At 41.4% G+C, this 72,089-nt stretch overlaps 1 protein-coding gene across 1 annotated transcript; it reads left to right on the top strand.

The window, feature by feature from the left end:
• The first annotated feature begins 41,768 nt into the window (after positions 1-41,768).
• ATH13 (ABC2 homolog 13) lies at positions 41,769-66,042 on the top strand. Its single transcript, XM_087677454.1, has 20 exons — positions 41,769-42,922; positions 43,367-43,502; positions 43,589-43,755; positions 44,332-44,452; positions 44,555-44,655; positions 44,738-44,836; positions 60,721-60,831; positions 60,934-61,013; positions 61,092-61,161; positions 61,398-61,471; positions 61,553-61,622; positions 61,725-61,813; positions 62,072-62,196; positions 62,517-62,597; positions 64,226-64,286; positions 64,377-64,431; positions 64,518-64,616; positions 64,912-65,001; positions 65,087-65,146; positions 65,239-66,042. Exons 1-20 carry the CDS (start codon positions 42,134-42,136, stop codon positions 65,353-65,355), a joined length of 2,595 nt encoding a protein of 864 aa, XP_087533580.1. The 5' UTR covers positions 41,769-42,133; the 3' UTR covers positions 65,356-66,042.
• The last annotated feature ends 6,047 nt before the right edge of the window (positions 66,043-72,089 follow it).

Genomic DNA, 72,089 nt, shown 5'->3' with positions numbered 1-72,089 from the left:
TAATTCCACATTGAAAGCTTATATGAATATGACAATAGTGCCTAATACAAACTTTAATAGATGCATCTCCTTTTTCATAGAGATCTTATTTGATTTTCTTTTTTGTCGTTTTCTTTCTCTTGAGCTGATGTTTTGCTAACAATTAGAACCCTTCTATGTGTATAGATTTCCTTGGTGTGAAGAACATTTCATGTTTTTTTACAAGCTTGTTGCTAGCTTCCATAGTTAAACAAGTCCTTCTAAATCACTAAATTTAGATCTTAAAAGTTGGTAATTCCTTCGAGGCGTTGACAAATGTTACATATCGATTCAAAATGAGGCCCTGAAATGCTATCCCTTTCATGTGTGGCTATATCTCTGATACTATTACCATTTGTAACTTTCGTGTATAGATTGTTTGTAACAAATCTACCATAGGTTACAATTTGTAGTTCTAGTGACAAGGTATAGGTGTGTGTGTGTGTGTGTGTGTGTGTGTGTGTGTGTGTGTGTGTGTGTGTGTGTGTGTGTGTGTGTGTGTGTGTGTGTGTGTGTGTGTGTGTGTGTGTGTGTGTGTGTGTGTGTGTGTGTGTGTGTGTGTGTGTGTGTGTGTGTGTGTGTGTGTGTGTGTGTGTGTGTGTGTGTGTGTGTGTGTGTGTGTGTGTGTGTGTGTGTGTGTGTGTGTGTGTGTGTGTGTGTGTGTGTGTGTGTGTGTGTGTGTGTGTGTGTGTGTGTGTGTGTGTGTGTGTGTGTGTGTGTGTGTGTGTGTGTGTGTGTGTGTTGGGCATTGGCGTGAATATTATACTTTTGTTAGTATAAATACAAGAAATTTTGTTCTAAAACTAAGACGTATACAAATAAAGTGGTAGTAATTACAATAATATTTATTTTTATCATTTTGTACTCATATATCATGAATGGTAACCATTTATCAAAGTATTTTAAAATTTATATGAATTTTTAAATTTTCACTCATAATAAAAATAAGAAACATTGAAGAGTATATTTTATGATGGTAATTTTTTACACTATAACTAAAATAAGAATCATTAAGTACTATATTTTACAAAATAAAATCTAGATCTATTAACTAAATATTAAAAATATGATAAATATTGTTTACATGAGTTAAACTAAGTTTTTAAATATAAAAGCTATTGGTAGATTCAAGATACAAAATTTTGTCCTAACCTTTATGTTTTGCCTAAGTATGTTGAGACTTAAATCAAATCTAATTTTAAAATTTTCAAAAAAAATTAAAGGTAATAAACAAACATAAATTAAACAATTGTACATTTTGAGTTTTGACATTTGCAATTTGCAAGAAACAAGTGTAGCATTTTTTGTAAAGTAGTTTGCATGTCTAAAGTCTAAGATTACTTTTAGAGTAACTTTGGTGAATGCCTACTTTCTTATATCAAATAAAGTATCAAAATCATGCTCAAATCACAATAAGATTGCCATTGGTGTTAGCCAACAACTACTGACTTGTTTTGAGCACAACTGCACTATATGGTAAATAACAAATACATATTTGAAGAAGGATTTTCTCGCATTGAATTCAAGTCAACATTTGCATTAACTTTTTTAGTTAACGAATGTTATCTTGAATCAACAACAAGTATAAGTAAGAGAGCTACAACATCATTCTTGACAACCAAGAACAACAACAATTATCTTAAATTAACAACAAGTATAAGCAAGAGAGCTGCAACATCATTCTTGACATCTAAGAACAACAATAGTTAACTTTTTAAATTAACGAATGTTATCCTAAATTGACAACAAGTATAGGTAAGAGAGCCGCAACGTCATTCTTGACAACCAAGAACGACAATAGTTCTTGTGCTTTGGAGATTGTATCATAGAAAAAGATCATGGACTAGATTTAGATCTTCTAGTAAAATATTAGATTTAGATGCATGCTTTTGGATCAATTTCATTAATGTATTAAAAACAAATGCACAATTGAACAATGGTAAAAAAAAGTTAGTGTTATAATGTTAGCACAAGATAACTTATTATCAAATCCTATCTTCCAAAAAATTTAAGAACAAGCTTCAACATATAGATGAACATGTTAACTTTAAATCATGGTTTATTAATTGAATACTATTTTTAAGATACGTAACTAGTTGAACATAGATGGAAACTTTTTTTCAAAATTGTTTACATGTAACTCTATTATGTTTCAATATTGTTGGTCAACATGTCAAAAACAAAACAACACTATGTAAATATACTGCTTTTTTTTAAGATAGACGTGTGATTATCTAAAAAGAGAAAACTATCATAAGAATGGATTACATATAATTGGATCTTTTTTCAATGCTGTCAATCAATATATCAAAAACAAAACACTAAAAAAATAATAAGGAAAAGACTTAGGAAATATGTAAGCTACATAAAACTCGCCCCCCATTCCTCTATAAGGAACATATTTGTTGTTGGTGTACTAATTCTTGCATCTTGCTATAGTAGCTAATAGGTTAGCTTGTCCTAACTAATAGAGAGGGGGGGAGGCTATTTGGTTTATTTAGACCCCCTCTCGCCTCATAGTATAGGGGGGTCAGACGTGGGATGTTATGAAATCACCTAGCCCTTTAGGGTTTGTTGCTACACCTAAATAACAACACTATAAAACTGACAGTGTGAACAATGATAAAGAAAAAAAGCACATAGACTATGATGTAAAGGACATCGTTATTGGGTAGCATAATAGAAAAGCGCCCCACGCCCACAATTATTCACCTTAAGGGTATGGCTTTGTATCTCATCCCCCTCGGGTCCCTCCCCGCTGACAATTCGGGCATACTCCATTTTGCGAACAAGTAGGGATGTGGATAGATAGGCAAGGCTGATGGGTATAACAATGCTCCATAAACCTTGCACAATGCATATACCATTAACTTATTCTATTCTTTTTAGTGATTCCAACCTTAGAATCTATTGCAAAGTACATCATACATAATACAATTTTTAAATCTAGTAATATTTCATATAAATTAGTTTTTGGAAATATGTTAACAAATGGCATTTCAAATTTTATCTGAATGTTACTATTTCTAACAACATAGAACATAATTAATAGAGATTCTAAAAGTAATTACTTGATATAAATTGATCTTTGGAATACATTAGCTAATACATTTTTAGAGCCTATTTGCAAAATCCGCATATCGAGAGAGAGAAGAGAGAGAGAGAGAGAGAGAGAGAGAGAGAGAGAGAGAGAATTTCAGAACTTACTAATAAAAAGCAAGTTGATGGTCATCCTATCAACAGCATGAAGTTTTCTATGTCACTTGTTGCACGTGTTATATTGCAATGCAAGATTGCATCTAATACTCCTAAACTAATTGAAGAGCTGAAATGTTTTGCCAAGTTTAATGTAATGGTTTTTTATAACATTGAAGAGTTTGGTGAACATATTGTTGTAGGGACTAGGAGCTGCATTTGGAAATATGTTTGACAAGCCTGGAAGAGGATTTCTTGGGTGGTGTTGAAATTGATGTTTTTGATCTTGTACTTATTTTTATAGAGAAACTATTTTGAAGAAGTCCAATCATATTATAATGAGCAAGTCTTCATATGAATACAATAGTCTTTATTTTGAAGCAAGACATTTAGAAGAGAGTTTGCTAGATGAAGGGAGAATTCGACCAAAGCATGACCCTAAAGTTTATAGCAAGATATTAGCCAAGGAGTTTGGCTACGAGAAAGATTTGGCAAAGAAGATATGGTGCTCTGGACATGTGAGTGAGTCCAATTTCTAAATTAGATCAAAGATTATGTAGTTCTTCCTACTCATGAAATCGCAACGCCTTGTGCCTTAGTTTGTTTCTTGTGCTTGAAAACATCTATGAGCAACAAATAGTACACCTATATGCATGGTCTTGAAGGAGCATCAAGGAACAAATAGTCAGTGTAAAATGGACTGTCGATAGTAGTATATTAGGCCACGATTTTAGCAATCTAGCTTCTTGGTCTTGTCTTATTGCTTCACCTAGATATTGAGCTTTAACTAAGGATTATACTTCAACAAGATCAAGGCTTATATCCTCTACAAGATTGAGTTGAGCAAGTCTTATATGGTTGATCCATATGCTTCACTAAGGTTCTTAAACAAGGTTCTATAACGTGCTACTATCTTGATCAATGCATAGATCCACCATTTTATATAGCAACAACTTTGCATTTGACAAATCTATCACCTACACTTGTTGGGGATTGTGATTGGGAATAGAAGAAGAGTTGAGCCCAAACAACTATCAAGAAGATAGTCTATATAACAAATGATATGTCATTATCCCTGTAGCAGTATCACTATGATTCTTAATGGATGAATCCCTATAGCAGATGGCATATAAAGCAAATGGATGTGACTCTCCCTACAACAGTCTCTATGTTTGTAGTAGATGGTGTGTCACTACTCTTATAACATAGAGGATGGCCCCTCAAAGCACAATGGTTTCATTAGTAAACTCAAAACTCCATAAGTAGAACTTTGCCCATCGCAACTAGCAATAAGTTCTCATATTAACATTATAGCACCTCGAATAACAACAGCAACAAAAGTAACTTCAGCACAGTAGTAGCTACAACATTAGCTAAAACAATATCATTGGACATAGCACTTGGGAATCATCTGAGGCTAGACATAGAAAGCACAAATGACCTAGTTGTGGGTTAAGCCAATAGCCTTTGACTTACAAGCTACTATCTTAATCAAGGTAGATCCACCATTTTATATGGCAACAACTTTGCATTTGACAAATCTATCACCTATACTTGTTGGGGATTGTGGTTGCAAATAGAAGAAGAGTTGAGCCCAAACAACTATCAAGAAGATAGTCTATACAACAAATGATATGTCATTATCCCTGTAGCAGTATCACTATGATTCTTAATGGATGAATCCCTATAGCAGATGTCATATAAAGCAAATGGATGTGACTCTCCCTACAGCAGTCTCTATGTTTGCAATTGATTGTGTGTCACTACTCTTATAACATAGAGGATGGCCCCTCAGAGCACAGTGGTTTCATTAGTAAACTCACAACTTCATAAGTAGAACTTTTCCCATCACAAGTAGTAATAAGTTCTCGTATTAACATTACAACAACTCAAATAACGATAGCAACAAAAGTAACTTTAGCATAGTAGTAGCCACAACATTAGCTACAAGAGTATTGTTGGACATGGCACTCGGGAATCATCTAAGGTTAGACATAGAAAGCACAAACAACCTAGTTGTGGGTTAAGCTAGTAGTCTTTGACTTGCAAGATACTATCTTAATCAAGGAATAGATCCACCCTTTTATATGGAAACAACTTTGCATTTGACAAATCTATCACCTACACTTGTTGGGGATTGTGGTTGGGAATGGAAGAAGAGTTGAGCCCAAACAATTGTCAAGAAGATAGTCTATACAACAAATGCTATGTCATTATCCATGTAGCAGTATCACTATGATTCTTAATGGATGAATCCCTATAGCATATGGCATATAAAGCAGATGGCTGTGACACTCCCTACAATAGTCTCTATGTTTGTAATAGATGGTTGTGACACTCCCTACAATAGTCTCTATGTTTGCAATAGATGGCTGTGACACTCCCTACAATAGTCTCTATGTTTGCAATAGATGGTGTGTCACTACTCTTATAACATAAAGGATGGCTCCTCAAAGCATAATGGTTTCATTACTAAACTCACAACTTCATAAGTAGAACTTTACCCATCGCAATTAGCAATAAGTTCTCGTATTAACATTACATCAGCTTGAATAACAGCAACAACAAAAGTAACTTTAGCATGATAGTAGCTACAATAGTATCATTGGACCTAACAGTTCGGAATTGTCTAAGGCTAGATAGAAAGCAAAAACAACCCAACCCTGATTGGGTAGAGCTAGTAGTCTTTAACTTGAAAATATCTTTCTCTAAACCATGATTTCATCACTAGACTTGGGATCATGGCACCTCCAAGCAAATGCTTCCATCACATTGCATCATAAATCTTGACTTAGATGAATAGCGAGGTGAGAGAGAAGAAACTTGAGGAGGTCGAGAGGAATGAAGATCGTCATTAAGGCAAGGTTCATCCCCACTATTGATATGTCTCATAGAGATTCCATAATTTGCATGAAAGTAGACGATATGCTTCATTAGTCTTCATTGCACTACTTATGGATTGGCTTTATGTGGATTAACAATTAGTAGAAAATTGACAAATAACATCACAAAGTTCTATCTGAAGCAAAGGGAAAAGGCTACTTTGATGATATGTGGTTAGCAAGCAATATGGATCCTTACACTGCCTTCTTGTAGTATTTTTTTCTTATGGCCACAATGGTAGCCTAAGATTAGAATCATATGACAAAAGAGCACTTACCTCTTTTGTTATCTTCATGAAAGCAATATGTATGGTTTTGCATGGCTCAATTATAAGATTGATAGAACCATAGTGAAAGATAACTGCCTTTTGGATTGGGTCCACATGTGGAGCCAAAGCCTAGCTAAAATCCTACATCAAAGAAATAAAAGATAGCAATTTCTTTGGATCCTGGCACCACATGATAGGTCAATTCCTTCTCTTTAGTTGATCATGCAACATGCTCAAGAATTGTCTACTATAGATCAGTTATTGTTGTCTATGATATTTTGTCCCTTGCTCATTTTTTCTATGTCACATATCTGGACATAACTTCCCATTGCTTCTATTCACATTCAAATAATAAGGGGTGCCATCAAAGCATCATACATGGACATGACATTGGCAAAGTTACTTCTAGCCAAGGGCTTCCATTTCTTGAAAAATATATCCATTGATTAATGTATCCTCCCTACCCAAGTTTTTTTCTTTCTCCTATTTTTGGAGATAATTTATTTGGACCTCTAACATGGTTGTTCATGAGATGAAGAAATATGGTATCGGCCTTGGTCATGCACATGGATCTGAACTTGTACCAAATGGATGTTGAGACGGCTTTCTTCCATGGGGACCTACATGATGATATCTATATGCAACAGCCTAAGGGCTTTGAGGAAAAGGTCAAGGAACACCTTGTGTGCAAGTTGAGGAAGAGTCTTTATGGACTTAAGGAGGCAAGGGAATTCAAATTCCAATCACCATGAAATAGCATAGCACTATCCATATGAAAGGTGGTAGCCACAACTACTTTGGCATTGCTGGGTAGAGTGACAAGGGTAGAATGTAATTGGCTATGAGGAGCAGGGCTTTGTCATAGAAGTATTCATTTTCGATTGAAGGGTTGCTAAAAGATTGGAGACTTCTTCATGCTCGCATGGCAACCTATTGTTTCAAAAGGAAACAACATATTGTATCCAAGTCTTGAGAGCCATGGGAGGGAGAGGAATCTAATAAATCGGGTGCCAACTGTTTATTTGTAGCATGATAATATCGGGCTGCTTATCATCAAAGAGGGAGAATGGTACATGAGAGAGATGCTAGAATTTGCCTAATTTATGAACTAGAAAGATCACGGAACTGCTTTCCACATGTTGGTAGCATATTTGTTTAAGATGAGAGAGTAAAGAGAGGGAGTCTGAGAGAGTGAGGCACATGGAGAGAAGATTTCTCCTTCCATACCTTATCTTCTTCTTCTCATCCCATGGTGTAAGTATATGTGTGCAAGAGAGTGTGAGGTGAAGAGTAAAATACATTTTCCTTAGTTGCTCACAACAATGATGTGCTTGCCCTCATATGCCCTTATTTATTTTTAAAAATAGAAACCCTTATATTGTGTTATCTCAACCCATTTTCCAAAACTTCCATTTTGAAGCACTAGGCTATTAAGTCATTCCACAAGTGTACAAAGCTATCATCTAATGCACATACTACACAGCTATGGTGAAATGCATCTTGAAGGACATGTAATGGATTGCGTGTAACCCATAGTATTCCAAGAAATCATATGTGAATAGTTGCACAAGGGCTTTTCATCTTTAGAATCATTCATCTTATCACAACTATAGGGTGAATTATAATTATGAGTTTTTAATATTTTTGCTGTGAGACCTCCATATTAGGTATTTCCTTAAACTTGAAAATATAGGGTGAAAGATATTTATGAGTTTTTTTCTATGTAGAATCCACTGTCTTCGTGCGCTCCTTGTTGCATGAGGGATTTTCACCCTTAGAATAATCTATAATTTATGCATTTTTAAGATGTTTTCTATGAGACCTCCATATTAGGTATTTCCTTGAACGTGAAAATATATGGTGAAAGATATTTATGAGTTTCCAATACATCTGTTATGAGACCTCCATATTGGGTATTTCCTTGAACCATACTTTTTGAACTCAAAGCACAATATAGAAAATGAAGAAACATGTGTAGGGTGGAGGAGGGGGGAGAAAATGTGCGTGAGAGTGAGTGAGGGAGTGAGTGAGTGAGATATTGTATGTGTGCATGTGTGTATATGCATGCATATGTGTTTTTAAGAGGTATAGTGAGACAGAGAGATTATTTCACAGCCACTAGTGTTATGTAATTTGATATTATTTCATAGCCATTGGTGCTATGTAATTTGAGATACCGTGTGTAGTAGCCCAACATGGAATTCAAAAGAGAGTGTGTGTGTGTGTGTGTGTGTGTGTGTGTGTGTGTGTGTGTGTGTGTGTGTGTGTGTGTGTGTGTGTGTGTGTGTGTGTGTGTGTGTGTGTGTGTGTGTGTGTGTGTGTGTGTGTGTGTGTGTGTGTGTGTGTGTGTGTGTGTGTGCGCGCGCGCGCGCGCGCGCACGCACATGCATGCGCATGCACACAGCGCGCGCACGCTCATGCATGCGCATGCACACACATTTAAATTCAATTTGGTTTTTTGGTTTGGGAATGCTCTACTTTTACAACCCTAGGATAATAACAAATTCTAGGGTATGATATCTACTTTTGCCACCCTAGGCTCGAAAAGACTTTTATGGTGCAATATCTACCTTAGGCCCATTGTATCTACCTAAGGATCATAAAGAATTCTACAGTATGGAATCTACTTTTGCCACCTTAGGCTTGAAAAGAATTCTACAATATGATATCTACCTAAGGTCCATTGTCTTTAAATTATGTGTGTCCAAATCCACATTGTAGTGTCAACTACTCTTGGCCTATAATGCATGATAATGAGTGCAAAGAACTAGTATTTTACTTAACATATCAATGCACTATATCCCTTTACTTCCAATTTTGATGGTTCAAATAACTCTTTTCACTTTTAACAATCCTTACATCCCCTTGAATTTGATCTAAGTTCTTTTTACAAATCCACTTCTTTACTTTGCTCTATTACAAATATATCCTCCAAAATAAATGGTTCATCCTTAGAGTATCTCCACCACTCACCCCAAAGAGAGTGAGGTAGATTCCAATGCTCCAATATCGATCAAGCCATCTCAATCGTGGTCCAATTGGCATGCTCTAACACACCATTCTCAAACAGTGTGTTAGATGAGAGTACTCCACTCAAATGCCATGATCTCGACAAAACTTAGAGAAAACCTTAGAACAAAACATGCCACCATGGTTTGCTTGCACACCATGGACGTTGAAAGATCTTTGTGTTTTTGCAAATACATTCCACTCATAGGAGTTGGAGTAGGTTGCACTCTTGTACTCTAAGAAATACAACCACATATACCTACTAAAATCATCAACAGAATGAGCATCAAATACTTGGTCTTCCCAAGGGAGACTGTGCCCATAGGACCAGTATGTATGTATGAGCATTCCAATAACTCAATGCAATGTGGGTAATGTTGTTGGGGTAAAGGCGCCTCCGTCGTGCTGCCCCGTGTATTACTACACTGACAGTACCCGCCACTGCACACTGCAGGTGGGGGCACCCATCACGTCACTTTATTATTTACATTCATTTTAGTGACTAGTAAATAAAGGAAGGCCCGGTCACACATTGTGACTGTTGGAGTTCCCATTTCTTGTCTCTCTCTTTCTTGCTCTTGCTCTCCCGCCATAGCTCGCGTGCAAGCTTCGATCCTTCTCACCTTTCAACTGGTATCAGAGCTTGGCTTCCTCTTGCTCGACCTTGACTCGGTGCTTGCTTAGCTTTGCATTGACTCCCTTCTTGCATTGGATCTCCATCCCGATAGCCATATCCGATCACCCCGAGCTCCTGTCACTCCCCGGCTTCCCGAGCACCTTCCCGGCCTATTAAGGCACCTTCAAGGCATTGGTACTGAGGTATTTGATCACTCTTTCAGGGTTTTATTTCAATCTACAGGTTGCAAACAGCAAGGGCAACCATGGCTTCAAACCCTTGAAGCTTATTCCCCTCATATTATGCCTTACACCTATCAAGGCTCAAAGAGGCTTGTCATAGGCCTTTGATAGGCCCTTCTTGAGCCCCCCATTACCCCCTTTCAGCCCACGTGGAGCAGCAGCAAGTTCAGCACCAAGAAGATAGATTGCGCCATTTTTCCAGGCTGTTAGCACTCGTCTACTTCAGCTCTACACTTGGCCATTGCTTGTTGCTCTCTACCTTGATCAAGAGGGCTATTAGACTTCATGTTTGATGTCATTCAAGATGTGGGCATTGGTCTTGATCATTCGGGGCTGATTTCTTCAGATTTGGGACTGTCATAATAGGCTGAAAACAGGGCAGCAACATTGACATTAGCACTTGTTGCTTACACTCCATTCCGATTGTGCTATTTGATGCCCATATGCGGCCTACATGATGCCTAGTGCCTTGGGAATGTATGCACATGATTATGCCATGATTTTGGCCTGAAATATCGGCTGAAATTTCTCAGTTTTGATAGTCAAACTTGGATGTAATAACAGTGGGCTGAAGGTACTTTGGATGCTTTGTCACTTACCTATTGGTACCGGATGTATGCTTTGGGATTTGCCATCATGTATCTGACATTTGGGGATGACTTTGAGCTCATGTTTGAATCTATGGAATGTATTTGAGCTACGCATAAGCTCCATCTTGGTTGGTATTTACTGGCATTTGGACCGACTTGGCATGCTCTTGGACCGCTTATGCCTCATGTCTATGCTTGACAGTTAGGCTTCATACATTACATGCTTTGGTTCGTGATATATGCCGCTTGGTTCGTCTATGCTTTACCGACATTGGGAGCTTTGCCTTGGATGTATTTGAGCATTTCCGACTCAGTTTGATCATTTACTTGGTTGCTATCGAATGTCATTGAGTTGACAGAGATCTTATTTTGGGATTACGTATTGCTCGTTGGTTGCTTCCATCAGTTGCTTCATGTATGTCATGCTCTTGGGATGCGTATGACGCATTGACTTGGTCACTTGTCACTGGTACTTTGTCTTGGGTTGCTTGAGCCCTTAACTCGTCTGTATGCCTTTTGTGCCAGTGGGAGCATCTTGCATGCTTTCTTGACCTTGAGCAAGGATTACATGCTATTGGAGCAGTTACATGTATTGGAGCAATCTATGTCATTGAGCAGTTACAGATGTATTGAAACTTTGGGATTATACTCTGACAATTGGATGTTGCATTGAGTATATGTCTTGGTTCACAGGATGCTTATGAGCTGAGTCTCAGTTTTGGATCCGCTTTCTTTCGAGCAGACACCTATTTGTGTCAAGTTTTGGTAGTTGGTTCTACATTTTGCCTAGATTGTCCGGGGGTGTGCCTCTTACTGGCAGATGCTATTTGACATCTCTCAATGTTATGCTCATGTATTTTCACTGTCATTTGTCTTTGCTTTGTCCTCTTTATGCCGGATTTGGACCTAGCATTGTTTAGTTGACATTAGATCCAGTTTTGGGACAGTTTGCTCTCATTATTGCAGTTCTGAAATTTATTACAGCAAGCATTTATTGGTGGACTGAGCAGTATTTTTTATGCTGAGATCGACTCCTTGCATAAAAATGAGACTTGGGATTTGGTTGCCTTGCTTAAGGGCAAGAAGGCTTTGCCATGCAAGTGGGTGTACAAGCTGAAAAGTACCCCTGGACACCCCAAGCCGGCATACAAGGCTAGATTGGTAGCAAAGGGTTTTAAGCAGGAGCATGGTGTAGACTTTGATGAGGTCTTTTCTCCTGTGGTTAAGATGACCACCCTGCACTTGGTCTTGGCTTTGGTTGCTCAGCTTGACTTAGATCTATATCAGATGGATGTCAGGACGGCTTTCTTACATGGGGACTTGCATGATGAGATCTATATGGAGCAGCTTAAGGGCTTTGCAGAATCTGGCAGGGAGCACCTAGTGTGCAAGTTGAAGAAAAGTCTTTATGGCTTGAAGCAGGCACCTAGGGAATGGTATCATAAGTTTGATGCCTTTATGCAGTCACAGGGCTACAACAGGAGTGCTATGGATCCGTGTCTTTACACAAAGAAAGCCCGTGATGGTTCATTGCTTATTTTGGTACTCTATGTGGATGATATGCTAATAGCAAGGAAAGCTCATGATGAGCTAGATGCTCTTAAATCTCAGCTGAAGAAGAGCTTTGAGATGAAGGATTTGGGACAGGCCTCACATCCTTGGTATGCGCATTAGACGTGACAGGCATCAGGGACTCCTCTACTTGTCACAAAGGGAGTATATTCATAAAGTCCTTGAGCGCCTCTGCATGCAGGACGTAAAGCCTATTGGTTGTCCATTACCTTCTTATGTGAAGGTATCATAGGCCGATTGTCCGCAGAGACAGATGAGCAAAGGGCCGAGATGGCCTAGATCCCTTATGCTTCAGCCGTGGGCAGTTTGATGTATGCCATGATAGCCACTCATCCAGATATTGCCTTTGCAGTTGGTGTTGTGGCACGCTATATGGCTACACCTGGCAGGAAACATTGGGATGTCGTGAAGGGTATCATGAGGTACCTGAAGGGCACAACAGATATGTGTATTTACTATGGCAGCCAGGATACAGGGGTCGTGGGGTACACTGACTCCGATTATGCAGGACATGCAGATAGTAGGAAGTCCACTTCTGGCTATGTATTCACCTATGCTAGAGGTGCTGTCTCTTGGATGTCCAGGGTTCAGAAGTGTACGGCTTTGTCTACTACTGAAGCCGAGTATGTTGCAGCCACTGAGGCTTGCAAGGAGGCCATATGGCTAGGCCGTCTAGTTGCTAACCTTGGGATTGATGCTATACCTACACTGCATTCGGATTCTATGGGTGCCATTCAGTTGGCTAAGAATCCGGTCTTCCATGCGAAGACGAAACACATTGAGGTGAGGTATCACTTCATACGTGGTGTCGTGGAGGACAAGTCTGGTTGACCTTGTCAAGATCTCCAGTGACGAGAATCCTACAGATCTGCTCACGAAAAGCCTCATTACTGAGCGCTTTGCCTTCCTCAGGAGATTGATGGGCGTTGGATGAGATGTTACCTTTCCTCATCCCTTGTACCTATGTACACTTGTACTGTCTTTTTCTTTTCTTTTCTCTCTCACTGGGGCAAATTCGCCTTTAAGTGGGAGGTTGTTGGGGTAAAGGCGCCTCCACCGTGCCGCCCCGTGTATTACTACACTGACAGTACCCGCCACTGCACACTGTAGGTGGCGAGCGCCCATCACGTCACTTTATCCTTTACATTCATTTTAGTAACTAGTAAATAAAGGAAGGCCTGCTCACACATTGTGACTGTTGGAGTTCCCATTTCCTGTCTCTCTCTTTCTTGCTCTTGCTCTCCCGCCATAGTTTGCGTGCAAGCTTTGATCCTTCTCACCTTTCAAATATGAATTACCAAAAAATCGGAAAATAACAATAATTAGGGGTGTTAACAACAACTCACTATTAAGTCGATGTCATAGTGTCTACCCATCTAGGTGTCTAGTCCTTTGACCCAATCACACTTCCATCACTATCCTTCCATACACAAGCGGAAGAATAGACTCATTCTTCTAATCCACTCTAATCATCAACTCCTTTGAAAAGGGGATGTCATCTACATTCTAATAAACAATCAAATCCCCTATGATCTAAGAGTGCCATGGCCATCACCTTGCCCTAAACCTCCTACTACAAGCCTCTTAACATTCTCTTCATGTTTCTACCACTAGTGGAAAGATTTCCAATTGAAATATTGCAAACCACATCCAATTTCAACACTCAACACAAGTAGGATCATGAAGCTTTGACTTGTTTTGAATGTCTGGAATATGATAGTTACAAGGCATGCTCAACATGTGCAGGATCACAAAGCCCTGAACTATTTTGAACAATGAGCATGAACATGATCATGAAGCTTTGAACTATTTTGAACCCTTAAAATGAATAGCATCCTGAAGCACTAAACTATTTTTAACACATGCTATGATCACCTTAGGCCTATACATGGAGCCATTAGCTTGCATGTCCAAATATAATAAATTAGCGGCAATAAAGTAGAAGAAGGAAGAAATTTCCAAAAGTAGAAGAGATCAAGAGGTAGAATAGAGGAGAAAGAGATAGGACTTTATTTTGACACAAGACATTTAGAAGAGGGTCTACTTGAGGCCATAGAGGAAAAAAGGATTAGATCAAGGGATGATCCTAAATTTCACAACAAGATATTAATTGAGGAGTTTGGCTCCTAGGACACAAATCTAGCAAAGAAGATATCGTACTTTGTACCTAAAAACATAGTTGCCAACATGGTTGTTGACATGTGTGAGGGAGTTCAGTATATCTAAATGAGATCAAAGACTCTATGTTTGGAGCATTTCGATGGGCTACAAAGGAGGATGCTCTTTTAGAATAAAACAAGAGAGCAAGTCAAATATCTTTCTCTAAACCATGATTTAGTGCTTGTGCATTATGAGACTTGGGATCATGGCAATCATGGACCCCTTTCATCTCCAAGGAAATTGCATCGTAAAGCTCAACTCAGATGAGTAGGGAGGTGAGAGAGGAGAAACTTGGAGAGGTTGATAGGAATGAAGATCATCATCATTCAGGCATGGTTCATCTCCACTATTGATCTATCTTAGAGAGATTCCATAAATTGCATGAAAGTAGATTACTTGCTTCATTAGTCTTTGTTCTACTACCTATGGATTGGCTTTATGTGGATTAACAATTGAGTAGAAAACCGATAGATGACATTACAAAGTGGTATTTGAAGCAGAAGGAAAAGGCTACTTTGAGCACATGTGGTCTGTAAGTAATATGAATCCTTACACTGCCTTCTTATGCTACTTCTATAGTGCTAATGGCCACAATGGTAGCCAAAGATTAGGATCATATGATAGAAGAGCACTTATTTTATATTGCTAATGGCCACAATGGTAGCCGAAGATTAGGATCATATGATAGAAGAGCACTTGCCTCCTTTGCTATATCTTCATGAAATCCATTTGTACAATTTTACATGGCTCGGCTATAAGATTGTTAGAACCGTAGTGAAAGATAGTTGCCTTTTGGATTGGGTCCACATTTAGCTCACTATCCTATAGTAGCATACCTATGCTTGGATATTGAAAAAACATGAATTCCTATTCATTGTTTGCCTGTGATATCACTCGTGGAATAGATGCTGACATTGGAAGGAAGTAATGAGGGTATATTTGTAGATCATGAAGTTATAAAACCGATAGAACCATAGTGAAAGATAGTTGCCTTTTGCATTGGGTCCACATTTAGCTCACTCTCATACAATCGCATATATATGCTTGGATGTTGGAAAAACATGAATTCATGCTGACTATCTACTCATGGTATCACTTGTGGAATAGATGTTGGCATTGGAAGGAACCTACAAGGATATATTTGCATATCATGATTTTTACATACACACATTGATTATATCAGGCTATGTAGAGAACTATCATGTTGCATTAGACAAACTAGAAACAATTGTTTCAAAACCTGCAACATTGGAACTTCAAACTACTTAGGAGTATGCTCTTGACTAGCTGAAGGTGGCCAGCAAAACAAATGACATAGTATGAACTAAAAACTCAAGTTTAGAAGCATTTACTAGATACACATTTGAGAAAGAGGCCAATTGTTCTAGGCCTACATGCTTGAACTTGCCATCCCTCATTTTAGGAACAAAGAGGCCAATTGTTCTAGGCCTACATGCTTGAACTTGCCATCCCTCATTTTAGGAACAAAGAGGCCAATTGTTCTAGGCCTACATGCTTGAACTTGCCATCCCTCATTTTAGGAACAAGGAGCAAGTTTTCAACAAGGATATTTTGTTTGTAAGGCATGTACTCTTCATGTAGTGCCAGCTTTGAACCAAGTAATCCAGATGCTAGCTTAGAGATGAGCGAAGGATTAGATGGCAATAAATGCTTAATAGTTGTGAGTTCACAATCATATTGATAAGCTCATTAGATTGTTGCTCCTCTACAACACTTGGTAGTTTGAACTCATTTTTAAAGATTGGGAATAAAGGTTCATTGACCCTTCAAAGATTTGTGGCCAACAAACTCTATCAAGATGCTATTATGGTAGCTTTGTATGACTTGAATAATGGGATACATGTACAACAATTTGGGTAGAACATCAAGTCTAGTCTTGCTCTATTTGAGATGAGAAGAATGCAATCATCTTGGTCTACAAAAAGCCTTCGAGCAAACAACAAAGATCCACTGTTGTTGGATTTTGAATAATGGGATGCATGCAGTATAGCAATTTGGATAGAATATCAAGTCCAATCTTGCTCTTTTTGAGCAGAGAAGAATGCAATCATCTTAGTCTACATAAGCCTTATGTAGCAGACAACAAAGATGTACTATTGTTGGGTTCGGACTTCTTAGTTGATGTTGATGTTAAAGCTTCAACCATTCCAACATGCAATAATATAGCAAATTGAGATGATAAAGGAGACTCGCAAACTATCACATGGTCTAATTAAAACTTTTTTAGCTTTACATCTATTGATGCTACATTTTTTGTATTCGACATCAACAATATTGTATTTTACAGAAGCAAGAAAAGGTACAAAATTGGTTGTTGTCTTGGTAACATCAAAAGCCATCAGTACATATGGCATATAAGCTAATAGTGGAAGTTACGATTTAGGTAGGCACATGCTCTTCCAACTATTATCTTGCAGTCTAAGCACCAATTAGTGCCATTTTACCTAACCTTTACCTCTGACAAAGGCTAAGTAACCATGATAACACAAACATGAACTAGCTTCGATTAGGCTTTCACTAGATAGCCAAAATAATGTACATACAAGACTATGCAAAGGCATGATGTGATGTACCACATAATAGCAAAAAAGAAATGGTTTACAATGAGCATTGAGCTTGCAAATGAGCCCCATTGTTCAACAATGCCTATATGGCATTCAAGATGTTTATTGTTTGGAGGTACATATCTAATGCAATAGATGGCTACCAAGCTAGCAAGGAAAATAAACATGCTCAAATATTACTGGATTTGAGTCATTTAATAAATGCATCTAGAACATCATTAAAAATTTTCGTGGCTACCTTAGAATACCCCAAAGATTTTCAAAGTTTTCTCATGACCATGTATATGCTATCTGCAAGTGCCACATCTCCATTGCTGCCTTATAATGCCGTAAAGGCTTTTGAAGTCCCCTGGTGAGCATCTATCTATTGTCTACAATTCCTACATCTAGTACTTTGATCTTCACCAATCATAGACCTTGAATTCTAGACTTTTGATCTACTCAAGACTTCATTCTCAAGTTTCACAAAAAGAATTGGCTCATCATGTGGAACCAATGCCCAAGTTGAAATCATACATTAGAGAAATAAAAGATAGCAATTGCCTTGGATCCTAGCACCACATGATAGGCTAGTTCCTTCTCTCTAGTTGATCATGCAACATGCTCAAGAATTGTCTGTTACAGTTCAATTATAGTTTTATGTAATCTTTTGTCCCTTGCGCATTTTTTCTATGTCTCATGTCTGGACATAACTTCCCATTGCTTCTATTCATGTTCTGACAATAAGGGGTGCCATCAAAGCATCATGGATAGACATGACACTAGCAAAGTTACTTATAGCCAAACCACATGCAATTCCAACACATAACACAAGTAGGATCATGAAGCTTTGAATTTTTTTGAATGCCTAGAATATGATAATTGTAAGGCATGCTCAACATGCACAAGATTACAAAGCCATGAACTATTTTGAATAATGAGCATGAATAGGATCATGAAGCTTTGAATTGTTTTGAACACTCAGCATGAGCAAGTTCATGAAGTGCTAAAATATTTTGAATAAAGATATGCGATGACCTTAGGCCTATTCATGAGCCATTAGCTTGCATGTCCAAATAGAAAAAATCAGTGGTAGTAGTAAAGCAAAAGAAGGAAGAAATCACCAAAAGTAAAATAGACAATAAGATATTAGCTGAGGAGTTTGGTTGGGACAAGAAGATATCATGCTTTGGACATGAAACTAAAGTAGCTAACATGGTTGTTGATATGTGTAAGTGAGTCCAGTATTTGAATGAGATCAAAGGAGGATCAAATATTGTATGATTGGAGCATTTCAATGGGCTACAAAGGAGGACCCTCTTGCAAAAGAAAACATGAGGAGGATAGGTTTTGAAGTTTGTGATGTAGTGTTGCATATGTTGATGCTTTTCATGGATGTGGTGCACAAATTATTCCCACTATATGCCAAGTCATGTATAATGCTCGACTAACTATGAAAGTGCAGGTTTTGGAGCTGGTTTACTTGGTGTAGATTCAAGCCTGTAAGCATGCTCTTTGGAAGTTCTTGTATGCCAAATGGCATGAACTTGCAAAAGTGCAAGAGGTGTTTGATCAATTTCCAGCCAAGTTCAGATTGCTAGAATGAGTTGATTGGAGAGCAACAATCCTAAATTCTAAATAACCAAAACCTCTAGCTTCAAATTTAGTCTATTAGAATAAGTAGATGGGAGAGTATGTCCAACATGCATATGCTAATATTTGATCACCTTCCAACTTGACATTTAGTTTACTAGAATGCATTGGAGCAATCCTAAATTTTGAATAACTAGAACCTGATTGATTATGAAATCCTAACTTTAATTTAAAATCTTTCAAACCTCTCGCAAAATGGACTTCAAGAACTCTAAAATCATAAAATAGAGAAGATCTCGAGCAAAAAAACCCGAGGATCGTAACCCAACATTTTTCGGATTGACAAGGACTGTAGCCACCCATCACGAAAGTTACCGTGTGAACGAGAGTTATGAGTCATATTAGTCATTAGTGGTCCAAAAATACTAGACTTTTGAACAAAACTAGCATATTTTTTATATTTTGGATATTATTTATTGTAAATATCCTAAAAAGCTATGGAAAATTCTAGAACAAGGTGTCATCTAAAAAAACAAGTGCCTTTTTCAGCCAGTTTTGGAGATTTAATGCAAAAAGAAGGATTGGTGAAATCGTGTGGGTCACGATTGCAGTTTAGAGGCAGCAAACAACACTTCGAACATGGAGAAGAAGAAGGAGTGATCTGGAAGAATCCTAATCAAATGTCTTGGAGTTTTACCCCCCTGTCTGAGCCAATGAAACCACTAAATTTGTGGTCTGAGCATCAAATTGCTGATTTTGCCAAGATTTCCTCCATAAAGAAATCTTCTTCTCAGCCACAACTCTTTCTCTTTAATTTAGCTATAAATAAGAGGCATGGGGAGCCATTGGGGGGAGTCCGAGAAAGAGGGGAGAGGCCCTTCTCAAGAGTATAGAGCAAGAGGAAGTGGGGCAAGAGGAGCATGAGCATACAAATTCCTCATTAAGAAGACAAGGAGGATGTTCCACGAACTCTCGAATTCAATTCCTCCATCCCTTTTATCATATTCCCCATGTTGAATCAAGACTCTTCTCGATTTCTCGAAATTCTTGGTGATCGCCTTTTTTCCCCGTCAATCAAAATTCTATCAATCTAATTACCCCCAAGCTCCTTTGCCAAATTCCCATTTTTTGTGGTCTCGCAATAAAAACCATGGTCCCGAAGAAGAAAGCTATGAAGGTCGCGGAGGCAGGAGCTGCCACTAACGCTATGGACACAATTACTACAAATGGAATGGCGAGTACGGGGATTACAAATGAAGTCGTGAATACTATCAATCAAGCACTCGTCATGGATCTTCAAGTACTAATTTTTTTTTAAATAAAAACATCTAATAGGCCTTTATCCTATAAATAGGCAACAGAAGCTGCATGCAAAAAATAATATTTTATTCGATTCTTACATATAATTTCTTTGAGGAATTCTTAACCATGAATTCCAAGGGTTAACTTGGGTCTATACAAGATGAACCTAAGTGAGTACGAGGAAGATATTGTGTGCCCTAAAAGATTTAATATTTTTTATTTTTGTGTCGATCAAACGAAATCTCTAATGGTAATAACGGATGCTAATCCTTGATATATAAGAGACATTGAGATGCAACAACTGACAATGTTCGTAATTAAACTAACTAAGATTTTCTTTTATTGCAAGAAAAGACCCGCAAAACTCCAAGAGAGTTATCCTCAAGTATGAAATTTGTCCTTAAATTCAATCCAAACTAATCCCCAAGGAAGAGGGAGTCCAGGAAGACTATTGGAAGGTATTGCCACTTATGTTGATTTGTCTCGAAGTTATTTTGCCACTTATGCTAATTTGCCTCAATGTTATTATTTTTGGAAAGAAATGTTTGTCTTGGAAATAAACTTGTTAGAAGTTTATGTATAATGCATTCGAAATAAGATGTTTGTGATTGCAAGCTAGGTACCGATCTTTCCTAAAATCATCAGGCTAAAAGATGGATGACTGAGTACAAATCGCCGATTGAGGCAGTGTTCTCGATGGTGCTAGACCTCCCCAAGGCCAGCATTAATAAAACCTACTCCAAGGGGTTTTTCTTTTTTTCCTTTTTTGTTTCGTGTTAGTGAGTTTAGACCAATCATGACGCAAAAGGTCTTGTCGTAGGGAACTCTAGTTAGCAAGAGGAGGTGAGGATACCAAGGGGCTTTGGTCACATAAACTCCTTAGGCTCTTACAAATTGCCAACTTTCCTTCGATTTCCAGACTATGTCTAGAAGTTCCAATACTAGTTGGGGAACAGAACTTGGAGAGAATAATATTTTGAATAGAAAACATTGTAAAGGTCATTATTTTTCTAAAAGGAACTATTAAGAAGGAATCGCTTTACTCTATTTTTGTGTTGTGAATTAAGGGTGTGTAAAAAATTTGTATCATGAGATAATTCAAGGAAGGTGATTTTATATGTTGAGCCTTAGGTGATAGGTAATTAAATAACTAAAACTACTCTCTTGAGGGAAGTGGGAGAATGGGCCCCTAACAGATCCAAACTTATGTGACTGGGTGGTCTCGGTAAGCTAAGAGCTTTCCTAAGAGTGAATAAAATCGCACTTAATGGACCATTATAAACCAAAAAGATTGATTCACATAACTTTAGAATTCACTTATATTAATTAGCCACTAGTAATAGATTTGACCAAAAAAACTCAGGTCGACTCGTGGGAGCGGCCTGAACTTCCACTATGGGGTAGACTCAAGCGAGCCTAGTTAGCAAACTTTGAGGGTTTTATCAAAATCCCAGACATCTCTTCCTAGGACATCTCTTGTAGGTTACTAAGAACGTACTACCAAGGAATAGCTCGGGCGGCACGTTACATTGATCTAGATTTATTGTGGTTACGCAATCGTTGTGCATTTGCATCAATCCTAAATTGTGAATAACTAGAACCTAATTAATCTAGATATGTTGTGGCTACATAGTTGTTAATTGCTCGTTTTTAGTAGTAGTACATTGACTCAAGAAGTGTTTGATAAAATTCCAATTAAACATGTGGTTTCCTGGAATGTGATAATTGGAAGGCATGTTGAACATGAGAAAGATCATGAAACCTTGAATTGTTTTCAACACTTCACATGAGCAGGATCATGAAGCTTTGAACTATTTTGAATGCAACCAAAACCTAATTAATCTAGATTTATTGTGGCTAGATAGTTGTTTGTCGCTCGTCTTTAGTAGTAATACACTGGCTCAAGAAGTGTTTGATAAAGTTCCAATTAAACACATGGTTGCTTGGAATATGATAATTGGAAGGCATGCTAAACATGAGCAAGATCATGAAACCCTAAACTATTTTCAACACTCAACATGAGCAAGACCATGAAGCTCTAATATGTTTTGAATGCCTAGAATATGATAATTGCAAGGCATGCTCAACATGCACACGATCATGAAGCCCTGAACTATTTTGAACATGAAACATGAGCAGGATTGTGAAGCTTTATATGTTTTGAATACTTAGCATGAGCAAGAGAAATGACATCTTTGACTTGTTTAATTTGGATTGGACAATGGGCATTGGCATATCTCCTAGAAAACGTCACTTGGCAATCCAAGTTTTGTCTCACTAGTGAATCATTTGGCAATATGTAGATTGTGTCAATAAGGTTGTCATTGGATATGGATTCCAAAAGTTCCCCCATCGATTGTAAAGTGTCTATCGACTATTCTAGATACTATGCAAACCAGTGTATCCATAAAGATGCTTGTCAAGCTAAAAGACTACTAGTATCTCTAAATCTAATGAAATGTCAAGCAAAAGGAGTGCAAGTATCTATAAATTTGATGAGATTCAAGTATTTCTATTGACCTCTTGCAAGATAACTACTAAGCTAATCTTGGAATATGAAACTGTTACTATGAAAACCATTCTAGATCAATGTTAGGCATTTCAAAACCACAACCTAACTCTTGGTTTTATGCAATCTTTCATGAGCAACCCTATGTAGTGACACACATGCATGAATAAGCAATTGTTGGCATTCACCATGACATAACACAAAGAAGTAAGCTTAAAGCATCTATGATGCTAGATTTGTTGATTCTAAAATTAGAATATTTATATACAACAGTATGCAAACATAATTCTGGATTTGCTTCAAGAATGTCTTATTTCACAATTACATAAATACTAATATTAGGTTATGGTTTAAGAAATTAATGCAAGATTTCAAAGCTAACAACAAATTGCAATTTAAGAAATCAATTATCAAAACAATTGATTGAATTGAGCAAAATTCCAAGCTACAAACATGTATAATTTGCGATGTAGGATTTCAAGTTATAGATGAGTGTGTTTGGAAGCACACATGATTTAAGAAAGTAGATTAAGAATTACAAGCTAAACTCTCTCTCTCTCTCTCTCTCTCTCTCTCTCTCTCTCTCTCTCTCTCTCTCTCTCTCTCTCTCTCTCTCTCTCTCTCTCTCTCTCTCTCTCTCTCTCTCTCTCTCTCTCTCTGTGTGTGTGCTTTGAAAACAAAAAGGCTTTGTGTATCTATATGTACTTACTCTGGTGTCTCAGCTTCTCCTAATTCAACAACAATCTCGAGAAGATAACACGCACTCACTATTGTAGAAAAACACGCAGACTTCCAAGTCAACTTGAAAAGAATAGTAATGGGCTAAGTGACATAGCCTCCATCATTCAAACAGTGGATTTATTATAGGAAACAACTAATTTTAGCACCCAATAGGCATTTCAGCAAGGAACAATCAATATTTGATAATAAAAATAAAAACAAACATAAAAAAGCTATAGATACAACAATTTTATGACTAAGAGAGAGAGAGAGAGAGAGAGAGAGCGAGAGCGAGAGAGAGAGAGAGAGAGAGAGAGAGAGAGAGAGAGAGAGAGAAAAAAGGAGGAGAGAGAGAGAGAGAGAGAGAGAGAGGGAGGGAGGGAGGGAGGGAGAGGGGGAGAGAGAGAGAGAGATAAAACATATGACTTAGCTTACAGAAGTGAGTAGCTCAATGATGCAATAGAGCATCCAATTGGTGTAAATGTAGTAAAAGATACATTGCCATTTTTAATAAGGTCTTTGTATGCCTTCTTGATGGCATACTCAGACAATCAATGCCAATTAATATTTTTATTTTAAATTTGATTATAACAATTGTATGGCCTTAATTAGGCCTTCTTCTTGGCATGTTCTGCGGTTGACATGAAGTGAAGGAGTTATGGTGATCAAATATTGACATTTTTTAAGTATTTATTTTAATGAGAGACCTAAAGGTAAACTCACAATCCAATCAAATAATAATAATAACACACATCGAGAGCCTCCTGTAACTCTAATGGGAAAGCAATCAATCACAATTGAAGCTATTATGCTTGTGTATCAAAAAGACCATATTTCATCATGATCAAATCTTCAAACATATCAAAATACATAATTAGATGTAGTGTTTTTTGTGAACACCATACATAGAATTAAAGCATAAGAATAGACATATTCTTGTATAAGAACAACCCAAGGTTTATTTAGCCCACATAAAGATAAAATTCCTCATGTACTAATTCTCAAATGTCAAACTCTATTTCTATGACAACAGAGAATCATAAAATCTTCAATTTAGATTAACAAATCACTTGAGATAGAGCACAAAATGTACTCAAATTTGGGAAGGAAGTATACATCAATAGTGCTTCCTTGAAAATCTGAGAAGTACAACAAATAAAGACTTCAATCTTTAGCCAAAAACATTAGAGAACTTCTACATGAAAAAAACCCTTTCTTCCCTGCATTTCTACCTAAAGAGCAGCTAAAAACATTGGAGAACTTCTACATGAAATAAAGTCTTTACCTTGCTTAAGAGCATGTATTGTAGCACTCCAAGACCATGTATCTTGTAGGGCAGTTGAGACAAATCAGTTCAACCCTATTTTACTACTCTATTCAGCAATGAATTATAGCAAGAGGCAAAATTGTTTTTTGATGGCCTTAATGGACTGATGGCGGCTTGTTTTGGATAAGCCTACCTGGCTTAAAGATGGCTCACTGTTGTTTTTTCACTAAAGAGCACGACTAGGAGGAAATGATCCGATTTGGAGGCCTTTAAAAAAAAGAGGCATTTTGCAATTCTTATTGGTATGTTCCATTGTTCATAGCAAAGGCAAAATTAGTATTCATAGTAGAGAGAGAAGCCTAACTAATGAGGCTAATTTGAGGTGGGGTGGTGTGACAAGCACCTCGATGCAAATTTTTGATTTGCGATACCAAGATAGACATTGAAACTAAATTCAAGAAGAGAGAAGCTAATTGCGCTAGCGTGCACACACACACACACACAGTGCATATGTCCATAAGAAGGATAGAGCGTGTGCATACCTCCATAGAGAGAGAGAGAGAGAGAGAGAGAGAGAGAGAGAGAGAGAGAGAGAGAGAGAGAGAGAGAGAGAGAGAGAGAGAGAGCGAGAGAGAGAGAGAGAGAGAGAGAGAGAAGGAGAGAGAGAGAGAGAGAGAGTGTGTGTGTGTGTGTGCATACTTGCAACTAGATAAATGCATGCTACAATATCTAAAAGCATCTCTAGTATTTCTTTTAAACATTAATTTTTTTTGCCTAAAAAAAAGATCACCTTTTTCCTATATCAAGCTATTGCATATCCCCTAGAATCCATATCTCTTTTCCTATTCCAAGATAGTACGTACTCAAACAAGACATCCACATCTGTTAACTCAAAAAGTGTGCCACTCCTATCCACTTAACTCAACTAAACTATGGGTAATTTTTTGGAGGTGGGCACCACCTTGCCACCGCACCATTCTATAAGCATATACCCTAAAGGGCAATGCTAACAAAGCCAAAGTCCCTTGCCATTAACCTCATGGGTTGCACCACCCCTTGCCTATTACTAATCACCCATAGTCATCTATTTCAATGGACTTAATCATCAATCTACTTTCTTCCAAGGGGTTTGATTCCATTCTTGTGGTGGTTGATAGATTTACTAAGTTTACATACTTTATCTTGCCCACAAGATAGTTATTGGTGAAGGCACAACCTGACTTTTTCTTAAACATAGCTACCATTATCATGGGTTACCATTTGACATTGTTTCAAATCTGTTAACCCTCAAACGAACGAAGTTGGAAAATTCGGAAAAGCTAAAGTAGAAGACAAAGACAAAGGCCAAGGCAAAGAGAAAACGGAAGACAAAGATGCACGAGGAGAAGAGTCCTAAATAAGGGAGAAAGGCGCACAAGGAAAAGCACAAGTCAAAACTTTTGTAAAAGAGCGCAAGCGCATCATGGTTTAATTCAAGGAGCGGGCTCTCACCCGTGCAATTTGTAAATGTAGACGGGCGGTGGAAAGGAAGCTAGGAAGATAGAAGGACAATGGGAAAAAGGGCCTAGGCTACGGTCGGCCATGTAAAAAGGGGATGACTGCCCAAAAGGGATTTAGGGTTTTGTATATAAAGTTGAAAAGTGAATGAGAATCTCATTCTTGTGTGTGGCAAAAAGTGGCTCGCCTCTTCTTCTTCTTCTTCTTCTTCTTGCTTGCTTGAGCTTATGCTTGAGAGAGGGAGTGTGAGAGTGTGAGGGAGTGAGTGTGTGAGGGTGAGGGACCGAGAAGGAGAAGCTCTCCATCTTCTCCTCTCTTCTTCTCTTCTCTTCTCTTGTCTTGCTTGCGGCAATGGAGCTTGGAGCTTGGAGCGGGAGGATCGAGCTTGCTTGAAGCTTGCACTTGGATCATGGAGCTACCGGAGTGCGCGGGAGAGGAGGTAACTCAAACGGCACGGAGGTAAGCTCACTACACTCGTAGATATGGATAGCGCGTCGGTTATGTGAGAGGTAGCCATTAGTGCTTGACTTGGAACGCTTGAAACAATAAGCGGTCCGTGGGTCTTGGCAGTTAAGTGAAAGCTCCCACATTTTGGTTCCATTGCCGGGATAAACAGATTCAAGCCTTGAGTGCTTGCGCGCTTCGAATCGAGCATTGGAGTAGGGTTTTCCCCGAACCGGTGCTTGAGGTAGATAGGTAGAAAGCGAGGGGGTTGAAGAGGGTATTCGATCTCCTTGGCAAGTAGGTTTTTTGCTTTCTTGAGATTTATGTTGTGGAATGAAGTAGTGTAGGTATTTACTTTGTGATTTGTATGCATTTAAGGTAGGAAAAAAACAAAGAAAAAGAAGCAAACAGTACCAGAATTGGACCAGTCCATAATTGGACGCTCGGATCGGACCATCCTCTCCGATCAGACCACTCAGACCAGCCCGTTCGATTTTGGAAATCGGACCACTCGGAATCGGACCGACTACTAGAATCGGACCACCCTGTCCGATCCGATTCCCAAAATTGGACCACTTTGAAAATCGGTCCACTTTTTCGATCCGACTCCCAGAATCGGACATGACCAAAATCGGACCACTGAGTCGATCGGACCAACCCAAAATCGGATGTCCGATTCTGATATCGGACTCCTGAAAATCGGACATCTTAGAATCGGACCAAAAACTGTCAAAATCGGACAGGTATCCAGAACACAAATTTTGACGCATCTAAACCCCGAAATTGACCCCAAAGACCACGTAGAGCTAAAGGCACATCACAGATCCATCACTGGCTGAAACTTAGAGCAAGTAGTTCAAAATTTGGCTATAAACGGTCCTCCAAATTGCACATGGTGTTTACCGTAACGGCCCTGCGGGCCGGGGGGACTGCCCCCCCCCCCCCCCTGGACCCCCGCAGAGGGGGATCTGCCCCCTCCGCACCTCCCCCGAGTAGGTTGGAGAGAAAACGCGCGCCGTGACAGGTCTTCCAAATTGGACCATAGTGAAGTAATGGCTCTACACGAGCATTGATTCTCACTTGCAAAAGAGCAGCCAAAAGCCCATACCCGAATAGAGACAACCAGAGACCCTAGAACCTCAATGGGGCACATCTAGCCAACAAGGGCAAAAAGGCCACACTGCAAAAACACATATGTGTTGCATTCGGACTACATCTAGTCAAAGCGGAAAGCAACAACATCAAGCTACAATAGCGAGAATGACTAGATATGACAGTCCTGACGATAGATGCTCCTTGAATAGCACTACACTGACGATCCAAGGCACCAGTGGAGAATCCACATCTAGTCGTACAGTCGGGGACTCAAGGGCATTTGTCAGAAGGCTTAAATTTACAAGCCAAGACCCGGAAGATGAAGACATAATACCACCTGCTTATCTTAGGGTCAAGCTCACCGCGAAAAGAGAGCATACTATTGACGCTCTGATTGATGAAGGAGCAGATTTTAACATCTTGACCTATGAATCATGGACCCTACTAGGCCAACCAGAGGTCACACCGACTAGTGCAACTCTTAGCCCTTATGGGGGACACCCACAAGCACTCATAGGGAAGTGCAAAATCCTTGCGACAATTGAAATAGAGAGCTTGCCTATCCTATTTCATGTTCCTCCAAATAGTGCTAGCTGCGGGAAAGAAACCCTCCTAGGTAGACCCTTCAAAAGGGCGACCAAGTGTGAGGCCGACTATGTAGCACATAGGATACACCTGACACTACCGGGTGTGAGGATAGTCACAACCTTTAGCAAGGGTGACCTCATCAAACCTCAAGGGAAAGGCAAGGAAGGTGCTGACATAATAGTCAAGCCTACTAACGAGAGCAAGGACTTGTTGGAAAATTTGATACAAGCACAGGTCGAACAATGAGAACCAGTGAGTGAGGCCAGGCCTGAAAAGAGGTCAAGAGACAATGCCAAGGATGGGCTCTAGACTTACAAATATCGTAGAAGACCCCAAAAGAAGCCCAAGCCTTATAGATGCAGGCATCGATGGAAGGTCAGTACAACACTGCGATGGATATCCAAGGCATTGCTTCGTGCTCAAGGGTATTATGCAGGCAATCATTGGATTTGGATACCCAAACTCCCTGCTAAGCCACCTCTATCAGAAGCCCAAATTATGTCCAAAGCAAAGAGGCGTAGGAGGAAAACTAAGCGAAAGGCCAAGTCTCGAACCAAAAATATTGGAGTGATCGAGCCCCTCACTATTGAAATCAAGAAACCAAACATGGCCTATCAAAAAGTAGATCCCCAGCCTAGCGTACTTAGCAAGCAGATATTAGAGGTAACTATCAAGCGTGCACAAGGCCCACTAGTGCCCAAGGAGCCTTTGACTTTCGAGGAGGATAATGGGCACCATAGGCACAACATTGCTCATGATAAGGGTGATCACTCAACAAAGCTAATGACAGAATCGTCTAACAATCACGAGTGAATTCTCCAGTCAGCGCCAAGCCCACGTAGGAGTCCCAGATCTCCTACATCCTCTTCACCTAAATTGATACGTGAAGCGCGGTAGCAGCAGCCTCGTGCCGCTACTCAACCTACACAAGTGAAGGTGCAAAGGGAAACAAAAGGTGCGACCACTTCTGATCTGCCTAGGGACTTGACACCGCAGTCTACCAATGGTAGCCAGTCCACTGAACTAGCCACCACTACTTCCAATCAGGGACCATAGCAGCCACAATCTTTGGCCGTGACAACACCCCTTATGCAGAACGTGTCCTTAGTAGTTTACCTATGAAGGAGGTGTCGCAACCAACTTTCTCAACAACTCCAGCACTCTCAAAGTGCCTAAAGCCTAGGCTGGAGGAGTTAAACACAAGGGAGTTGGCTGAAGAGCTAGACTCTCCGAAAAGGGAGGTAGTTGTGCTCTCACAACCTAGCGAGGCTATTCAGCAAGCCATGGCCATGTCCCGAAAGGACACTCTAGAGAAGGAGAATGCTGAGGCCCAACCAAGCACATCAGCGGTCGACCTAGCCCAGGGTCCTGAGCCATTAGATGCACCTGCGTTGACTAAGAAAAAGAGGAGAAAACAGCGAAAACAACAACTGTTGCAGGTAGTTGCGGACCCCAAGGACATTGGGACGAAGAGTGCTGGAGAGCTGATGAATAAAGCATTGAGTCCATCCACCAATGAACCCATAGATGTCTCCCCTAATAGCGGTGAAACCTCAGACACATCCGTGTGCTGTGAAAAATCAAAGCAGTTGTTGCCATCAACAATCGCTTTCAACGCTCAATCCACTGACAATAGAACCCACATCGACCAATCAAGAGTGGATACAACACGGTCACAACAATGTGACGAACTCACACTAGTCACATCCAAGAAGAACCATAATGCAACAACGAAGCCTCTAGAGAAACATGGAAACCCCAAGGGCATGAGCAATCCCAACGTTGACCAATCTTGCTCATCTAGGCCTGAGCCCCTAGCTATGCTAAAGCCCATGCAAACTCCTAGAACCTTGCATGAGATGGCAACCAAGCAAGCCCTCGCTGAACATAGAAGTGTCGCATAATGCTTAACTGAGTTGGATGCTAAGCTCAAAGTGTTCGCACGTATCTACGTCCTTGCGGACATGGGCACGTGCCCTAAGGAGCAGCTTGAAGAATACTTGCCATTCCCCTTATCTTGGGAAGAGCAAGAACATCTTGACAAGCACTATAACAAGCTCTTACATGAACGCATACAACTCATCTCTGACGAGGAGGCTAACAAACTGCGCTTAACCATCACGTTCAATGAAGTGCTCTGCCAACCGAATCTCATAGACATAGAGCAACTAAAGCAACTAACACAAGGCCGAAGTCAATTTGAACAGCATTGGTGTGAATGCCGTGTTGCAATGGCCGAACTAGGGACTCAGATCATGACAGTCTCTGAGGAGAGATTGGCCAAATGGCGATCCCAAAGGGACCCAACATATGTGGCACCAACTTCCCTTCGAGTGCTGACTGCCATTCGGGGTACGGACTTAGCTGGAACTAGCCTAGAGAGCCCTTTGATTAATAAGGTTCTCACTGAGGAGGAGTTACATGTTGCCAGTAGAGTCGGACAAGGTTCCATGCTGCTCGATGTGGCAAAGTATCTATTAGTACTAAGTAAGCTGCCACGAGTACTGGATGCGTGTGCCACGCTCCAGTACAACCCCGAGTTCTACAATTGGTTCTTATCCTCATGAAGTGACATTATGTATATAAATAAACATTGATTCTTGTGTCACCTTGTATAAACAATATCAACACACACAAGTAATGATAGTCAAGCGCAGGGAGAGTTGGGTCTGACAGGCTAAGCTCCTCAAGTCCTCCTCTCATCACACATTTAAAAGTCGTGTAGCCATCCCCACCTCCAAGTGAAGGGCATGCAACCCACATTACTGCCATAGGAAGCCTTGACCAACAACACTGATGGTGTAGACAAGGTGCAGCCCCTTTCTATACACCTTCTTCCCTTTTTGGTCTATCCTTCCGAGGATGTGCCTTATCCCACTCCATGACAACCAGTCTACACAACTTAGCATAAGCCAATATCGGCTAATGGCTGGAGGCAAAACGAACATCATCATGGGGGCTATCCCTTTACGACAAACACTGCATGCCTCACCCCTCTCCTTCTTGTCATATGCGCTTGATAAACCACACTAGAATCCCTTCCATGTGAACAGTTATATCCTGTATCAAGGTCTAACCCTTGGATTGCATCTTGCAGGCTTCCAAACGGAACACATGGAGAACCATGGACATCTGGCATGCAAAGACGCTCTTCACAGACGACGGGAGCATGTGGCACGCGCCCCTCCACCGGAGCGTTATGTGCCCACCCTCAAGAGGTATGCCAAGAAGCGAGGCCCTAAGCGACATCGTCCCGGATGAAGGCCGAAGAATCCTCGAGTCAAGAAAGTCGAGACTCAAAGAAACGCGCAGCAGGTGGCAACGCCAGTGGCACAAACCCCCAATGTATGCTCGGGCACCACATGCTCAAGGGCAGAAAAGCCGGCCCGGGACATGGAAGAATTTAATGAACTGTTTAAGGACATTTTGGAAACGGTCGCGGCCCGGGACTATACCATTCATGTCCTAGCCGACATGTTTCCTGCCCAGCCTCACAGGAGCCCCGCACTAGCACCGGCCTAGTCGCCTAGCCAACCGGACTCACCCCGCCTCGTACCTATCGACTAAATCCCTATGATGTACAAGTAGCTCGACAAGTCAGCATGCCAGAACATTTTGTTTTTTTATGAGTAAAGGGGCAAGATCCCCACTTGTACACATTCCTATTACCTTAACAAGCAATGAAATAGGCATCCCAATAAACATCATAGAATTCTAAAAAATTATGTCTTATCATGATTACATTGGTTCAATGCACTTAACACAAGCAAGCATATACTCTCACGAAGTGATAAGTGGATGCAGAATGACATAGATCAAGGTCTAGGGAAGCATTTAATATCCAAGTCACCACAAGACCACCAACCCCACAAAGAACCATTATGGAGGAAGTGATAAACATACCAAGAAACCAAAGCCATGACGGAAATGCCACTGGATGAGAACCCAAGGACACCTCTGCAGAAAAAGTGCATATTGCAACTAAGCATGGCCAAAGCATAATCGTCGATTACCCCCTCCTTCTTAGTCAAACTCTATGTTTGGGCAGGAGCCACGCTCTCAACAAGAGCGAACGTCTCTTCATCATCCAGGATTCAATTCGCACGATGCTCTGCCCTTATCCATGCACAACTCACTCCAAGTGCTACCTCAATTGTTCGATGTCTCACATGTTACAAAGAGGTTTGCAAAATCTCAAGTGTATCTCTTTATCTCAACAATAGTTCCTCTAGCATCAAGGCCGGTAACACAATCATCTCTGTAATATCAATTCTTCATAGCCTTTGAATCCCAACATTTCTCACTCCAAATGAAAGGCTAACAGTTTCAATGTATGGCATTGATTGTATTCACTTTTCCCACAAAAAAAGCAGAAACAAAAAAAGAAGAGAAAAGAAACGAAAAGAAAAAAGAAAGAAAGAAAGAAAGAAAGAAAAAGAAAAAGAAAAAGAAAAAAGAAAAAAAGCACACACAATCACAGCGCCGCACCTAGGGGTCCTCAAATTAGGTACGTCCAGTGACCTTGGTCGGCTGGCTCTGTCCCTAATCCCCTAGCCCTTTGTATGTCCCCCACAATTGTTCATGGCACATTAAGGGCATGACATACCTAGGGAGCTCGCCTCGCCTATGGTTAGACCTGTCACCCTGAACCACTTGCACAATTCTTTTACACTCCATCTCAATGCCATTACAATCAACAGTGGTAAGCAAGGCTTGAAAGACAATGGAAAAGTACACCATACATTCCAAGCACTACAAGTAGCCACTAGCTACCAAAACAGCTAAGACATCAAGAAGCTTAATTATGCTACATTGCCTTGACAAGACCATAATGATGTCTCAAGCAATCTTCAAGTATACTCCCCGTCTTCATTGACAAATTTTTCCATCAACTTAGCCCCTTGCTTCACTGACCCATTGCTATACAAGGAACCAAGCCAATAGTCTTCTAACTAAGTAATATCTAAGTATGCACAAGCACTCACATAATACCTGCACTAAAGTATATACACAGTTTGGGTCCTCAAGTGTAGGACAATACTCTCAACTTGCTTAGAGTTCGACCTGTCTCCCAAACTAATTGCACTATGTATTGTGCACAATAGAGAAGACTACCACCATCCTTAGGGAGAGACCACATGAGAGGTTTTCAATTGCAGGGGTTGAAGACTCCAACGAAGGTGTCGTTCGCTCTTCATCAACACCCAACTCTAAATGCTTATCCCTTACCATCCAACAAGCCCGCAAAGAATCGTCATGTGCAGAATCCCCAACAAACCAACACTTGTGCTGGCCATCAATGCAATCCCCAACACAGAATAGCCCTACCATCAACTCCAACAACCTTCCACCAGCCACCTTGGCCACCAACAGGCCCCCAGGACCTTCTGCCACACCACCACCAACACTCCTCCACGGAAACCACAAGCGTCCTTATCACCCACGTCTTCGGTGCATGCTGCAGCCTGCTACCTATGACGGTGAGTGCCATGGGACTGGCACTCGTCTAGGAGGGGGGTAATGTTAACCCTCAAACGAACGAAGTTGGAAAATCCGGAAAAGCTAAAGCAGAAGACAAAGGCAAATGTCAAGGCAAAGAGAAAACGGAAGACAAAGACGCACGAGGAGAAGAGTCCTAAATAAGGGAGAAAGGCGCACAAGGAAAAGCGCAAGTCAAAACTTTTGTAAAAGAGCGCAAGCGCATCATGGTTTAATTCAAGGAGCGCCAGGCTCTCACCCGTGCAATTTGTAAATGTAGATGGGCAGTGGAAAGGAAGCTAGGAAGATAGAAGGACAATGGGAAAAATGGCTTAGGCTACGGCCGGCCATGTAAAAAGGGGATGACTGCCCAAAAAGGATTTAGGGTTTTGTATATAAAGTTGAAAAGTGAATGAAAAGCTCCTTCTTGTGTGTGGCAAAAAGTGGCTCTCCTCTTCTTCTTCTTGTTCTTGCTTGCTTGAGCTTGTGCTTGAGAGAGGGAGTGTAAGAGTGTGAGGGAGTGAGTGTGTGAGGGTGAGGGACTGAGGAGGAGAAGCTCTCCATCTTCTCCTCTCTTCTTCTCTTCTCTTCTCTTCTCTTCTCTTGCTCATGGCAATGGAGCTTGGAGCTTGGACCGGGAGGATCGTGAAGCTTGCACTTGGATTGTGGAGCTACCGGAGTGCACGAGAGAGGAGGTAACTCGAACGGCACAGAGGTAAGCTCACTACACCCCTAGATATGGATGGCGCATCGGTTATGTGAGAGGTAGCCATTAGTACTCGGCTTGGAACGCTTGAAACAATAAGCGGTCCGTGGGCCTTGGCGGTTGAGTGAAAGCTCCCACAAAATCGAAGACCATAATTTGTGTCAAGTTTTTAGAGACGTCTCCTCAAGCTCCTAAACATCCAAACCAGCCTCTCCATAGCCACAACCCTCAAAACAATCAATTACCATCAAGATAATTGGGTGGATTTACTTTTCTTAGTTGAATTTGCCTACAATAATGTGTCATACCTCTATCAGACAAACTCCATTCTTGGTGCACAGATCGGATGTTGTATGTGCACGTAGTGAGCGCCGGAAGGTCCCCAAGAACAAAATAACTCTAAATTTGCACAAAAAAACAAGGAAGAAAGCTTGCCAACATGAAGCAAGAGACTAATTGGGTACAATTTTTCCCCATGCCTTGTGTGAGCACTCCACAAAGCATGTATTTGATATATTATTCATCTCCAAGCTCAAAAAATAGCCCAATTTACAATTAGCACACTTTAGTTTTTGTGTTTGCTTTTGTCCCACTAAAGAATTAAAGCTATTGGGTGCCCAAGGAATCAGGCGGTACCCAAATACAATGTCCAATACAAATATTTAAATCGTGCGCCCATGCGCATACAAAAATAATAAATAAATGTCAAGCGCTTCAATAAATAAGCGCATCAAAATAAATATTGGCACCATGCCTAAGATGCGCGCCCATAAAAAATGATAATAATTTGAATACACGCTATCCTCCAGTGCTTCCCAACACCACCACTGCCTGCTCTACACATCAACTGAAGCATTCACAATTGTTAGAAAATAATAAAATTAAACCGATAAAAAGTGAATACCTAGTAGTCTTTAGCTACAAAATAAATAAACTCAATCTAACCTTAATTTATTACAAGTGCGCACTCTAAACTCATAAACGTCTATTAATTTTAATATGTATTTTGCGGAATCACCCGCTACGGAGTCACCCACTTGCACATTAAATTAACAAGACGTCCAAAAAGGATAGGCGTTCCAATCAACTTTTTGCACAAGGAATCCACATTGTGTATGAGCCCCGGCAATAAATAAAATTTTACGGAATCCACCGCAAAACCTCACGAAATCCACCGTGGAATATGCCTCCTGGCATCATAGCTCAGGGGTGGGATAGCAATTGTCCTCAATTGCTATTAGCTCAATGTGGAGCTAGCAGTGTGGGGTAAGCACTTAGGTCTCGAGCGTGCATCCATTGGGCCTCTTCAACATGATGATTTTTAAACTTAACCAAATATCTAGAATATCTATGGCCAGTTCTAGTGGTCATAAAGTCAGTATCTAAAATAGTTTCAGGCTCAAGGATTTAAGTTTATTCTTCTAGCAAAGGAGGGTTTTCATATACAGGGTGTACAGGTAATTGTCATCTAAAATGTCGTAATAAACTTATATGAAAAGTATTGTGGATTTTTCAGTGTTGTGGTAATTCTAGTTTAAATGCATTGTCATTGATTTTGTGAATGATCTTGAAAGGTCCATAAAATCTAGGGGCTCATTTTACAATAGGGTGTTTGTCAACACTTTGTAATCTTCGCTTTTCAATTTGTAACCAAACATAATCATCAACTTTGAAACTCATAGCTTTTCTTTTCTTGTTGGCTTGTTTTGTGTATGATTGCTGGGCTTTGCAGTACATACTGCCGCCGTCGACGGAAAATTTGGGGGCTTTAAGCTTTATAAAAGCTTTTCTTAAAGCTTAATAAGCTTCTAATCCAAGCTTAAGGAAGAATTGCTTATTTGAGAGCAAAGGAAAAAATGTCTTGTTGAAGAAGCTTCCCACGTGGTCCTCTACCTGTAGAAGCCGGTCCTTTGTGATCTGAGTGTGTAGCAGGGGGTTCTTGACTGCCAGGAACACGTTGGTATTGACAGATTGCCACGAGACTGACTGTAGAGCTTGATCGTTCTGGGAGCTCCGCCTTTGCGCGAGATGGTAAGCGATTGGAAGCTCTCAATCTCAGCTTCGCTCTGATACCACTGGTGCACAGATCGGATGCAGTATGCACGAGTAGTGAGCACCGGAAGGTCCCCAAGAACAAAATAACTCTACTTTTGCACAAAAAAACAAGGAAGAAAGCTTGCACCATATGAAGTAAGAGACTAATTGGGTACAATTTTCCCCCCATGCCTTGTGTGAGTGCTCCACAAAGCATGTATTTGATATATTATTCATCTCCAAGCTAAAAAAATAGCCCAATTTACAATTAGCATGCTTTAGCTTTTGTGTTTGCTTTTGTCTCACTAAAGAATTAAAGCTATTGGGCACCCAAGGAATCGGGCGGTACCCAAATACAATGTCCAATACAAATATTTAAATTGTGCGCCCATGCACATACAAAAATAATAAATAAATGTCAAGCACTTCAATAAATAAGTGCGTCAAAATAAATATTGGCGCTATGCCTAAGATGCGCGCCCATAAAAAATGATAATAATTTGAATACACACTATCCTCTAATGCTTCCCAACGCCACCGCTGCCTGCTCTAGACATCAACTGAAGCATTCACAATTGTTAGAAAATAATAAAATTAAACCAACAAAAGTGAATACCTAGTAGTCTTCAGCTACAAAATAAATAAATTGGTTAAAGCTCAATCCTAACCTTAATTATTCTTTGCCAACTATGAAAGACACCCTAAAATTTACATTTATATGAGTCAGCCAATAAAGAACCCAACATCTATGAATACAACTAAACACTTATCAAAGATCCATAAGGAGTTAAAGTCACATATTCAACAAGCCTAGGAAATACATAAAGACAACACCAATTGACAATAAATGGAACATCTACCTTACAACATTGGAGATTGAGTTTGGCTTTTATGATAAGATTTATGTTGTTCTTGCCCTTTCCACAGAAGCTAGAGTATTAAAGACTTGGGCTAATCAAGATTGTAGGCTAAGTGAATCCCATCACTTATCATCTCTAGTTACCACAATCCATGAGAATTCACCTAGAATACCATGCCTTAGTCTTGGATCCTTGCCATACATCCTCAATGACAAGGAGGAACTTAGAACCACCACCACCACTTGTTGAAATTGAAGGTCACCTAGAGTATGAAGTCAAGACTATTCTTGATTCTAGAATCTCTTGCTAAATGCTTTGAATACCTTATTCATTAGAAGGACAATGATGCAAATGAGCGAACATGGGGACCAACCTCCCATCTTCGTCAGGATCCTACTAAAGTAAAGGAGTTTCATCAACAACATCCATTGAAGCTAAGAGCCTTACCAAGAAACCCCACCATTCCTCGTGGAACTTGTCAGTAAAGGAGAAGGTAATGCCATAAATGCCAAGAAACCTAGTATCTTCTAGAAACTTCTAGATTCAAGAAAGTTCTAGAAATTCTAAGAAGATTCTAAATATTTCCTCGGAAGGTTCTAGAACATCATTTGGATTAATGATCAGTCTTGCTTATGTCAGCAATGCTTATGTCATCATCTAGAAGATTCCTCTTAATCTCCTCAACTCTTTTATAAAGAGGGGTCTTGGGCTACAAGCCCTTCAATCTTGCCAACACTAGTTGTGAAGCTCCTATGAGGTAACTTCTCTCTAGTTCTAGTTCAATCCATGTATCATAAAGACATAAGTTGTTCTTGTTCTTCAAGTTATTCTTTATGTTGTGAGGCAACAATCCTTGTCCTTGATAAGTTATTGTCACCATCATAACAATCTTTAGGGAGTGCACCTATAAGGAACCCTATACATCATGTGCCTTCATGGGGTATTTAAAATATCCCTCTACTCACATGTTATGAGGTAACAAAAGGACCCTTCTTTCTTAAGAAACTAATGAGTTTTTCAAAGTGCAATGAAAACCCCTCTTCTATAAATGCAATCCTATAAATTAACCCAATTTGCACCAAATAAAATACCCCTCATAGCAAACTTCCATGGTACACTTACATTTTTAGAGGTGCACCCTTGAGGTACATCCTTTGACCAACTAGTCACACTAGCTACCAAATCTATTATGATGGATCCACTTACATCATATTAGGAATTACATTACATCCAAGAAAGTAGTACCCACCTCTTAGAATTTTAGTCTTTGTAAGGTGATCCATGACACCCAAGCCAACCCGTGTTCTTTTAAAAACATAGATCGGGTGGTTGTGGTTCCTTTTTTGGCCAATGAAGACAAGGCAAGAAGAAAGTGATAGTTTTGTAACAACATGGGAAATCTTTGAACACACATAAGTGGCAACCTTACGAATTCCAAAGGAGAGAACTTATCCCGAACCTAGATAGATATCTTAATTTGGAAGGAGAACTATCTAGACTTTGCATGTTACAAAATTTGAAGCAATAACAAGAGGAAGTCATGATATATACTCGAAGTATGTCTCATAAGCTTTGAATCTATCTATACAATGGTTTGCATGGAGCTCCCTAGCTCTAGCTATACTTGTTTTTGTATAGCTAGATAAGATTGCATGCCAAATGATATACTTTATAAGACTATGTTGCGATTAACATTACTTGGCCTACCAAAAAATAGTAATTTAGAGTTGATTTTGCTTTTCTACCTATTGTGGTGTTACTCTTTCTATTCAATTGTTCATTCATATATATTTTTTTATCTATTATTATAAAATTATCAAGATGTTATCCAACAATGGTTGTGATGCACAATCCATCGTAGTTCATAGGCCAAATCACAACTGATGCTCCTATGAGAAAATTTATAACCATGCCATCCAAACCTAGCCAACTCCCTCTTTGAACAAATGATAAGCTAGTAGCTCTTTTCCTTTTATAGTTTATTAAAACAATCATGGCAATCCAAACAAGTCCCAAATATACTTTGCCATATCTTTTTGAGCATAGAGAAATATAAATCAAGAATTTGTGAACAATTGCTCCCCACTTAGAAGTAGAAGTAAGCCATGATATAACAAATACTAGCAACATTGTGTAAATTGGATTGAACTTTCAAAGGCCATATTATAGAGGGTGAATATGACTTGTGGAAGCTAATGCTTTAAAAGATAGTGTTAAGCTTTTGCTTTCCATTTTTGGAAAAGATTTAAAGAGCCAAAAGTTGCCATATATTCATAATAAAGTTTGTTGCTTTGACTTCCTTTAGGTTTCTGAACCCTATGGCCACCAAAACACCCATGGTATTGCTAATAATACACATGCAAAATTGGTATTATAACTTAGGTAAGAAAAGAATACTTTTGCATACAAATTTATAGCATAACAATAATTATGACACAATCTAAGGTCATGTGCTACATTTTTATGTTTGATGTGTTGCACCATGTTCTTTACTATGTGTTGATGTGGGAAAGTGAGGTTGAATTCTTGTGGGAAGTGAGGCTAAATTCATGTTGGAAAGTGAGGTGTTTATAAGTGAGGTGCATAAACACCTTAGAAATATGCCATAACATTTGCACAATCCAAGGAGGGCAAGTTCTTATTAGCCATAAACCTCTATGCAATTTGTACAAGAGCAAGTTGAAATAACTTGCCCTTATGGTAAATAAGGCCAATAGCGAAACATGGTCCAATAATGATACAAATTTTGAACCTTAGCATGGGCTACTACTAACACGTGACCTACTTACTCATAGTGTGTTAGAGAAGGGTAAATGGTTTGCTCAAGATTATGTGTTGCCTCCTTGTTTTGGTAGAGGGTAGTTCAACTCTTGTTTCATCATTTGCTTCGAAATCATGCAAGCTTATATTTGTTTTGTTGATAAAGTTGAATGTTAGTCACCTATGGACACAGTGAAAACTAAGAATTTCTTTTCATATTCTTTATGAAGATCGAGATGCAAGTGCTTAGGTGTTCCACAAGCGGCCCTTTTAGCATTTTAGATACACATGTAATATGCTAGGTATTGGCTTGAAAAAATGATGTATTTCTAATGCTTAGGTGTTGCACAAGTGGCTCCTTTACCCTATTAGCTACACACATAATATATTAGACATTGGCCCCTCATATTGCCTTTTCATCTTCAACTTGTTCTCTTTTTGGCATTTGGGCTTCCATTTCCAAAAAAGAGAACAAGTTGAGATGAAATGGCCAACATCATGGAAATGCCAAAAAGAGAACAAATTGTTTTTTGGAAATGAGGTAATGCAATAAGGGAGTGGCCAACATAGAAATCAAATCCTACTATCATTGCAATACTAATAGAGAACCTTAGAAATCCCAATTGAATGACAATTTTGCACAAAAGATGCATACGTTTTAAACACTTGAAGCTATAATACCAATTTTTACATATTAAATATAAGCTAACTGTAAGTAATATAATTGAGCCATGTAAACTTTTGTATATTGTTTACTTTGCAAAGTCTTAAAACAAAGTACTTATCACTCTTTTTGAACCCTTCATTTATAACTAGGTCTACTTAAGAAAGACCTCAAAACACTTGAAATTTTTTAGTTTGAATGTAAGGCTGGTTACACACAAACACGCCCAGATAGTTTTCAGGAAAGAAGAGGTGTCTGTCAACCATGTGCCATAATCTCATAGGCCGCACATTTCACGGTTGACAGAAACTTTTGGGCAAGGGATCTTCCCTGCCCTGGAAAGAGGTGTTTGTCAACCACGTGCCATAATCTCATAGGCCGCACATTTCATGGTTGACATAAACTTTTGGGCAAGGGATCTTCCTTGCCCTAGAATTCGTCCATGCCCAGCCTACTAAAAGACAACCCCTTTACATTAAAAATGATTACTACACCTCACAGGACTTGAACTCCTACCAATCAATGTATAGCTAAGTGTTTAAACCAATGGGCCATCCTTCACTTTTGGTTGGGAGATTGGCGCAATTTAGTGTGTAAAGCGATAGCGGACATATTGCACATTGCCCTGGTTGTTCGGGGCAGTGTGTAACCAGCCTAACATGTCATATATAGGGTAGCTATTTGAAGTCTATTTATTAGATTAGAAAAGATCCAATGGGAGATTGTTCGTCACTTTATTGGCATGTTTACCGTAACCCCCACTTTTTATAATGCGATGTTATTTTTAACAGTTTGTTAGATACCCTTAGAGTAGCCGACACAGGTTGGGCTTGAAATCTACTAGTTCGTCCCTAATGGGTTTCAAGCTCTCACTTGTGACTCCTTTACCCTAACCCTAGCTTGTGACCTAGGCCCTAGGTCCTAGCGTTCTTTTGCAGTCTTGACTCCAAGCAAATCAGATACTGATAGCAGCATAAACAACCAATGGGGTGGCAGATTGGCTGAAAAATCTGAGCCGGACACGTGGCAGGGTTGCAGCCACATAAGCGGGGAGTGTGTGTACACTGGAAGTGCTAAAAAGGCTAGGAACCACAAGAACCGGCCTTTTTGCACTTTTGGCCCCACACTCGTCTCATCTTTTGTGAGACAGAAATGTGAGAGAGAAAACAGATAGAGAGAGAAGAGAGAGAGCAGAAGAAGAGAACAGAGAGAGAGAGAGGTGGTGTGTTGCCTGTGGTGTAACCAGATATTGGATGGTGTTTTGAGAGAGAGAGAGAGAGAGACAGTCGCCTCTCCGCCTCTCTCTCATCGCAACACTAGGTTTCCATTGATCTTCTATTGCACGTATTCTGCGCATTTGCTTCCCCGATACCGCAGATCCGAGGTTTGGTATTGTGATACTGCTCCTCCATCACCATTTTCAATTCCAATATTTTGCCCTCTTTAGCATTGGCCTTTGCCGTTTGCATGAGGCTTCCATCAGCTCCTTGAAGCAGGCCATGGCTGCCTCTGTGGCTGCAAACATGTCTACACATTTTACCTCGTCATCCCTCGAGCATCTGAGCGCATTCGGCTCCAGCGCATTCGGCTCCAGCGCATTTGGCTCTAGCTTGCATGCCCCCGGTTCGGCCGCCGCGAACTTGTCGTCTGCGGTCAAGGGTTTGGGAAATTCTCCGTGTTTGTATGCATCACTTTCACATTCACACAGAGACAGGAACCAGTCCAAGAGCCTGAAACTGAGGAATGCTGCAAGTGCAAGGGCTTGGAAGATCGTTGCACAGGTGCTAGCAGAAAAGAACTCAGGTGCACGGGGAAATGATAACACGGCTGGAGCGATTGGTCTTGATAGTGATGAGTTGCTGCATGAAGGTAACGGTGCAGCTGTTACAAAGGAGAAGGCTGTGAGAGAAGCTCAGAATGGTGCCACGTCAAGCAAGGGAGGTAATGGAGCCCTCAATGGACATGCCAACGGGGCAGCTACTTATCGCTACCAGGAGGGGGAGAGCAGCACATTGAAATCCAGTAATGGGGCCTTAGCCGGGAAAACTGTGAAAGAGTCTATGAATGGCACTGCAGTTGTAGGAGAGGCTCTGCTTACTACGGATGGCAGCACCCCTTCATCCCTTGAATTCCAATCTGGGAGGGAAGACCGTGACAGAGCAGCTTTGCAATTGCTTTCCCCAACTTCAAGAAGCTCAGAGGATGAAAAGAGGTCTCAGAGGGACAAGGTTGAGTCCATTGGGCAGGAAGATCCATGGTTCAGGCAGGCAGGCAAAGATAAATTGCCGGTGGGTGTGGTTTTAGTTTTCCATGTTTTCTTTTACACTGAAACTCATGGTGCAGCCTCTTCATCCTTTTAAAGTGTCAAGCTTTGAAGTTAACTGAAGAATGAGTGATCCCTTGCCAACATAATGTCTGTGCTTGCAAAGTTGACATGATCGTCATTGCCTTTGAAAACGAACTTACATAGAGGCTCAAACTAATGTGTAAGATGCTATTCACCATGTAAGCTTTTTCTTTGTCTGTATGCGTGCATCAACTACTGATGTTTAAGATATTTACTACACAGCAGTGCAGGCTGATTGTCTGATGGTGCCAGTTCTGATTTATTTGCTGACTGAATCCATTGAACTGTTGTACACTGGGGATGCTGACTGTCTAATATGTTCAATTCTGTGATGGCAATGCATTTAGCTTGGTGCAAAGTATCATATTGTGTGGTTTGCTTTCAGGTTTCTGTGGTTGCAGGAGGACGATGGAATAAGTTCAAAACATATTCAACAATTCAAAGGTCTTTTGAGATATGGTGCTTTGTTGCGAATTTTCTTTTGAAGGCTTGGTTGCTCAACCAAAAATTCACTTACAAAGGTTGACAAACATCAAGCTCACATTCTTCCAGTTATATGGTACCTTGAAGCTAGGCTTGATATACAAATATTGTTGGTCTCCTGCAGGAGAAATGACAGAAGAATCGAAGAGGGAGAGGAGAAAAGTTCTTGCAAAATGGTTGAAGGAGGGACTCTTGAGGTTGGGTCCAACATTTATCAAAATTGGGCAGCAGTTTTCAACAAGGGTGGATATTCTAGCTCAGGAGTATGTTGATCAGCTAGCAGAACTCCAGGTTCCTTTCTTAGTCTCCCTCTATCGAGTCTATTAGGGTACTTATTACTAGCCAAAACCATGTGGGGTTCTAACGAGGTTAAGCAGAGGCCATTCTCTTTCTGTCAGAGCTAGATTTGACCGACATTGATCCTAGGTGGTAGTATGATAATCTTGGTGGTTTTCTATTTTTCTTCTCCTCATCAAAAGAATGAAAAGAAAATGGAAGCATTAGCCATGAATGGGTTAGCTTATTAACCGCCTCTACTACAGGTTCAAACAGAAGGGAGCTGAAAGGGACACCCTTGACTAATGATTTGATGATTGTACAATGAGTGGAGACTCCTTCACAAGTGATACATCTCACTAAGCTGACAGTGCACGGACTGTAGCACGCCAATAATTCTTGACCAAACCCAGATCATGCACATTGAAATATAACTTAGCTCACAACATACAGACACAAAATTGGCTTGTCTTGCAACTGACTTACTAGGACCAGGAAGCATCACCTTCTTATGGCAGCACTGAAGCTCATTAATGATTTTTTAGTGCAAGTACATGCCTTTTTGCTTCTTCTGAACATATCTTGTTACAGGACCAAGTGCCTCCTTTTGAGTCGGAAGTGGCTCTTAAGATTGTTGAGGATGAGCTAGGATGCCCAGTTGATCAGATTTTTGAACGGTTTGATCCGGATCCAATTGCTGCTGCAAGCCTTGGTAGGAATTAGTGATTGCTTGTCTGGGTATTTTGTTAGAGTATCAACTTTTTATGGTTATTGCAAGCTTCCATAGGGTGAATGTTTTGATTATATTTTTCAGGACAAGTACATCGTGCCACTCTTAGAGGTGAGGAAGTGGTGGTTAAAGTTCAACGGCCAGCTTTGAAGGAGCTGTTTGACATTGATTTGAAGAACCTAAGGGTATGTAAGGTTGAGATACTTAGTCACCCATATCAGAGTAAAGGTTCAGTGTAAACAAGTTTGAAGCTTGGCATTCCTGCAGGTTATAGCGGAAAACCTGCAAAAACTTGATCCAAAGTCAGACGGTGCTAAACGGGATTGGGTTGCAATCTATGATGAATGTGCATCTGTGCTATATCAGGTACAGGATAATCATTTGAATAAACAAGCTGTTAAAGTTGACCAGTCTCCTATACCTTGTCTTCCTCTTGGTATCATCTTAAAACATTCTCTTTTAGTAGCTATTGAACAACCAGAAGGTCAATTGGAACAGGCAATAATTGAAGCACTACTAGCTGATTGGACCACTATTTTGCAAAATAAGCCTTGCATGTCTTTAAGACTTCTTGTAATAGTCATTGGACAATTACTGGGTGGTAATACATAATGACCATCTATGTGAAAACAGCCTTGTGTTTTAGATAACCACTCACTAGATATTGGTAGGTGGTTGCATGGGGTGTGATGCTTTATCCCACACACAGAAAATTACACCCCTATCTTGTTCTGTTTGATAATGGAAGATTGTGCCATAAAGTGGGTGTACACTTCAGTTATGCTTTTGATTGAAATGATCCTTTTTGACAAGTGTTGGGGTGACGTGCTGTCCAACTTGCCGTAATTCTGAGATATACCCTGCAGCTTGAAATTTTTCCAAATGAATAATCAAGCAATTATGTCTTTGAGAAATTCCATGCAAATGTCTTCGCAAGGAAAGCTTGGAAGGGGCAGGAAATCAAGCAGCTGTTCTTGTAAGAGTTTCCTGCACAAAACAATTTTCACACAGGTAGAGGTTTTCCTTTTGGGAAGGAGAACACGTTGAGAGGTTTTCACATTCCAAATAAAATAAAAGATACTTTTTATCCACTAAATTTGGCTCCTTGAATGATGGAGAGAGAGAAAGAGAAAGAGAGAGGTGATGGTTTCCACTTGAGAACACTGCATGGAGTGTGTTTCAATTGAAAAGCCTTGAGAAACTGAAAACTGAAACTGTTTGTAGCTAACCCCATCAGTGGGACAGCTCCCGACTTTCTTGCCTGCTTACAGCAAAGTTTGGCATTTTACTAAGAGCTTCATGTTTTTTATGGACTCTTGCTTCATATGGGGGCAAAGAATTGTCAGATCGGGTCAATTTCTTGAATGGCTGGACATCCTGCACCCATAAGCACATCAGGAGCCTCTTGAATTACTCTTAAGTAAAAAAAGAGGGAGAAAAGTATTTGATGAATGCATGAATGCCGAAAATGAATGATCGAAGAAGATGAACAGATGTGGTCCTCCAGATCCCGAGTGCAGCAATACCATGAAATCTGAGGTAAATGAGTAGGCTGGAGCCACAGGTCATATCATGCAGCAGCCAAGATCTGCCCAGGGAGAAATCAGTAGGCAGAGCAGACCAGAACCAAAACCAGGAGGCTAAATGGTCCTGAAGCTGGAAAAACAGGTTAGCTGCTGATGTGGAGCAAAAATGGAGCTGTATCTGATGTCGTGGCAGCTGTAACAGGGCTGGAAGATCCCAAAAACAGCAGCAGCAGCACTCAGTGATGTGCAGCAAGTTGAAATGCAGCAGGGATTGCCATGTGGATGTTGGCAACAGCAGGAGGATGGCCACAAACAGACTGGCAGCAAAGACAGCACATTTGTATGATGGTAGATGTGGGTAGAATGATGATGGCAGCAACTATGAGTAATGGGGATGCAAGGGATAAATGGGATGAAGAGTTGTGTGCATATTTGAGTCCTTTTTATAGAACATGATGGAACAAGAAGAATGTCTAAATTGTTGTGGCTGCTGACATGGAGCGAAGATGGAGTTGTATGGATGTCATGGCAGCTGTAACAGGGCTGGAAGATCTAAAAAGCAGCAGCAGCAGCAGTCAGTAATGTGCAGCCAGTCTAAATGCAGCAGGGATTGCCACGTGGATGTTGGCAACAGCAGGAGGATGGCCACAAACAGGCTGGCAGCAAAGGCAGCACATTTGGATGATGGTATATGTGGGTAGAATAATGATGGCAGCAACTAAGAGTAATGGGGATATAAGGGATAAATGGGAGAAGAGTTGTGTGCACATTTGAGTTCCTTTGATAGGATATGCTGGAACAAGAAGAATGTCTAGATTGTTGTATGGCTAAAATGCATTTTGGGCTGTTCGATTGAGCTGAAAAATGCTAGAAAAATACGACAATTAAGAGGCACATTTTGGTCGCTCAACACCTAGCTGCCTTGATTCTCGGCATGCATTCCTTCATGGAGCTAGCTCCGTTCCCTTTAGTGTCTTGCATTCTACTATGAAATCTTTCTTAGCCTCCATGATGGAAAGGTGTAAGATGAGGGCACACTCCATTGAGCTCTCCTCCACTTCACTTTGGCTATCTACTTTCTTGTCCGACGTCCAAGTTGGTGTTTGCAAAGTCTTCTCGATGCCCATCTTTGTGTACAAGTCCTTGGTGTCCTCCTCATTTCATGTGCTTTTCAGCCCAACTACTCGCACATATATTGCTTGTACCTTTCTCCTTTGCTCCTCCCAAGGTGTCATTGATGATGGTGGTGTTGGGGGTAGACTCTAGAGTTTGAGAGCTGGGTTTTAACACTTCTTTACCACTTGTATTGCTCTGCTTCCTCTGCCTATTTTTGGGTCTTCTTGAGCATCTCCACCCAAGCGTAGTCTCCTTAACAGTTTTTTCTTCTTGCTTTGGAGATTGCCTATGTTCTCCTTGATCCTAGAGAGTTCTTCTCTACAATGCTAGGTTGGATTTCTCCCTCCTTCAGCCTAGGACTGGCTTGCACCTTCTCCAATTCATTCTTTAGGATTGTCATCTGTTTATCTTCAGCTGCCACTTTTGCACTTTGTGAAACACACTCCCTTCAAGTTTCTCGATTCTCACTATAAGCTGCCTATTTACAGTGATTATCTGCTTCTTTTTTGCTTTGTTGATGGAGCTGGTAATCAGCTGCTCAATTTGGACTTTCTCCCATTCTTTGTACTAAAGGGAATGCCTCACAGACCAGCTAAAATGACTGGCTGGAAAATATGTTACAACTAGCTCAAAACGGGATGGGGAGGAATTGCCTCCATTTGTGACTATATAGTCACCTGGAATGGGAAGTGGGACTGAAAGAAGTCTGAAGTTTTTGTCCCTGCAATCCTCAAGTCCAAAAATGACCGTCACTTGTGACTACGCTGGATTCTGGAAAAAGAGATTACATGCCGGCCATATCAGGAAGGTATAGGCAGAAACTGATATATATATATATATATATATATAGAGAGAGAGAGAGAGAGAGAGAGAGAGAGAGAGAGAGAGAGAGAGAGAGAGAGAGAGAGAGAGAGAGAGAGAGAGAGAGAGAGAGAGAGTGGGATGGGGAGGAATCGCCTTCACTTGTGATTATATTGTCATATGAAATCAGAAGTAGGATTGAGACAAGTCTGAAGTTTTTGTTTGTGCAATCCTCAAGTCTTAAAATGACCATCGCTTGTGACTGTGGAGAAAGAGATTACATGCTGGCCATATCAGGAAGGTATGGGCAGAAACGGATACACATGGTAACTTGAAAGATAGAGAAGAAAAAGCAGGGATAGCGGCCAAAAATATGATGAGGGTCATGACTAGTCTGAAAACATGATATAGCTGGATGGCAGGGCTGATATAATATGGCTGGATGGCAGGACTGGGTAGGCCAGAAAACAGAGCGAATCAATATTCTGAAGGGGGCAGGGGTTGGACGGGGCAGAAAAATGCAGAGGGCTGGTAAATGAGAGAGTGTCAATGTACAAGAATGCCTAAATGACTTAGTCGACTAGAAGTTATTGAAATAAAACTGCTTGTAGAGTGCTGAAAAAAAAGTGAAGTAAATGTGTGAAAGAGGCATGACAAGGTAGAAAATAAGGGTGTGGTAGTAGCCTTCAGCTGATGCAACTCCCTCATAGGTCTCTACAACATGTGATCAATCTCTGTCAAAATAACATGTATGCTTTGATACCATGTCAAAATAAGCGATAGTGCAGAGAGACAGTAGGGTTTGTGGGGAGTAACACAAAGTGTGTATGGCAAACGCTGAGAGAGAAGAAAAACTTTGAAACACAAGAACACGGTGATGATGCTTTGAATCATGCTATGAGAAGATAAGATGATACAGTGGAGTCAAAGCTCAGAAGATGATACAGTGCCTGAAGCAAAAGAGGAAGGGTAAAGGCAACCACGAGTCACGAACCACAATGTCCTTTTGAAAGGGGGTGAGGGCAGTGGAAGGGGCTAGTGAGAGAACGGAAGTGGTGGTGGTGGCCGAAGAAGGTGGTGAAGAATGACTGAAGAGAGAGAAGAATGAATGAAGTTGACTGCCTATTTATAGGCATAAGGTATCTAGGGTGGCGCACCACTGAAAAAGTGGCCAAAGTGTGGAGACTAGTCCTTTTTAGGGCTGTTAGTGCAAAACCCTAAATGAAGTGTATGAACTGAAGAAGTGGTTTCTCAATACCCCCTCTCAAGCCCAAAAAGAGATGAAGAAGGAGGAGCAAAGAGAGATACAATGAAGAAGAAGAAGAGGATCATGCAGATCCAAGATTTCCACTTGAAATATGGTAAGGAACAGAAGATGGGATGAATTGTAGAACCCGATTTCACCTTGGGCAAGGAGCCACTAGCTCTGTAACTCCATGTTGGAAGGAATTTGAAGGCCTTGTCACCAAGTCGCGGCTGAACCTCCAAGGCCGTGATCTAAGTGGTCTTTGAAGCTCCTAGGTATTAGGAGGAGAAATGACTGCTCAAGGATAGCCATCCCAAAAGAGTAGAAGGTAGGTGGCAAACTTCATGATGAGGAGCGTTGGCTGGCAGCCGAGAGTAGAGATGTAAGGATTCCCTTTGAAGCCAAATAAGTAGAAGCCTCCTATGAGGGCAAAGAGAGTACGTCCCCCTCTGAACCCTCCTTTGTAAGAGAGGGAATCTAAAAACTAATGTATCATGAACTTCGAATAATCGGATGATGATGGAAGTGCTGTTGGTTGTGTTGAAGAAGGTATTAGGGGTGTCAAATGCCCAGAGGTGGCCTCTCGAATGCGAGTAGTCAAGGGTGGGAAAAGGTAAGGCTCATGCGGAGCCAAGTTTGGGTAATAGTTGCCATCTCTCAGTGGAGCGGACTGCGGACCCAAAGTAAAGGAAGGTGTCGAACAATCATTCTCTTGAAGGAGTGGATTGTTAAGGGGACGATAGGCAACAATCACTGTCTCTCGTGGGAGCGGATTGGAGAACTATGGGTTGTTGAGGTTGCATTCTTGAAACTCTAGAAGAAGTAGAAGAAACTTCTATAGCACATTGCAGCGGTAGCGAGGAGGCTATGGTACCAGTTGATCCTCTTGTGGCTCGAAAGGGCCTAATGCACATCGGATGTGCCTTATTGCCTTGAGCATTAAAAAAAAAGCATGTGCAAAATAAACATTGTGGCCCAGAACGGAGAGGTGGCACAACGAGTGCCTAGGGGTAGACACATATACTTCGGCGGGTAGGGAGCAAAGGTCCTTGTCGGCAAGCATCGGTGGGGGTTCTAGTGATGCTAGAAGAGGAGCACCTAGTGGTCTGTCCATCTACCTGCGGAGAAGTCATAGCACCAGAGTGTCAACTTGTAAAAGGGTCTGTCTCTTGGTGATGCAACGGAAATGAAGGGGGAAATCAAAAGATGATGTTAAACCTGCAACCTGTCTTTGCCTTCTTTGATGGAGAGGGTCTTTAGCTCTTTGAGCTCCTGCGTTTTGATACCATGTCAAAATAAACAACAATATAGAGAGACAATGGGGCTTGTGGGGAGTAACACAGAGTGTGTATGGCAAACACTAAGAGAGAATAGAAACTCAAAAACACGAGAACATGGTGATGAGGCATTGAATCATGCTATGAGAAGAAAAGCTAATATAGCGGAGCCAAAGCTCAGAAGATAATTGCATTGTCATGTCTAAATTAGGTGGTAGTATATGTGGGAAATTTGTAGAGTGAAGGGAGCGAAACGCAGTCCTTCGGGTAGTGAGCTATTGAAGTAATCATTGGAAGGTGAAGGACAACTGTTGAGGGAGCAAACTACAGTCCTTTCGAGGGAGCAAACCGTAGTCCTCTGATGCCCAGGAGTGACCTGGGCAGCAAGCTGTCAAATGCAGGGAGAGCAGCCCAGCTGCCTGCTGACGCCAAGTGGATAATGATGATGCCATATGATGGAGGATGAGCCGGCCTGCAAAAACATAGGTTCCAGCTGTTGAGCTAAGAAATGCATTCCATTCTGATTGGCTACTTAAATAGTCCCAAAACAAGCTTAATTTAATGAAAACCCTAAAACGGGGCGTGGTTTGAGAGAGTGTAGTGAAACCCTAATTTGGGAGGGTCCATTCTCATCTATAAAGCCTTAATCCCTTTTTTGTGTAGGTTTCTCACCCTTGAATGCATATTTTAGCCATCGATCCACACGCACGTGGCTGTCCAGCCCCATTGATTGCTGCCACTCCATTTGGTACTGCTCCAGTGCTTGGCATTCTTTGCTACAACTGCTACCCACTGAGTGACACCCTTCTAGGTTGTGTTTGACATCCATCGGTCATCACCAACATCTTCATCACCTTCTGTAGCTTGTGTTTGGTTCTAGATCCAGCTAGGTGATAGCTCCTACACACTTGAGTTGCTTGCATTTGGTGTCTTCTCCTCTAGGCGACAAGTGTCGATGCTCCTCATCTTGGGAACATCTTCAGCTTGCGTTTATACTCATATGGGGGGACTGCCTTTCATCTTCCACACCTCTCCTGCTTGCGTTTGGTGCTCCAAGCCCTTTTGGCATCACCGTTTTGTAGCATCCTCTTACCCTACACTCTGTCTAGTGGTCAGAGACTTGGGATTTGTCTCTGGTGGACATCACTCTCTGACACACTCTATGCCCTTGGGCTCATTGTATACTCTTACATTTATTTATAGCATTCATTCTTGAGAGTTGTGCTCTTTCTATCCCTTCTTTTGTTTGTATTTGAGTTTTGAGTTTTGCGTTTAGGGTTTGAGTTTTGCCTTCTCTATCTGTGTTTATCTCCTTGTGCTTTTGTTGTGGTTGTACACTTTGTGTTTCCTCAGCGCAAAACCTAGCAGTGACTCCACACTCTTCTTCGCACCAATAACCTCTGTTTGATAGACATGTGATGCCAGGTGATGGACGAGAAGCCAAGTTGCAAAAATGCAGGCTCCAATAGCCCTTGTGTAGATTACTGCTAGAGGCTAAGATGTTGATGCCAAGTTAGAGATGGTAAGGCTAGGCAAGGAGAAGGCCTCTAGATTGAAAAACGCATGTTAAGGTGGAGCCTGAAGGAGAAGGGTGTTGATGCCAAGTAGAGGATGGTGGTGCTAGGTGAAAGATGCTCCAAATGCAAGGCCTGATGTTGGAATAGGGAGTTTGAAGCAAAAGAGAGAGGGTGAAGGCAGCCGTGAGCCACGAACCGCATTGTCCTTTTGAAGGGGTGTGAGGGTAGCGGAAGGACGGGTGAGAGAAGAGAAGTGGCGGTGGTGACCAAAGAAGGTGGTGAAGAATGTTTTTTTTTTTTTGGCAAATAAAGTGTGGCTAATTATATTACTTCGGAAAAAAACCGAATACAAAGAAGTGCTCATGCTCAACAGACTAGCTGGAGCTAATGTAGGGTCACAGATATATCAAGCATACAAGCCTCTTAGGGCGGTCTAGGGGGGAATGGGGGCAAGAAGCCATGGAGGGGGGATGTATTGCCAATTGGGGCTACCTGCTTGCATCGTGAAAAACAGGTCCTGGCCGCTCCAAGTGCGCATGAAATGAAAACGGAGCTCTTAACAAGCTCGAGACTCACCTTGCTCTTGGTCCCATCAGTCCGGAGGGAGTGGATGATGGAGGTCCAGAGCTCTGTTAAGATCGCCTGTATTGAAAGTCTTTCCCCACCAAAAACCTTCTAATAGTACGGCTTTCAGATGTGCCATCCAGTAAGACTCTCTACGATCTCTCATATCTCAGAGCGGTCTGTTGTGGACTCCAGTACCTGGTGGATGGGTAGAGACCCATCCTCAATAATGAAGATCGTGTCTTGTACCCTGGCCTCATACAAAAGGTGATGTCCTTGGTTGACTGTGTGCGAGCAAAAAGCTTCCCATGAGATACATCCCAGGTTGGGTGCTAAACGGCGGAGAATGCAGCATGCTCCTCTCCATACGAGCTGCGTTGCCTCACACGACCAAAGGTAGTGCTCTGGAGTTTTCAGAACCTACTGTGTACAGTGTTTACAACCTCCATCCTTCTGCATTTGGGCTAACCAACTCCCCACCGCTAGGTCTCCATGTGCCAACAACCACAAGAAATATGATGCCCTCCTTGGCCTCCAGCTGTCCCATAGGCAGCACCATAAAGTTTGTCGGAAGGCATCTGTGATGCTGTGCTCTGCCCAATACTTGCTGTGTGATGTTGTGCTCCGCCCATTACCTGCTACGTGAAGGCGCCCAGTCCATGTCCTCCTGCATCAGTACATGTGTGCCAATCCTAGCTGTGTACTCCAAGAATCTCGGTGGCTTCTTGGCGACTGCAGTGGCCGGCCATAACCACTCTCTAGGGTCCCACTCCAGCTCATCAAGTGGCCTGCCCTCCCAAATCTAGAGGCGCCCCTCCTAGAGCTCCTCCTAGAACACATAAGGGTCTAGACGCCATGACTTCCCCTAAAGGCCAGAAACCCAAATCCTCCTCCACGAAAGGACACATAACCCCGCATCATCTTGTTGCCCTTTGTCAAGGACTAGACGCTGATTCTCCTGTATGGTGAAGAAGGTCCCATGTGGGGCATCGCTCACTCTACTTGCTACCTATAGGGGGATGCCGGTCGGTGAAAACCTAGCGGCCCATACCTCATCGGGCTCTATCGGCTCTCGTATTGGGGGGTCAAGCCACTCTTGAGGTATGGCTGCGTCGATCTCCCTTCTCCTCAACTCAACTCCTCTTTGGCAACTTGATGCTCGCTGCAACACCTCTTGGTCCGCCATCCTGTACACCTCCCGCCACATCCTGATGGTACGAGCCGGGCCGGTCTCCCAACTAGCCCATTGGATATGGGGGCGCTCGCCAATCTGTACCCCCTTCCGATCTCTAACTTGGGAGTTCCAGATCATTGGCTAGCGGTCTATCTCCTCTTGGCAACTTGGGGGGGCTTTGAATGAGGGTCTTACGGAGGCCCTGCCACACCCAAAGTAGGCTGCGAAGGAAGGAGGATCTGGGGGGCGTAATCTATGCCGTCGTGAAGATCCATCTCAAGGATGGCCTCCAACCACCACCAAGCCTCGGTCTGCACTCTTGGAAGCCCTCTTGCAATAGGACCTTTGACGTCTGCCCGCTTGGTGTGAGACCGCAGACTACTAGCTTGCCCACAAGGGCCAGACTTTGATACTCTGGGTCTATGATCCCAAGCCCTCCCTCTGATCGATGGCGTATGATGGTCACCCATGCCACCTTGGCCCGAGAGTCCTTGGAACCGTTGGACCTGACCTAGAGAAAATTCCACACAGGGTGGTGAAGTTGCACTACACAGAACGTGGAGAAGCACCAATACGAGGCAATGTGCTAGGCTGTCGCTAGGAGGACCTGGTTAACCACCAGGGCTTGGCTTGCCAGGGAAAGACGAGCAGTACTCTAGTAAGTCAGCTTCCTCCGAATAGAGTCGAGGACTGGAAGAAACTGCCGGGCAAGAGTGATGTCGAGTCCCACCTGGAACCCTAAGTAACGGACAGTTTGCCCTCTGCACACCCACTTGAATCCCAAGTGGACGCCCCACTCCATGCTAGAGTCTAGGTCCGTAAGGAAACCAACCGACTTTCGCTAGTTGATTTTCGCTCCCGCTGCAGTGCAAAACACCTCGAGAGCTAGTCTCACTCTCTCCAACATTAGCTCATCGTTCTCTATGTATAGTGCTGTATCATCTGCATACTCTGAGTCTAGTAGTTCCGTCTCCTCTCTCATCAGAAGTCGGAGGCCATGTAACCCGCTCACACGTGACTTGAGGAAGTAAGACATCATCTTTGCAAAGAGTAGTAAGAGATACAGGCCAAAGGGCAGCCCTGCAGGACTGATCTCTCCAGTCGAAACTCTTCCCCTCACGTGCTATCTATGAGAACCCTGCTGGTAGCTGATCTATAAAGTGGTGAGACCCCATGGATCCATGCTTGGGGGAAGCCCAACCTCACCATGGTGCCCTCTAAGAAGTCCTAGTCAACCCTGTCATAGGCTTTCTCGAAATCCAGGAGTAGTACCACCAGTTCGTGACCACTGTGTTGGGCCCACTCTGTTGCCTCAAAGAAGGTGAAGATGTCAAGGATGCTCCTATCCTGAACAAAGCTTGTTTGTGTGTCATGAATGATGTTTGGAAGCACAGGGCGGAGTCGCTTACCAATCATCTTGCCTAGTGCCTTATAGGCCACTGACATCAGGGTGATCGGTCTCCACTGGGAAAGTTCCAACCGGTCTTCCCCTTTGGGTAGGAGACTGATAAGACCTACTGATAGACTCCCTGGCATCTGGCCTGAGCTGAAGATCTCTTGGAAGGCCAGTAGTAGGGGGTCCTTTACCACCTCCCAAAAGGTAGTGAAGAAGGCCTTGGAAAGGCCATCCTCTCTTGGGCATTTCTGCCTGTCCTATGCGTGGAAAGCCTCCTCTAGTTCCTTCTCTGTGAATGGGGCTAGAAGGAAATGCCCCGTCTCTATGACGAGGGACGGGATGTGATCCTAGACCTGCTGTTTGCATCGCTGTCCTCTGGCTGAAGCTATCTCTTGCCGAAAAAGGCGTTTGTAGTAGTTAGTGGCAATCTCCATCACCTCATCTGGGCTAGAGCAAATCCTCCCATACTAGTCTCGGAGGTTGTGAATCTACTCTCCAAAGGTGTAGGGCTGATGCACTTGGAAGAACTCCCTACACATCGTGTTCCCCTTTTGCGCCCAAAAGGCTATTGAGGTGCACAAAGAAAACTCAGAGTGCCTGTTCTCTAGCCCAGCTAGGGCCACTCGTGCGCGCACCTCCTGTGCATGGAGGATGGGATCCCTTGGTGCCTCCTGTAGGAGTCTCTGTGTGGCTGTTAGGTCCCGCCGGAGTGCTCTCTCCTCCTCCTCTTGCCCCACTCCCTAGTCCAAATCTGCTCAATCTCTCTCTTCACCTCCTCCCGCCTGTAGATTGAGTCAGGGATCCGAAAGGATCATGTGTCTAGGGCAGAGACTGGGGGATCAACTGTGAGGAGAACCGGGCAGTGATCAAACAAAGTGGTGCTTGCCAACTGCCCTACCTGGCCTCCACGAGAGCATCCCCACTCTCCCACATAAAACCTGTCCAGCCTCTAGCAAAACTTTGTCTAGCCGCCTATATCCCTGAGAGAAATCCGACGACCTCTCCCTCCTGTGGAAGGCAGGGTCTCTCCAAGCTTCTTGTGCTCCTACTGCTAGTAGGAAGACCTCCTATGCCTCTTGCTCCTCCCTAGCCATGCCCTGGTAGGTTCTGCCTCTGCTTTGCTGGTCCTCTAAGGCCTCTAGGTTGTTGAAGTCTCCTCCAATGATCCACGAGTCCACCTTTGGGAGTCCTGCTGCGATCTCCACCCAAAACTTGTTGCGTGCCCTAACCTCAGTAGGGGCATAGACATCGAGGACTCCAAGGCATGAGTCCCCCATGTCCAACTTGATCCATAGAACTCTCCCTACCACAATCGTCTTGTGATTCCGTACACAGGCGGTATGGCTCGGGCCAATAGAGGTGCATACACCTCCACTCTTGTCGTGGGCATTGATGACGTGCTCCCAGTACGTGTGTGAACTGCGTAGGAGTACCTTCCCAACCTGTTGGGCCTAGGCAGGAGTGAGCTTGTGCTACTGTAGAAGTAGGATGTCAATCCATTCGGCCAGGGCAGGCTGCAGCTCCTACCGAACAATCAACTTTCTAGAACCACGTGGCCCTTTGTAGTGGATGCTGTTCACATTCCAAGATGCAAGGTGTAAACTCATAGGGAAACCTGCGGCTGACCGAATAGGCATCTGCTCGGTGTGGAAGCTGTTGACAAGGAGGAAGAGCTGTGAGGCATGTGGATACACTTTGCTGCGTGCCTGAATGGTGAACTCCATTCTTTCATGGTAGCTCGGCCGGACCATGGGGGTGATAGATTCACTTGGTGGTACTACCAAGGCATCTATTAACCAGGCTGAGAGGCGTGACTCTGTACACTGGTAGAAACGGGCCACCTGTGCGAGGGGCCACTCGATCACATTCATCGGAGCTCTCCACTACGGAGGGGCTTTAAAGATAATGCTCAAATGTGGGATCTCAGCCCCGGCCCACCAATTTATGTCCATCATACAACTTGGCCACTACTGGGAGAAGAGTGCTAATCCTCCTTCTCCCATCCATTGGGAGATGTGGTTTGCCACCTGATTCTTCACCTCCTCCTCTATTTGTGTCATCGTCCAATCTCATGTATGAGAGATCTGAAGGAAGAATGCATAGTTTGGTCCATCCGGTAGTGCTAGTAGATGGACCTTGCCGCTTCTTGACTTGCGTATCATGAAGATTTCCACCTCAAGAGGTAGTAGGAACTCTCCACGTTCCGCAACTCTCAGATAAGACCACGGACCACTGCGAAAAAACTCTTGTGGTAGCAGCTGTGTCTGTCTCGGGAAAGTGTGATGGGCGGCATGGACCGATGAGCTGATGGCTGTGTGGGGAGGTGGGGGGCTAGGCTGCTGGTGAGTGGAGGATGTCGGCGTATGGGGCTCCTCACCTCCTGTAGGGGGGGGGGTTCACCTGTACTGGGTGGGGATCAGGGGAACTGATCGGCGGGGGGGGGATGGTCGGGGGGGGGGGAGGATCGAGGGATGGTGGGGGGGGGGGTCGGCGGCGGTACAAGGTGGGTGTGGGGGGGGGGAGCAGTGGCTCTGGAGAAGGGGGGGGGGGCACCGTGGGGGGGAGGGAGGGGGGTTTTTGTGGGGGATGTGGGATCTCGGGGGAGGTGACATGTGATGCCTCCGTGGGAGGTGGGTATGGAGGCCCGTGGTTTTGCCGGGTGGGACGAGGAGAGGGGGGACACCTGGTGTTCTTCTGGGGGGGGACACTTGCCCTCCTGCTTCCTACTGCCGTGGCTGTGTCTAAGGGACTGGCTGCGGCCCCCTCTGCCATCTCCCTCTTTGTCGTCTTTAGACTTGTGTAAAGCCATCCTCATTCACTTGTGGCCTATCGGCAACGCCGAGTCTGCTGCCTGATGCCCAAAGTCATGGCAATGCAGGCACTGTCCTGGCTGCCTAGTCACAATAACTTGCTGCCTAAAAGAGTGTTCGCCTGCCTCAATCTCCAAAAACTATGGTATATTCTGTCTCTTTCACTGCCACCCTTACCTTTGGGACTCCTGTTGTTGTCATTGCACCCGCGAAGGAAGCAGGAAGGACAGTGCCGAAGAGCCGTCCAAAGTCCTCCACTAACTAGTGATACTCTACCGCCAGTCCAGGGAAGAGTAGGGTGATTGAATGTCTGAGGAACCTGTTGTGGAGCGCGAATGCCTCCATTGTGAAGCCACTGTACCAGGGGACCATGTAGATGACCCCCTTTGTGGAAGGATAGGGTGAACTGGCCACTAGCTCATGGGCTGTGTCTGCCAACGTGAGTCGTACCATGAAGATCCCTTGCCCCATGAGAATCGCCTGCACGATTTGTGCCGCACCAATGCGCAGCCTGGAGTGAAGCCAATCCCGAAGTTGAGCCATGGATGGGGAGTGTCCTACAACCTGACCAAAGATTGCTATTTCTTTTAGCTCCAGCTCTGTGGCATGGACTGCTAAGAGCCGTTCCTCTAAGAGGACAACACGCAAGGTATTGGGGGGCACTCACAGAATGCACCGGCGACTGTTCAGAGGTTTCCATTGCGCGTCCCTATTGAGAACCTACCAATCTTACTACTCTACTGCGGGAGGGGGAGTGTTGCTGCACGTGGAGGGAGCAACTGGGGGGGGGGGAGAGTGATGGCGAGGACGGGGGGTCTATTTTCTGATGGCGGTGGAGGCACCAGGTGCCATGGGTGATTACGTTAGATGCGAGCTGCAGGATGAAGGATATCGGGTGCCTGGGGTCTCAGACTGGAACCGCAGAGGGTGGTGGGCCTGAATCGTCCGTGTGGGGGAAGTGCGGGGGAGATATGAGGGTGGGGGGGCAGCATGAAAGGGGTGTAGGCGGGTGGAGCCACAAGGCGAATGAGGTGCAGCCGGGAGGGGCCACAGGAGGCGGCATGAATGGGGATGCAGGCGGCGGGAGCCACAAGGCGGGGGTTGGGGGGAGTACGGGGGGGGGGGGGCAGCGTGATGGTGAGGGGATAGGCGAGAGGAACGGGGAGGGCGCGATGGCCAGTTAGTGGGGGCGCTGTTCAATGGCAATTCGATGGCAGGGGTGAGGGCAGCGGTGCGTCGGTAGGAGCTTTGTTCTCTTTTCTCGAGAGAGTGAGATGTTAGAGTCTTGACTTTGGTGAAGAATGGTTGAAGAGAGAGAGAGAAGAATGAAGCGAGCCTATTTATAGGCGAAAGCTTTCTAGGGTGGCGTACCATTGTGTGGGCGCCCACTGAAGCCCATTGAATAAGTGACCAAAATGTGGACACTAGCCCCAAAAAATTGCAAAACCCCAAACGAAGTGTGTGAACTGAAGAAATGGTATCTTCATGGATAATCATTCTTTCCAAGGCCTATTGGCATCCGACAGAGGACAAACAGGTGATTAATTCATTGCTGATAGAAGCTCTAGCGCTCTCTCCTCTTATTTAGTGGGAAGGCAAATTCGAGGAGAGACCTAAATTTAATTGCATGACATGTCTTGGATTGACCTCGGTGGCTGATGTCACTATCTTGCCTTGAGGCACCCTGATGTTCTTTCGCACCATTAGAAGTCTTTTAGGTGCCATGTGGCTATAGTGATCTGTGGGGTAGAGTCTCCGATCTCTTGCAAGACCAGCAACCCTTTCCTGTTTTGGATTCCGATTGCCCTTGGCAGGATTGGGAACTTGTAGGGTGTTTGACCCTTCAGCTCTCTTCAATTAATTAGATCTATCATCTCATGATCAAAAAATGCGTATGGATCACCACCAAAGCTAATTCTCTTTGGGGATTGCACAAATCTAAAGCTTGGTGGAAATTGAAAATAATGGAGGGATGGGCCAATAAGAGGCCATTCAAATGCAAGGTATTCATTTGGAGAACGCTGGTGGGGGCCTCCCTCTTGCATTGGCCCTTCATTGCAGGGATATTTCTTATGGGAATTGTTTTTTCTGTACCATTGCGGTGGGGCCTTCCCGTCACAAATTCATTTCCTCCTCTTTTACTCCAAAGATTTGGGTCCTCCTCTCAATCATTTGGCTTGTAGTGGTGGGCACAAGGATGCGTTTGCTTGAGTGGGTTTTTGGAGAAGCTAAACTCAAAGGTCTGCCACAGCCTCACATGAAGATTTTGTTTCACTTTTTCAGATTTTGGGGTTGCTGGCACATTTGGGTCACTCGCAATGTGCTCATTTTTTATGCCACCTCGGGTATCCAGTGTCATGTTGTGAAGCTTAAGGGACTTCTCCATTGGTAGCTTGACCTTCTATAGCATGCTGATATCTTGGTCAGAGATGATTCAGTTCCTTGGCATACGGCAATCTCCTCTGTTCCTTTGCCATGACTTTGTATCTTTTATGCATGATGGACTAGAGCCATCTTGCATCTTGTAATCTTGCAATCTTGTACTTCTATTTCTTCATAACTAATACAATAACCTATTATGCCAAAAAAGAGAGAGGCTTAGTTGGTTAAATTGAAGGCGTGGTGACTAGAAGGTCTTGGGTTCAACTCCTACATTCTGCAGGTATTTTAGTATAGGTGTAGAAAAATGGAGATTTGAACCCAGGTCAATGGTTTAATAAAATAAGTGGCTTACCACTATGGTAGCTACGAGAGAGAGAGAGAGAGAGAGAGAGAGAGAGAGAGAGAGAGAGAGAGTCAGTGACCAGTCACTTGTCTGCTCAGGAAATTGATTACAGCAAAGAGGCTGATAATGCAGAGCGCTTTGCAAACAATTTCAAGGATCTGGATTATGTGAAAGTTCCAAAGATCTATTGGGAGTTTACCACACCACAGGTGGGTTATATAGCCGGTTGAGGTTTGTTTGAAATTCAGTTCAATTGATGTTTTTTGTACTTATTAACTCACATGGTTACATGTTTCTCTTTGGTTCAATAGGTGCTCACGATGGAATATGTTCCTGGTATCAAAATCAATCGTATTGCAGCTTTAGATCAGCTTGGTGTGGATAGAAAAAGGCAAGAGGTTCTATTAACTTGACTACTAAGCTACATGTTTATGTATAAGACAATTTAGTTATCAGCTTTTGTGAACAGGCTTGCCAAATATGCTGTGGAGTCCTACTTGGAGCAGATTCTGCGGCATGGGTTTTTCCATGCAGATCCGGTATGTTTTAAGTAGTGGAAGTTCTATTTTATAGAAGGATTTCTCTGTCTTTTAGCCTTAATACTGCATGCACAACATGCAACGGGCTAGTGATAGAATTATATAACTAATGATTCTTCCTGGTCTGTTTGGTGTTGAGGATTAATGAGTTTCAAGTTTGGAAAATTGTTTATTGAGAGCACCCTCTTTCAGGTTTCTGGTTGGTGCCAACTTTCTTATTTTCTTGCTCATTGCAGCATCCAGGGAACATTGCTGTAGATGATGTCAATGGTGGTCGATTGGTTTTTTATGACTTTGGCATGATGGGAAGGTATGCTCTCAACATGTATTTTTATGTTTTTACTGAATGGCAGTGGTGTGTTTATGACAAAGTGGTTAATGTCACATTCAGCATCAGTCTAAATATAAGGGAAGGACTGTTGGAAGCATTTTATGGAGTTTATGAGAAGGATCCTGACAAGGTCAGCTTTTGAATTTTTACAATATTCTCTGCTTAGAAGACTGTGTTGTGTCTTGGTTGACAGAATTATGTATCCCAACACTTCCTGTTGAAAAATTGTTAGGTTCTAAGGGCTATGGTTCAAATGGGAGTTCTGGTTCCAACTGGGGACATGACTGCTGTTCGACGAACAGCCCAATTTTTCCTGAATAGGTGAGTGAGTATAACTTACTGAATATAGCTGTTGCATTAGACTTTTTATGCAAGTATCAAAATTGCAGAGCTATTTCAATGTCAAATTTTAGCCATTCAGAGTATTTAAACAAGTCAGGCACATTATCAACATGGTAATAAGACAATGATTTTCCTTTTCTGCTTTCTTTATTACACTTTTTGCTCTTCAGAAATTGTGGAAAATGTTCATTGGATTTTTAAAACTGGAGTGTTAAAAACTTGTTAGCATCTTTACAGTTTTGAAGAGCGTTTAGCTGCTCAAAGGGCAGAAAGAGAGGGGGCTACAACTGAGTTAGGTTTCAAGAAGCCTTTATCGAAGGAAGAAAAGGATGAGAAGAAGAAAATGCGCCTTGCAGCTATAGGTAAGGAAGCATGTCTTGCCAAAACAGTTTCCTTGCGCTTAGATTTGAAATCAGTATCACCATCTGTCTTATGAGCCTTCGACGAATTTTGTAATTCGACCTGTTTGCTAAGTTAAGATGGGCTAATGTTTTTGTTCTCAAGCTTGATTCGTTAATTCAAATGCCATTGAGTACAAGATCTTATTATGGCACTTAAAATTTTTGTCTGTAATGTGAGTTGGGTATAATGATCTAAGTTTCTAATATTCATGTTTAGGTGAGACAAATTATTGACCTCGGTTCTTGCCACAGTGATGAATACGTTGATTGCTATGGTGCAGGAGAGGATCTTCTATCCATATCTGCAGACCAACCATTCCGGTTCCCTGCAACCTTCACCTTTGTTGTCCGTGCTTTTTCAGGTTTAACAATACAACGTTTCAGCATTTTAGCAGTACTGTAGCTTTGACAAAAGGTTAATTTGACTTTTGCTAGTATACTGGGTAAAATTGTAAGTGGCTGTCCAAAAATAGTAGCTACTTACATTAAGCATTTGCGAAACTTTCTAACATTGGTGCTTGTGAAGAAAAATCATGTGTGTTGACATTTTACATGTCTTAAACCATGTCGGTTTTGGGGGTAAGAAGGTTGGATTGAAAAATGCTGCCATGTTTTTTCATTTCATAGCTTCGTCTTTTTAGAATCTGTGGGTTATAATTTGTACACTCAGCAATTTTCTCAAATTTATTCAAGCATTAATTGAACAATCAGGGCCTTGTATGATTTAGTCTTGCGACTTGAATCGCACTCAAACCATGATTTCATATTATTACATGTATGATATGAAAACATATGAAAAAACCGTGGATTCAAGAGTCTAGAAATACAGTCAATGCAAGAAAAGGGAAGATAGAAAACTAATGAGATGGACCAGAGGATATAGATGAGATCTTTGTGAGGATTGACCTTTGCTTTGCCTTTGGGTGAAGAAAATTGTAGAGTAGAAGATTTTGCACCACCTGAGTGCTGAGTTTTAGGCGGTAATGGACTGTTCTTATTATTTGGCTTTGGAAGCAAAGATGGCCTCAGGTTTATACACGAATACCGCAATTCTCACTAGAGTGTGCACTTCAATAATAAGTATTACCCAAAAATTTTAGATTGACTAGTGGGCTCAGATCTACAACCACTGATCCAAAGAGTAGTTAAGTCCAAGGCAAGAAGAAGAGTACTGTAAGTGTGATCCCTTTTATAAATCCTTCTATGGACCACCTCCAAATGGGCACTATGGTAGGGTGACACCACAATATGCACATTTAAACTTCCACACTTTTGGTCTTTATGAAGTTATGTAGTGCCATTTGCCTCCAAATGTGCACTATGGTAGGGTGACACCACAATATGCACATTTAAACTTCCACACTTTTGGTCTTTATGAAGTTGTGTGGCTCCATTTGTGGCTCCATTTGGATTAACTGATCCACTTGACACCAACCATCTTCAGCCAAATGATGGAGTGAATCTCTAGGTATCATAAATCTCACAAACAATACGATGTCAATGTTCTTGTCTTGAGAAAGATTAAGTAACAATTGTTAAAAAGAGAAAGTTAAACTTTTTTGGGCATGTAATTTTTGTTAGAATAGCAAAATGAACATTGGAATAATGAAAGACAATATTTGAAAAAGACAATGCACAAAGGTAAACACGAGATGATGTGACAGGGAACATGAATACACTATGAGATTGAAGAGTACGGATGGTTGAGCACCAGCTGTGCAAGTGCAAGATTGAATGACTCCGGCCACACTCCCTCCTTTTATAGACAAAAGTAGGGGAGTTGTCCTATGTGAAGTAGCTTAGCCAGTAATCAAATATACAGTACGAGGCTATCCATAAATTAGGGTGTGGGTGTTCAAATGCACCCAAAAGCATGAGCATACATATGGACAATCACAAGCTGCCCTAAAATGCAAGCACGTGGAATTTCAGTGTTTGGACAACGTTTTAAGGACTTGACAATTGATGTCTTTTCATTTTTGTTTATTAGTACTGGATGGAATTGGTAAAGGACTTGATCCCAGATTTGACATCACCGAGATCGCAAAACCGTAAGAGAGAAGTTCCGATATTGCCTGTCAATCTTGTCTCTCCTAGGGTTATGCTTCTAGCCTTTATAAAGATAAATCATTTCTCTGCAGGTATGCATTAGAGATCCTCAGGTTTCGAGAAGTTGGCTATGATGTCCTTATCAGGGTATGTTCTGAATTATGTATCATATGCATTTCTTACTCAAATGTTTACTGAGGATCGATCTGAAATGTGTCTATCACAACATTCAGGACCTTAAGAAACGCTGGGACAGGCAGGCTCAAGCATTTTCGAATTTATTCCGTCAAGCTGATCGTGTAGAAAAGCTTGCAGATGTCATAGAAAGAATCGTGAGTCACCAACTGCAACTTGCATGTTCTGCTTGCTTCATGACTGAGCTTGCAAGCTCCAAGTTAAAAAGCACAAGTACCATTTTTCATATTTTGGCTCTTTTGTACTGATCTTCATGTGGAGATAAGCAGCATAGTATTCAGTTCCACATTGTTTTCAAAATCTGCTATGCCTGTTTGTTGCTTTGAGGTAGTGACTTGTATTTTTACTTCTCTTGTTTTTAGTCTTCATGTGTTCTATATTCCAAATGTGTTAAGTAGATTTCTTCAATAACCTTGGGAGTTCATAATTCAGGAGCAAGGTGATTTGAAGCTCCGAGTTCGTACTTTGGAGTCAGAAAGAGCTTTCAAAAGGGTTGCTGTTGTACAGCAGACAATAGGGCAGGTAAGAATTGGAGTTTGGACATGGTTTATCTCTGAGAGAGATATAGAGTGTGTGTGTGTGTGTTGATCATCACCTTGTGGCGCAGGCTATTCTAGCAGGGACCTTTTTGAATCTGGCAACATTGCTGTATGTAAATACAATACGGGTATGATAGCATTTGCAAAGCTAATCTTGCCGGACTGAATGGGAAAGGTCTTAGATCTGAGAATTAATATATTGGAGTTCTGCTGTTTTCAGGTTCCGGCAGTGGCTGCCTATGTTGGCAGTGCTCTCTTTGGTTTACAGGTTCTTGTTGGGCTGCTCAAGGTAAAAAGGCTAGACAAGCAGGAACAGCTTATTACTGGAGCTGCATAGAAAATGATAAGGATACTCTTTATATATATGTCCTACAAATTCTTCAGGGGCATTGAGAAATTTGTGGAAGGCCAGTTTTGGTTTGCAGAATGCCTTATCGGGCGTTTTGGGCACCCTTCTGTTAAGATTCATGATAAGCTAATTGAAGAAAGGTGTGTCAACTTGGCTTCTTGAGAACTTATGCTGTACTGTCTCAGAGCAACTTTAAGAAATGCAATAATGCCTAAGACTCTTAGAGCTGCACCACATGTAGGCTATGTACTCGTGGTTTGGGTCTCGTGCTGAGACAGTAGAGACTCATGAGAATGCGTAGGCAATGAAGGGGAAGTCGTCGTCCTCGACAAGAAGATCACGCTGGTCTTCTGTGCACCACTCTTTGGAGCTGTTCATGCTAGGACTTCTAATAGGAAATGGTTTTTTAGAGAGTTTCCCATTTCCTGAAGCAAATTGAGGGTTTCCCAGAAATGGCCAAGGGTTTCTCAATGGGAAGGGGGATTTTTTCCAGACAGTTGGAAATTCCCCATGTGACCTTGGGGTGGTGGGGCGGGGTGGTTTGTCTTTCTTTGGAAAAACCTTTCAAAACCCACTCATGAAAAACCTTATTATCAACCAATCAAAATACCTACTACCAACTCGTCTCGCCAGGATTTTAAAGTGTCAACCGGTTTCTAAAGCCTTTGAACATTTTGTCTCGGTTTTTCAATGGCAGTGAAATATTGTTGTTGTTTTTCTAAAAGTTGAACTTAATAAACGAAAAATGTCTCCAAAATTAGGCTAAAATTATGTTAATTAATAAACAATATGTCATTAACATAGGTATTTATGTATCAAAAACATCTCTTTTTGAATAGAATTTCTTGTCTTAGCATAACAAGAAGTACAAGGTGTTGCCAAGTAGTCTATACTTCCTTTACACTAAGAAATAAGTCATGACAAAAAAATGCTTTGATTTTTTGTATCAACGATCAAAAGAATGCCTTGACTATGAAGTATACTGTCAACCTTGCAAAATATATGCATAAAGAGATTAGATAAAAGGAGTAAAGCTTTATCATTAAAGTAGTATATAAAGTTAACTTTAGTATACCTTATACTTTCTCCATAAATGTTGTTTTGCCTCCATTTTTTCAAAGTTGTATACCAAGGTCAAATGCAAACTCATGAAGTGGTGGATCTCAATGTATATGTGCATCAGAGCATCAACATTTTTTGTATTAAGCAATTTCGTAGATTTGTCTTGGTCAAATTTTGTGCACTAAAGCCTCTTTCACACATAGCAATACTTGAGCATTGGAGCATAGAAAATATGAGCCAACTTTAATAGCGTTGGATACTTCTCTTGGGTAGTAGAATTTCTACCAATTGCAACCCAAGTATCTCTTAGACTATGCCCTTTCCATTCAAACGATGCGTGTGCTTTATAAGTATCGATACTCCCTTTTAACTACAATTGTGTCAAAGCAACCTACCATTCTAATTCTCTTTGTTTCCTATCAAATTTGGGAAGTGTACTAATCTCTTTGAAGCCATAATTCTTCATTTTCAAACTAGTAGGAAATGTGCATGGAGCCACTCCTTCGAAGCATGATGTAATATCTCTATTAGGGAAATGCTTAATCAAATTCTCAATCACATAATTTGTGAATTTCTTTTGAAAAGCAATTGCTCTTTACATATCCAATCCTTGCAAATCCCATTGAATAACCATTGATCTATACATATTACTACATATTGAAGTACCCAATACAACAAGTTGGCTATCTATTGGTCCATACTCTAGAATGATGTGATAACCCATATCATCAATGGTCCTTTCATTCACATCAAAGATAGGTGACTCCAAAACTTGTGACTTCATAAGTATGATGTTAGTCCCTATGAGACTCCCAATTGTACTTACATCTACAAACCCACTTTGAAACATCTTGCTCAAGAAGGTAAGCTTGTTCAACATATCACCCATGAAATCAAGACTAAGTAAACTCAAAAGATCTAGCTTTTTGAAACGAAGGAGCATTGTGTTAATTTAAAACACTAGTAGAGGCTCAAATGACTCACAAAATTGATGCACAGTGATTGTAGGGCTCAACCATCTTACACTATGAATGCAACTCATGTGAAGAATAGAACACCCAAATTTAGGTCTCAAGCAACTTGCTCCTCTTAGAGCTTTTGTTAAATGTTTCTGCAATATCACTCACAATATTGTCAATGCTTTGTGTATAAGAATATTTCTTTACCTTATCTACAATGCATAAACTAGTTCTATGTGCCACACAATTAATGGAGGTCATATATGGATTCAATCTCTTGTACGTGGTGGTCAATCCATTCACATTTCCCACCATAGCTAATGCACCATTTGTTCCCAAGTATATTGTTTTCAAGTGTCAAGCTGAAGCTACTTTAAGAAATACGTGGAAGACTCAAACAAATTTAAAGAAGTGACATCTTGAATCTCTAGCAAGCCCAAGAATATAGTGATAGGCTCATAATCCTCAATGAACAAGGCATAAACCACCATATGTTGCGTTAGCTTAATATCTATGGACTCATCCATCATCAAGCTAAAATACTGAGATGCTTTTAGTCAATTCACAATCTATTGCAAGAGAGCCTCACTAGTGTACTACACAAATGTAGCATAAGTCTTGTCATTGTGGTACATGTTCCTAGTGAGATTTGGACACCCACATGCCTCAAGGAGAGTCAAGGTCCCTCGAAAGCATGAAAATGCATGATCCTCTTTTACACCATAGTATATAGCCTTGAAAAGTTATGTCATTGCATCCTCTACAATACCCTTATACTTTTGAATTCCCTCCTTAACTTGAGTCTTCTTAGCTCTGCAAAGATATTTTGCATCTTCGTGAGCTCTAGTATGAGAGTGCTCAGTCAAAGCACTGTGCTAAATATTTTTGGAACCATTTTTTCCAAAATCACTTTTACAATTCTTGTCTTGTTTACAATACGTGCAAAACATTCTTGTTGTTGCATCATTCAAAGTACACCCACTCAAAGATGCATAATGCAACATTCTAGGCGCTTTGACGAATGTCTTTTCCTTCATTTTGAGGGTCATCATTCTTGGCATGATTATGAGAAGATATTTTTATAGTATCCTTTGGAGACAACTCTCTTTGCACTCGCTTCTTTTTACCTTTTTTTGAAGGCTCTGATTGTTGTGTGAAGCGTGGCATAGCAAAGAGGGTTCTTTGGGACATTATTTAAGCTGCATTCACAAAGAGTAACTATACGAAAAGGTATTTGACACATTTAGTGGTAGCAATATCACAATCTAATATGATTGCAATCATTAGCAATATCAATTTAATATTTCCATTACAAGCTCATCATCCATGTTGCAGTCGTTGAAACAATGATTAATGTTTTGATCCACAACTATACAAATTGATATTACTAAGTAGTTTGATTGAAGAGTTTGATCCATGGCGCTTGATCTTTTTCCTCATGCTTAATGAGGAAGACCAATATTAGCGTGTGCAAGCCTTCAAGAAGTGATAGGCTCTCAATGTCATTAATATGTCTCTCTCAAAGGTCAATTACTCCCTAGATGAGTGCTCTCAAATTCTACACAAAAAAAGTCTTTAACCATGTGTAACATATGAAAAAACCCATGTATCCAAACTAAATAAGAAATTATAAAAAACTATATGGTAGATCATAAGGATATTATCTTTATAACAAGTGCAATGTAGAATTTAATTGCTTATTTGATTTTTAAGATTTTGCAATAGATCTTAAATGGCTAGATGAAACTTTTGTTGACTAAAGGTTAATGATTTGGGAAATAGGACAAAAGTCTCTAACTTTTGTTCATTAAAGTTTTGTTGGTTAAAGGTTAAGAATTCTCATCATAAATGCCAAATGAAATCACAATGACATACCAAGTAATCATGCAACATCATTGCAAAACTGAGAGGTACTTAGAAAGCTTGCAGTTGGCCACTAAATTGAGAGTCGAAAACCAAGAGGGTCAACTCCTCCGACATGTTCGAACTTCATCTTCCCTTATGTGAACACCAAACTTGGAAATTGAGTTTACTATCACCTGGGTGGAGATTGGAGGCACTGGTGACTAGTCAATGGAGAGTGGAGGATGAAGTCGGCTAAATCATGGATTAGATAGTTAAATCTTGAAGAAGTTGGATAGTGGAGCTTGGAATTGGGTAGCAAGTCGTGCCACCTAGAACTTGGAAGCTTAAGGTTTAAGCCTTAATCATGCTTGTGCAGCGTCATGGGCCTGAACATGGGTGTTTTGTGTGTGTGTGTGTGTGTGAAAAAGGCAATGAACTTAAAAAATCATTGTATGGGCTGAAGTAGGCTCTGAGAGCCTAGCATGCAAGGATCAATAGTTACTTGCAAAGTTTGAGATTTACTATTGGCAGGGATGATCATAGTCTATTTATGAAAAAGACACAAACAAAGGTTTGGTAGTGCTGGTTATCTATATTGATGATTTGATAATCACAGATGATGACGACTTGGGGATACAACATGTTATGTAAATGCTGAAATTTGAATTTGAATGAAAGACTTAGGTGAACTAAAGTATTTCTTGGGTATTGAGGTGATCAAAGCTGAAAATGGTTTATGACTGATGTAGAAACACTATGCCATGGAAATGCTGAAGAAATATGGCATGGCTAAACTCTCCACATTTTCACAATTGGCTATGCCATTGATATACCCCATATTTCATGTACATAGCTTATATCCCATGTACGTTCCCTATGATGGCACACATAAGCTATCTCAACCATATTCCTTGTCTTATTATACACACATTATCAATCAATACTAATGTCTTTATTAGTGGGCCATTATACACTAGTTCTTCTATAGTGTATAATAAACCAAAGAAGATAATACCTGCTTTACATTACTTCGCAATTAGTAGCACCTATATTGACAAATATTATACTCCATATTTTCAGTTTATACATGACAACTCATGAATGTCCCTTCCTAATCGTGCATCCATATTCCTTGCCTTGCTATAATCGACTATTCTTCCTATTAATGTTGACATGTGAGGATTATTATACATCGATCATTGCATTTCCTCATCAGTTGTGTATAGTGATCTAACAACTAGTACTAACATTGTTGTAGCATATAGTATAATGCTTTGATGCTCTCAGAAATAATGTGTTCAACACTCGTCATCGTATGCTACTCTAGTCTAGAATGACATGGCATGTATGTCTAGGCATCTCTAGATTTTTTTAAAAACTTATTTACTTTATACTAATTTTTTTTTCATGGCCTAAACTTTAAATGCAATTGATTTTTTTAAAAAATGGTTCTTATAATCTAGTCTAATCTCACACTTTAGGCATGCACAACTTTTTTTTTCAACTCCTTCAACATACAATAAAATGATTTTTTTTCTGATCATTATAGGCATTCTTAAATCACTCTAAAAATATCATAACCTACCTCACCTTCACACTCAAATTGCACACACACACATAGTGTGATTGTTGAACTTCTTAAAAGCACCTCCACAATCTCCTTCATTGGTTTTTAATTATAATTGCACCTCTCTTACTTTTTTTTTACACCTTCTTGTAAATTCTTCTTTTTAGTATTGTTTATGAATATTAATAGGATATTTACAACAAAGAAGTTTTTTGAAGAAATGATTTAGTAAAAACCACTTATTATATCCTTTCCCAACAACTACTACTTTTGGTGTCATTATTTTCATCGCTATGGCCGTTGGTATTAACATTGATATAATACTCATGCCCTTTCCAACATGTATTTTGATGGGCATATGGACGTCGATACTGATGAAAATTAGTAATGGCATACTGTGGAAAAAGTGCTGAACGCAAAGCGTGGCAATTTTAGCATTGCAAATGAGAGAGAGAGAGAGAGAGAGAGAGAGAGAGAGAGAGAGAGAGAGAGAGAGAGAGAGAGAGAGAGAGAGAGAGAGAGAGAGAGAGAGAGAGAGAGAGAGAGAGAGAGAGAGAGAGAGAGAGAGAGAGAGAGAGAGAGAGAGAGAGAGAGAGAGAGAGAGAGAGAGAGAGAGGAGAAGAAGAAAAGGACGAGGAAGGCTACAAAAAGGAGAAGAAGAAAAAGATCATGAAGGAGCATTTCTTTGAGCTTTGAGGTAAGCCTTTTTCTCTCTTCTTTCTTTGTTTTTCTTTATGCATTGCATTTAAGAGAGAGGAGGAAAAAAGGAGAGGGAAAAGGAGATAGAGATGGAGAGAGAAAAAGGATTATTTTTAATTTTCTTTTTTATTTTTTACTTTTTGGATTATCATATATATATATATATATATATATAGAGAGAGAGAGAGAGAGAGAGAGAGAGAGAGAGAGAGAGAGAGAGAGAGAGAGAGAGAGAGAGAGAGAGAGAGAGAGAGAGAGAGAGAGAGAGAGAGAGAGAGAGAGAGAGAGAGAGAGAGAGAGAGAGAGAGAGAGAGAGAGAGAGAGAGAGAGAGAGAGAGAGAGAGAGAGAGAGAGAGAGATGCATGGAGGGAGAGAAAGAGAAGGCAAGGAGTAATGGAGACAATTTGTCTCTCTTTGAGAAGCATTTATCCACAAGCATACTCATGATATAGATCCACCTCCTAGTACATCTTATGGATGAAGTGGAGATTGTAGGATCATTCTCTGGTGGATGTTCTTTTTGGAGCACTTTATGGAAACCCTAAAAGGTTTTGTGCAACAATGGGTTTATCTAGAGGGTAGCCCGGTTG

This window comes from Lygodium microphyllum, chromosome 5 (assembly GCF_053477565.2).
Source record: "Lygodium microphyllum isolate KBCC chromosome 5, Lygodium_microphyllum_v1.1.10, whole genome shotgun sequence".
Classification (NCBI taxonomy): domain Eukaryota; kingdom Viridiplantae; phylum Streptophyta; class Polypodiopsida; order Schizaeales; family Lygodiaceae; genus Lygodium; species Lygodium microphyllum.
The sequence above is the reverse complement of the archived record's forward strand: the minus strand, read 5'-3'. Positions and strand labels throughout refer to the sequence as shown.

Bases quoted from the DNA above. Each gene is read 5' to 3' on its own strand.
- ATH13 (XM_087677454.1), top strand. From the start codon at position 42,134: ATGGCTGCCTCTGTGGCTGCAAACATGTCTACACATTTTACCTCGTCA. The intron at 61,623-61,724 runs GTCAGCTTTTGA...AAAAATTGTTAG, and splicing joins ATGAGAAGGATCCTGACAAG to GTTCTAAGGGCTATGGTTCA. The intron at 62,598-64,225 runs GTTTAACAATAC...TTTGTTTATTAG, and splicing joins TGTTGTCCGTGCTTTTTCAG to TACTGGATGGAATTGGTAAA.